Source organism: Nelumbo nucifera, chromosome 3 (genome assembly GCF_055504915.1).
Source record: "Nelumbo nucifera cultivar China Antique chromosome 3, China Antique-T2T, whole genome shotgun sequence".
Classification (NCBI taxonomy): Eukaryota; Viridiplantae; Streptophyta; class Magnoliopsida; order Proteales; family Nelumbonaceae; genus Nelumbo; species Nelumbo nucifera.
In genome coordinates, this window is record NC_142651.1 from 416564 (window position 1) to 488652 (window position 72089).

The 72089-nt window shown below is 36.5% G+C and overlaps 5 protein-coding genes across 7 annotated transcripts; 2 read left to right on the forward strand and 3 right to left on the reverse strand.

Moving 5' to 3' along the window:
- Window positions 1-6211: 6211 nt before the first annotated feature.
- LOC104592672 (putative casein kinase II subunit beta-4) lies at window positions 6212-21598 on the forward strand. Of its 2 annotated transcripts, none has more exons than XM_019196934.2 (5): window positions 6212-6855; window positions 11044-11253; window positions 11662-11768; window positions 11855-12020; window positions 21121-21598. In XM_019196934.2, exons 1-5 carry the CDS (start codon window positions 6636-6638, stop codon window positions 21255-21257), a joined length of 840 nt encoding a protein of 279 aa, XP_019052479.1. In that variant the 5' UTR covers window positions 6212-6635; the 3' UTR covers window positions 21258-21598. The 2 variants fall into 2 exon arrangements, with proteins under 2 accessions (XP_019052479.1, XP_010250412.1); XM_010252110.3 differs by having other exon boundaries at window positions 6219-6855; window positions 11035-11253.
- A 1881-nt stretch (window positions 21599-23479) lies between these two features.
- Window positions 23480-26166, reverse strand: LOC104592673 (UPF0481 protein At3g47200-like). The gene is made up of 4 exons (XM_010252112.3): window positions 26148-26166; window positions 25621-25726; window positions 24768-25423; window positions 23480-24613 (listed from the first exon to the last, which is right to left on the reverse strand). The coding sequence occupies exons 3-4, from the start codon at window positions 25407-25409 to the stop codon at window positions 23876-23878; spliced, it is 1380 nt and encodes a 459-aa protein (XP_010250414.1). The 5' UTR covers window positions 25410-25423; window positions 25621-25726; window positions 26148-26166; the 3' UTR covers window positions 23480-23875.
- LOC104592674 (acetyl-coenzyme A synthetase, chloroplastic/glyoxysomal) lies at window positions 26153-47716 on the reverse strand. 2 transcript variants are annotated; one of them, XM_088899525.1, is made up of 18 exons: window positions 47082-47716; window positions 45741-45884; window positions 45482-45637; window positions 45225-45347; window positions 44926-45094; window positions 44017-44099; window positions 43485-43586; window positions 43324-43412; window positions 43084-43174; window positions 41508-41621; window positions 40704-40780; window positions 40551-40629; window positions 40279-40347; window positions 39987-40162; window positions 39374-39430; window positions 39110-39200; window positions 38898-38996; window positions 26153-26308 (listed from the first exon to the last, which is right to left on the reverse strand). In XM_088899525.1, the coding sequence occupies exons 1-18, from the start codon at window positions 47286-47288 to the stop codon at window positions 26168-26170; spliced, it is 2067 nt and encodes a 688-aa protein (XP_088755651.1). In that variant the 5' UTR covers window positions 47289-47716; the 3' UTR covers window positions 26153-26167. The 2 variants fall into 2 exon arrangements, with proteins under 2 accessions (XP_088755651.1, XP_010250415.1); XM_010252113.3 differs by lacking the exon at window positions 26153-26308 and adding an exon at window positions 32150-32571.
- Window positions 47717-58118: 10402 nt separating this feature from the next.
- On the reverse strand, window positions 58119-60071 carry LOC104592675 (Translation protein SH3-like family protein). Its single transcript, XM_010252114.3, has 2 exons — window positions 59834-60071; window positions 58119-58598 (listed from the first exon to the last, which is right to left on the reverse strand). Exons 1-2 carry the CDS (start codon window positions 60068-60070, stop codon window positions 58341-58343), a joined length of 495 nt encoding a protein of 164 aa, XP_010250416.1. The 5' UTR covers window position 60071; the 3' UTR covers window positions 58119-58340.
- Window positions 60072-60718: 647 nt separating this feature from the next.
- LOC104592676 (acetyl-coenzyme A synthetase, chloroplastic/glyoxysomal-like) lies at window positions 60719-62731 on the forward strand. The gene is made up of 7 exons (XM_010252116.3): window positions 60719-60856; window positions 60931-61009; window positions 61213-61281; window positions 61398-61573; window positions 62130-62186; window positions 62360-62450; window positions 62564-62731. Exons 1-7 carry the CDS (start codon window positions 60744-60746, stop codon window positions 62714-62716), a joined length of 738 nt encoding a protein of 245 aa, XP_010250418.1. The 5' UTR covers window positions 60719-60743; the 3' UTR covers window positions 62717-62731.
- The last annotated feature ends 9358 nt before the right edge of the window (window positions 62732-72089 follow it).

Here is a 72089-nt window from a genome sequence, read left to right on the forward strand (position 1 = left end):
ATGACCAAGCCCGACTGGGGTGCAGAGCGGGCCGGGCCGTCGGGCTACCCGGCCCATGAACAAGTCTACTTGAAATCCTTTGACATCGGGGTGGCCAAGAGTTCGGGATATAGAGGAGAAGGCACAAACAGGAGCAGAGTGGTCTTCACGGTCCTCGAGCTTGCCTCTTCTTTTTCGTTAGGCAGTTCGGGGGAGGTTTGGACTATTGCTCGACAAGCTCTGCGGCGTCGCCTTTGCTGCCTCTTTACCGGTTCCGCGTTAGTGCTACTTGCCTCAGTATTATCAGGTACCGTTCTCACTCGCAACTGTTCGGACTGCTGACGACGACCGCTGTGGACTGAAGGGCCTTGTCTAGAATCCGCGGCCAGAGCCCCAAACCGGTTCTCCGCGAGTGGGACTTCGAATTGCGAAGGCCGAGGTGAAGCGAGCCTGGTGGGTTGGGTGTTTCCTGACCTATCTACTTGCTACGAGGTGGGAGGAGTAATCTGTCTCTCCCTCCTACCATGGGACGAGGCTTGACTCCCCAGAAGATTCCGGATTTGCGGTGTCTCTCCCTGGCGTGGAGGGCATTCGCTACGGCGGCAAGGCTTGGTTTGCTGCATAGACGAATGCCGAGGTGGAACAGGCTGTTGAGTCTACTAATAAAGCGGCAATGGGGGAAACTGTTGTTGGCACTGCTACTGATAGACATGGTGGAGGACTTGCTGCTGGTACAATTGGAATTGTTGGACCTGCTGCATTTGGGCCTGCATGGCTCGCATGCAGTGCACCAGGTCGTCGAGTTGATTCTGTCCGACCACCGGGGGAATGACAGAGGGCTCTGCGAAGGTCGTACCTACTGTAGAAGGGAGTGGTGTGTTCACCAGTGCAATGACTTGGGGCACGTTCAGTGTGGGGACCCCGTCTGCAGAGATGGGTACGGTGAATTGTCCAATGCACACGGTTGGGACCTGGAGTTGGCCCCTAGAGAGTTGATTCTGTCCGACCACCGGGGGAATGACAGAGGGCTCTGCGAAGGTCGTACCTACTGTAGAAGGGAGTGGTGTGTTCACCAGTGCAATGACTTGGGGCACGTTCAGTGTGGGGACCCCGTCTGCAGAGATGGGTACGGTGAATTGTCCAATGCACACGGTTGGGACCTGGAGTTGGCCCCTAGAGATGTTCATGTCAGCGCTGCGTCCGACATTACTGGAAGATGCCATGGAAACTGGATATGAAATGCTTTGTGGAAAAAAGGCTTTTTGAAGCGATCCCACAGACGACGCCAATTGATGTCGCGCAATCTGGCTGCTCCTAGCTGGTGGTGGCTTAGTTTCCAGTAGACGACGGATGTGGAGAATCTGCACAAAAAGAATCAAAGAACCCGGGGGTGCTTAATCGATGAGGTCGCTCAGATGGTTAAGTCAGTATGTACGAGCTGAGAATAATTAGAGAGCAAGAGAGCTAGTAAGCAGTAAAATGCGCGTACCTTGGGCCCCGGGATCAGATCCAATTCACCCTAAACACCTGATCAGACCCTTTCGACCTCTTTGATACACCAAAAAATCCAGAAAACCCAAATTTCACCTTGAGAGCCCTTAGATCCACCGTTAAACCTGCCTGATACCTATCCGATGACCTCGATTGACCCTCACTTACACCTCAACCATTATATCAGACACAACCATCAGACCCGAAACATCCCAAAACACCCTCCCATGAAATTTGAACTCAAGATTCCTTCATTACCCATCCATAAAACAAAGATTCGATTTTGAATATTCTCGCACCCACCACCCATATCCACTTGATCCGAACACATCTAAACCAATCAAACTTTTTCAATCACCCCAGAATACCAAAAAAACCCTACATATGAAATTTCAGCCCATAACACCTTCATTTACCCTCGACCACGCAAAGATTCCATTTCGAGGCTCCAGATTGATCAAATTCTAAATATGTCCAATCTAGGCCTAGTTGGCTTAATCTAACCTTACAGATTACCCAAAAATCCTACCCCATGAAATTTCAGCCCAAAACACTTTCATTTACCCTCAATCACACAAAGATTCAATTTTAAAGCCCTAAATTAACCAAATCAAACCCTTTCCAAATCTATCCAATACGAGCCTAGTTGGGCCAATCTGACCCTGCCAATCAACCCAGAATGTCTAAAAACCCCACCCCATGGAATTTCATTCAAAATTACCCCCATTTGCCTCTTCATCCAAAAAGATTTCATCTTCGCTCAATCTGATTGACCCATGGACACGAACCCCCTCTGTAGTTAAACCCATCTCAACCCTCAATTTTCTGACCCAAAAATCCCCACCATTGAACCAGAAACCTGGCCTGACCTAGTGACCTCCTTAAACCTGGTTTAACCCATTTTCATCAAATTTACCAAAATACCCCTCCCACCAAAATTACTAAAATGCCCTTGACCAAAGTTTACCATAATATCCCACCAAATCACCGAAAATGCCATTAACCATAGTTACCCCAAATTACCCTAACCTAATTCCCAAAATACCCCTCTCACCAAATTACCCAAATTACCCCTAACCTAATTTTCAAAATACCCCTCCCACCAAATTATCGAAATGCCCTTGACCAAAGTTTCCCAAAATACCCCAACCTAAATTCCAAAATTACCCCTGACCCAATTTCCCAAAATACCCCTGACCAAATTCCCAAATTACCCCTTTGCACTAAATTACCAAAATACCATTATCGAAGTTTCCTCCTTCCAAATTACCAAAATACCCCTTGACCAAATGCCCTTCATACCCTAAAATTTCAAAATTACTCAATTTCAAATTCCCAAAATACCTTTATTGTGTCCCATTTGTCAAGATACCCCTCGTCCCCAAAATACCCTTTAATCCTAAAATTACCAAAATGCCATTCACCCCAAATTTCCATAAATTACCCTTTGGACCCCAAATATTGAACCCCTTATCCCTTTAAACCCTAACTTACCCAAAACCCCTTTTTGTTTTTGATAATTTACTGACCCATCCCTTGCCCTTCATTATAAATAAAGGCGCCTTTCCCAAGAGAAGGGGGGTGTTTGGTGGAAAGGAATAAGGGAATGAAAGGGGGAATTCGAAAGGGGGAGACTCTCGGCTCTCTCTTTTGAAGAGCTGCCGAACTAAGAAAGAAAGTGGGAGCGCTGCAGAAGAGAATAGGGGAGAAAGGAGAGGGCTCGGGTGAGACAAGAAAGATGAAGGGGACTAATAGAGGAGAGGGATTGCTGGACAAGGGTTTTTGCAATAGAAGGTTTCAAGAGTTTGAGAGAGATTGAGGAAGAGAAGGAGGCTTCTTTGAGCTAGAAGTCAAAGGAGATAATAAAGATACAAAATGAGAGAAGATTCCAGCGCCAATGTCTGCACATTCGACATGTCTCTTCGTGCTAAAAGTCCTTAGCGTCAATCCAGACATTCGATAACATCGAATCCTTCAAGTCGTCTAGCTTGAATCCGTAAGCTCTTGAGAATCCAACAACATCATTGTCCCAACAACTCAAGACTAATTCCAGCCTTAGAGTTCTATTGCAACATCATCAGTCTGGTTCACAGGCCACAAGAGATAACATTTGATACCTCATCTCCTTTCCCTTGCTCGAAGTAGATTAACCTTCGTTATCTGTTTATTTATTTCTTTCATTGTCTTTTTGCTTGTTTTTTATATTGTCTTGTTATTTTGATTCTGAAATCAGAGTGTCTCCTGTAACCGAGAGGCTAGCATGCTTCTCCACTCTTCGGACCAGTTCAACTGAGTCCGAAGGTGGGGGTTCTGATAGAAAAGGGGTGAGGGATCCTCGTCCTTTTGCTCAAGCCCCTGCATCCAAAAGGGGACTGGTCTGCAAGATAAGAGATAACATGCTCCTTTGAGTTGCTAGAGAACCTGGTAAGCCAAGATGGGAAATACAGTATTTGCATTGACCAGAGATAGGGGTGCCTAACCCCTTCCCTCTCTCTTTCTCAACTTCCCAGAGCGGCCTTGTCCTAGCTGATCGGTATAGAGTCGTTGATTTTAAATGATTTCATAAAATTTAAATTCAGGAGACCCATCACTCCCCATTATTAAATTCTTGATGGGTGGCGACTTTAAACACTCAGCCAGGAAGTGAACTGCCAGTTTATTCCGACGTTCACACACACACACCTTTCCTCCTTTGACCCCTCTCTCTCTCTCTCTTCCCTCTATCTTCCTCCACAATCTCCATCAACACCAAATCACCTTTCTCCTTGGACCTCTCTCTCTTCCCTTTATCTTCCTCCCACTCTCCATCAATACCAGATCATCAAAGAGAATGCACCATATCCACTCTATATAAAATAACTAAAAAAAAAACCCAAAAAGTAAAGCATCTGTCGATCTATAAATAGTCAAGAAAAAAAAAGTAGAGAACGAGCGGATTCCATCCTCTTTCTTCTTCAACAGTGGGGGTACTTTGTTGATGAAGCAGAGAATGAGTGAACCGAATAGGGGTGGCGGCGGCGGCGACAACAAAATGAAATTCGATTTCTTTTTCTTCTTCCTTTGGGTGACGGCGACGGCGGCAACAACCCCTTATGGAGTCCGACATTTCTCTCTCTTCTTGCTTTGGGCAACGGCGATGGCAGCGACAACCCCCTTTGAACTCCCACCTCTCTCTCTCTCTCTCTCTCATTCCATGACAGCGACAACATAACTCCGATCTCTCTCTCTTCTTCCTCTGGGCGACGACAACAACATTTGAACCCCAATCTCTCTCTTCTTCCTCTGGGTGATGACGACAACGTTTGAACTCCAATCTCTCTCTTCTTCATCTGGGCGACGACGACATTTGAACTTCGATCTCTCTCTTCTTCCTCTAGGTGACGACAACAACATCTGAATCTCTCTCTCTTCTTCCTCTGGGCGACGACAACAACATCTGAACTCCGATATGCTCTCTTCTTCTTCTGGGCGACGACAGCAACATCTGGACTCTGATATGCTCTCTTCTTCCTTTGGGCGACAACGACAACATCTGAACTTCAATCTCTCTATCTTCTTCCTTTGGGCGATGACGACAATATCTGAACTCCGATCTCTCTCTTCTTCATCTGGGCGATGGTGACAACATCTGAACTCTGATCTCTCTTTCTTTTTCCTCTAGGCGACAACCCACTTTGGAGTTTGACCTTTCTCTCTTATTCCTCTGGGTGACGATGACAACATCTGAACTCCGATCTCTCTTTCTTCTTCCTCTAGGTGACGACAACGGCGGCGGCACCCCCCTTTGGAGTTCGACCTTTCTCTCTTCTTCATCCGGGCGATGGCGACGGTAGTGGCAACCCCCTATGAACTTCCATCTCTTTCTCTTTCTCTCTCTCTCTCTCTCTCTCTCCTTCCACAACAGCGACAACATAACTCTGATATCTCTCTTCTTCCTCTGGGCGACGGTGACAACATATGAACTCCGGTCTCTCTCTTCTTCCTTTGGGCGACGACGACAACATTTGACCTCCAATATCTCTTTTCTTCCTTTGGATGATGGCGACATTTGAACTCCGATCTCTCTCTTCTTCATTTGGGTGACGTCGACAACATCTAAATCTCTATCTTCTTCCTCTGGGTGACGATGATAGCATTTGAACTCCGATCTCCTCTCTTCTTCCTCTAGGCGATGATGCCAGCATCTGAACTTCTCTCTCTCTCTCTCTTCTTCCTCTGGGTGATGACGACAACATCTGAACTCCGGACTTCGATCTCCCTCTTCGTCCTCTGGGCAATGACGACAACATCTGAACTCTGATCTCTCTCTTTTTTTCCTCTAGGCGATAGCGGTGGCACTGCCCTATAACTTCACCTAGCGACGGATGGGTGGCAAGTGGGTGGAGTAGAAACTATTGGAGAGAGAATGAGATAGAGTAGTGTAATTCCACCTAGCAGCAATAACATTTGAACTCATAAAGGGTAGTTTAGATATTTTGCATTGTTTTTTACGGAGATTAACGATAAGAATAGAGTTAGTCAAATTTTAGAAACAGCAGGGGTAGTATTAGTCGACTTTTAAACAATAAGAGTATACTTGGTCAATTAGTTAAACCATTAGAATAGTCTAAGAAATTTAACCCCTAAAAAAAACAGTCCGATGAGTGATTGGATACGATGCCCGATACCCGATACCCGATAACCGATACCCGATACCCGATATTCCGATGCTATAATCCTAGGCCGTGCCAAATAACCCACCAGAAACCTGCTTCTAGGGTTGCCGTTTATTTGCTCAAATCCTCAAACTAAAATCGAGTGTCAGCGGCAGACGACGACATGAGTTAATGATAAAGAACCATCGGTCGTCGTCATCGATCACCATCTGATTCAACCCAGAACGGTACCGTTAGAGCCATATTGGTTCCCTACAACTTGGTTGTGAACTTTGGATCAAGAGTAGTAAAGAAAAAGGGGACGAAGAAGCTCATCTAGCGAGCGTACAAAAGACCTAGAGGAAAGAGAGAAGAAGCTCATCGATGGACTAGGGTTTCGTTTTCTTCATTCTTCGAGGACGGGTTCGTAGTGATCATTGTTGTAATAATAACACGGTAACACCATCAATAAAACTTACAAAAACTGCTAACAGTATATTGCTTTGTAATTATAATAAAAAAAAAAGAATAATGATAAAAAACACGGCATCTTCTCGCGGTGTGGCCACGAGGTCTAACCTGAACACTAGCCGTACCAGTACCGGAATCGATATCTCTAAACCTTTGAAAATCGCTTCGACCGCTGTGGCAGATGGGCGCTCTGGCATAGTTTCCAAGAAACGGCCGGAAGGCGCTTCGACTTCGGCCCCTAAGAGCAAAGAGACCAAGCTCAGTGCTCAATCTCCTCCAGGTACTTTCTCCATCCATTTTTTTTTGACATGTATGAGTTGTACACTAGGTGCACATTTATGTGGAAAAGCAACTGTAGTTGTGCTTAGCTGTGCATGTTTTTTGTGTACTAGAGTTTCAGACGTGTTCTTGGTCTTCTCAGTATGATAAATATGTTTCTGTCGAAGTTTTTCTTTTGGGTAGATTTGTTCGTGACATCTTGCCATTATGCATTTTATTTGGTTACAGTTACGTTGAGTCAGTTTATGTGATGCTTTCTGTCTTGCATAGGTTGTATGGTGCGTTTTGGAGGGTTAAAGGGCTAGGGCTTTGATTTGGTATGTTTCATTAGTCCTAGGGTTTTGATCAATTGGTGTCAGATCTGCCTAGACTTAAGTGAGTAGCACCATGGTTTCAAGTCACTGGATGGGCTACTTGAGAGTTACGTGTGAATGGATGCCTAGAGGCTAGAGTAGAGTAAAAGCTAGCACATATCAAGTACGAGAGTGAGAATTATCCTGAGCGAGGGTTGTTGAGACATTGTTAGTGGTAAGTTACAATCGCAAAGGATTAAAGGGCCTGATTTGGTTCTCATTAATCGGTGTTAGAGCCTATCTCACATCTCGGGTTTGAATCATGAAGAAGGGCTGAAGTGGTTTTTTGGAGTAGAGTGAAAGCCATAGCTGAAAAAATGCGAGCTGCCTGGAATTAGAGCTAACATGGGTTCAAATGATCCTTTTTTTTTCTCTGTAATAAAAATTTCTATTTACTACAAAAAATGTGATTGAGTAATGGAAAAAGGTTAGATTAAAGAAAGCCTACATGGAGCAGGGTGAAAATTTCCTCGTGGAAAATTTATCAAAAAAAAAAACAAAACCTCGTTCGAAAAGGATATTTGCCAGTTGCCACTGGAGTGAGAACCACACACAGTGAGTTGTCAAGACATTGATTACAGGGCATGGTATTTTATGGACACAAGTGGATAAAAGGGCCTGGTTTAATTTTTACAGGGCATGGTATTTTATGGATACAAGTGGATAAAAGGGTCTGATTTAATTTTTATTAGTCCTAGGTTGTTTCTTGTATTTGTTGGTTTGAATCAGTTAATATTGGAAAACTCCATGTTTAGAATTTGAATCACAAAAAAAAAAAAAACTACCTGATAGATGGGCTACTTGAAGCTGTTGCATGGAAAGGGTAACCAGTTGCCAAACTGAGTGCTTCCAGAGAGCTATAGTATAGCATGGAATTGATAATTTGAATTTTGGAAGAAGGGCCAGAAATGCCAATCAATAGGTAAAATGAGGCGTCATAATATCAGCTACTAAGCATGGTAGTATAATATGGCTCAAAAGGATTAAAGGGCATTATTTGAATCAGTTATAGGTATTTCTCTAATCTATAGGTAGTGTCCCTATAATTTTTTTGGGTACAAAGGAAATAAGGTCAATCAGATCTAGGAAAACAGCATCCAGAACTATAAGCTAATGCCAGATAAGCTATAGCCCAGCAAGGAGATGATAGCGTGTCAGCACTGTGACCTTGATTGGTGAGCCAATCTACCACCTGGTTACCTTCTGTATTAATGTGAGAGTATGAGATTGTTATGTTCTCTATTGATAAAAAAAAGATTGTTATGTTGTCCTCCAGTTAAATTTTCATGCACTCCGCGAAGCACCTCCATGAAGCTTCAAATGAACCACACAACTTCTATAGTGACTTTGGAATCTCCTTTGATGATGAATTGACCAGTGATTTAAAAGGCTTGCCTTAGGTGCGCCTAGGCGGACAGGCGAGGCACATTTTAGGGTAGGCGCCTCGCCCAAGGTCTTAAATTCTTAGTCCCTATTTGGTAATGTTGTTCATTCATTCATCCTACTAAAGTATCTTCTTAAAAAGTAGTTAAAATTATAAAATCATTATTTTTTTTTTGTGTGAGAACTAAGAATTTAAGATCTTAACATGGACTTGTTGGGGCTTGCCTCGAAGTGGATTGTAGAATCAGGAATGTAATATGTTTTACATCACATTAGATACTTTAAGTAATGCAATTGAGGAAAAAAATAGATTGTGGGTTTTACATGCTTGAAAATGTTTTATATGTTTGATTTTATTTTTAAATTCACATTTGAATATGCTTTACATGTTATGTTTATGTGTTTTAATTTTAGGTAATAGGTTTTTTAAAACATTTATTTTAAAATTTAAAGTTTATATTTTTTATTAATATTATATTTAACATTTTTTTTTTAATTTTCACCCTTGCTTCAAAAAGGCGTGTGCCTTGCACCTTAGGCGCAAATTGACCCCTGTGCCTTTTTTGCGCTTTGTGCTTTTAAGACACTGGAATTGACTTCCATTCATAGATTTAACTACTTCGTGGGCCTCAAGGCCCACCCTCATTTTGGCCACCATTATACTAGTGATAGCAATGGGTCCTTTGGCCTGTTGTATGATTTCTCTCCTATGGTTTCTTACCACATACCTATAGGCACAATTGCCATCCTCTCTCCTAGATGCATCAATATTTATTTTGATTTGACCAGGGTTGGGAGGGTTCCACCCGATCCATATTCCATAGTATTTTCGGATCCTTCCTCTCATTGCCATTTTGTATTTTTGAGTATGTAAGTAATCTCTTGAGCTTTCTAGGGCCTTTTTAATTGTTTTTGGAGGCCTAAATTCCTTGTTATTAAAGATCTTCTCATTTCTATGCTTCCAAATATACCTGAAAATAAAAGCAAATTTTTTTCCCACGGATAGTGGTATGTCTTGTCCTTTTTTTACTAGAAATTCTATCAACTATTCTTTGATTGTAGTTTGATTACCTGAAGGGGGTGATAATATATCATCAACTAGCATACAAACTTGACCTGCTGCCTGGCGATGGATAAAGAGGTGGTTTATGTCTTCCATCTCTCCCCAAAACTTGCACTCTAGGTCATAGTTGAATCCTCTATCAAATAGTTTCTTTTTTGTAGGGAGCTTATCTCTTAGGGTTAGGCCACATAAATATTTTGATTCTCGGGGGGCATTGAATTCTGTTTATTCTCATGCTTATTTTCTAGATGGTTTCCTGTTCCTGTTCCTCATTTATAAAATCTTAGGCTGATATAACCGAAAAGGTTCCTTTTGGATTTAGACCCCATACCATATCATCTTCCTATTTCACTCAAGGGCAACACTATTTTTTTAATTTTTTCCTAATTTCCTTAGGGAATAGTAAGCCTATTTTCTCCATATCCCATTCCCTCATTGGATTTTTGATAATTGCCTCAACTTAGTCTGATTTGACTGGTTCGTACTACTCTTAACCCAATAGAATCTACCAAGGATGTGTTTGTAGCCCATCATTCCGTCCATAGGTTATATGTCTTTCCATATCCTATTATCCAAGACACAAACTGCTTTATCTTTTCTCTTTGTTTGCATATGCCTTTCCACACCCATGGAGCTAATTTTCGAACCGAGGCTTGTAGGAAGTTCTGATTTTTTAAATATTTTTTCCTTACAATTTTGACCCATCGATTATTATCTTCCTTCATTGCTTTCCATCCAAGCTTCATAAGATTTGCACTATTGATGGCTTCCATTTTTTTTGATTCCTAGACCACCATTTGGTTTTGACATACACACTACATCCCATTTGGCTAGGTAAAAAGGCTTCTTTTCTTTTTTCTTCCTCCATAACATTTTTATAGTTTTTCAATCTCCTTTATATTATTTTTGGGGAATTCGAAAAGGCTTATTTGGTAGTGTCCCTATAATTAAATGAAGAAAAATTGCCTGTTGGTTTTTGCTGAATATCTTTATTCCTCTGAATAAATAAGATGGCTTTTCTTTAATTTCTTTTTTATTACTTCTGTTATGATCTGTGAAGAAAACGTTTATTTCCAAACCTCATCTTTTAGTTAGTATTTGTAGATGGACTTTGGATGGGATTTTAGACCTTCAGATTCAACATTTGTAATAGTTGTTTTTTGTAGTTTTCTTTTATGATGAAATGGAAAGAAATGCATAGTTCTATAACTTTTACGAAAAACAAACTAGAAGATCATTAATCATAATACTATATGCTACCTGCTTTTCAGCAATCCAATGATTCCTAGTCTTTAGGCAGTTGTTAAATTATTTTTTTTTGTCATGATTAATATATCTTAATATTTAACATGTTTTATCTGTTATCTTTGCTTCTTTGAAGAGCTATCAGATACAGAAAGTGAGGAGACAGAACTTAGTAGTTCCAATGGAGAGGAGTCATCTTGGATCTCTTGGTATTGTGGGCTTAGAGGAAATGAACTCCTTTGTGAAGTTGATGAGGACTATATACAGGATGATTTCAACTTGTGTGGACTTCAAGGACAAGTTCCTTATTATGACCATGCATTGGACATGATTTTGGATAATGATTCTTTGAGTGGTATGGTTTTTCTATACAATCTTCCCTCGCTATTTTTCTTTTCTATCTTTTTCACTCACCCTCCCCACGAATCTCCACTTTATCATCTTTAGGTGTTGGAACAAGTTAAGCAATGTTTCAATCTTATATAAAGTTAGTAACTAACAATGGTTTTGCTATGAATTAATGGAAATGGTCCTGTTTTTCAACATCCGGATTTTCCCTTTTTCTTGTTTTTTTGGTATAATGGGGCAATTTGATGCCTTTTGGGCTTTAAGAATGTGCATGTGGGCTGTAATGACCTCTAAACATTTGAAATTGCTGTGGAGCCTCTACCGTTGGTACCACTTATTGTGTCTTTGCTCATCTCTAAACATTACCTGTTCCTTGCATTGGGAATCTTTTTATCTTTGGGAAAACATTTTACAGGTGAGTTGGATGGCGAAGAACACAGTGAGATTGAATCTGCAGCAGAGTTATTATATGGCCTCATACATGCCCGCTATATCTTAACCAATAAAGGATTAAATGCTATGGTAAGGTTTCACTTCTGATGGCATTGTTTAGAGATTGTTGACTTTATTAGGTGCATTTTATTTTGGTTACAAACTTGTATCTGCAGCATGAGAAATACAAGAGGGTGGATTTTGGACGGTGCCCTCGGGTTTTTTGTGCAGGGCAGCCATGCTTGCCTGTTGGCACATCGGATATTCCTCATAATGGCTCTGTGAAGATCTATTGCCCAAAATGTGAAGATCTGTACTTACCTAGGTGCAAATATCAGGGTAGTATCCTTTATTTAGATGTTTAAAATTCAGCACTATTACTTTTTGATGGACAAATTTGGCACCATTAAAACATAGATACATACAAGCCCTTTTATCTAGATAAAACTTATATGGATCATATAACTCTTGTTTTCATATATTATTTACATATACATCTATTTTTGTGTATTCATACATGTATACATACGAGTGCATACACATATATCAGTACATGCATATTCACACATATCTGGTTCACTTAGATAATTTTGTCTTCAAGAAGGTATATTGTGCATTTTATTACTTCACAAAAAGTATGGGAATGTACATCATCCATATACATCATGGGAATGTGAAGCGGAAAAAAGTGACAACTATAGTTGAGCTTATCTATATAGGGACACAAAAAATAGAGTTATTGGGTAAATGTCTTCTTGGATCAAGTAATGTGAGAGATAGCTGGAAGAAATGAAGAGAATAAAGTTGATGGAAAACAGTTTAGAGGAAAGGAGAGAATAGGTTACATGATTCCTATTCCTCTTTATTTACTCAAAAACATATATTTAAATTATAAAATATACCCATGTTAAGATGTTTTATATTCCTATACTATAGTCTCAAATGCATCATGCAACTCTCCCCCTTTGGTTGGAGCATAATTGTCATATATACCCAGCAATAGTATACAGATTGGACTTTACAATCACTTTGGTTATATTTGGTAACTGATCCTCTCTAGGTTAGCAAAGTTCCCCAGTTCAACCTTCTCACATGTGTGGTGTGATATTCCTATCCACATCAATGTGTTCAATTCTCTCTTTTTGAATTGGATTGTGGGCAATGCTTATACTATTGGACACTCAAGTTTGTGGAGAAGTGTCTTCAAGCAGAGAAACTCACAGGTCCATGTACAATGGTATGATACTTTACCTTAAAAGTAGATCCAACCACACCGGATTGTTTTTTACTCTTCTAGAGGCTAGATTTCCTTCCACTAGTGTAGAATGCCCAGAAGTTGACCTTTTGTTAGTAACTAAGCCTCCTCAATCTAATATGAATTGGCCTCAACCTTCATGTGTCCATTCTTTCAAAATATTGAGAAGACTAGACCTTGGAGAACGACTTAACTAGCTAACTACTCCAATGTCATATGGAATATCTGGTTTGGATAGCTAATAAAAAAATCTGGTTTGGATAGAGATAGATTTGCTTCTGTACCATGTGTTGAAACATACTGACATCATGTAGTGCTCACCTTATTGATCATTCAATTTCAGATACCTTTTTTTCCCATAGGTGTATCTTCTATCTTGGAAACAAATTTCCTTTTTTTTTTTTAAAAGAAGATCAAGGGTGTATTTATGCTGAACAATGAAAACACCTCCCTTAGACCTTGCCACCTCAATATCAATAAAATGTACCTATGACCCTGTTTGTTTGTAGTGCAATTTCATTTGAACTGGAAATGAAGTATGGGAGTCCAAATGAGCTTTATTACAAATTCTAGTTTACTTTTGTTTCAGGTTTTACTTTGTTTCCTTTTTTTCATATATTAGATGAAATACAAAAAGACATGTACCAAAGTTTAATAAAACCTGGAGTAAAAGTGAACCGGAATTTTCACTCCCATTTATTTGTACTAGTGCAAATAATGTTGCATTGAGCCTAATGTTGTTAATCCTTTTTGCACTTAGCTTAGTGTGTTAGTAGTAGATGTTGGAGTCTATTATTAGTGTATATAAAATTTGTGTACAATCTTTGCATGTGTATATGTTATTGGGGTATGGTATTAGAAGATTTACAGAATGAAGGAAGCTTGTGGAATGACAGTTTGGAGAATAGAAATGGAGGTTAATGGATTGATGTGGGTGGAGGAATGGCATAAAACTGAATGCCTAAGGGTTGCAACTTGGGTAAGCCTGGGTTAGGCATATGTTAAAATTTGAAAGGGCTTGGTCTGAGGGCCTGGGTCTAGTGTAGTGGAGTTTCTTTAAATTGGTTACCAATTTGCTGGACCCCTTCGAATGAGTTGCGTAATGGCTCAGAGAATGAGGTGGGGACATAATGGAGTCTCACAAAATGAGTAAAGTGGATCCATGGCATGGAACCAAAGGTTCCGAAATAGATTGAAATAAAGAACTTATTGACTGGCGGTGCCAACTTATATTATTATATATAGGGCGACCATAATTAAAAGGGGAAAGACCCATATGCCCCTACTTAAGTTAGAGTACATAAATTGATAAAAGACTACCTTAACCCGACCAAACAAACTTTAACTCAGTAGAATACAAACATAAAAAATAAAATAAACATTCCAACATTTGTCCTCAAGTTGGGACACAGATGTCAATCATGCCCAACTTGTCACACAAATTATTATGCTGCACACTTCTCCGTTCACAAGTTTTCTGTCATACCCACTGGTAGATTTTCTGTCATCAACTGCCCTTGCCCAATCAGCCTCTATATACACCTCCACCTTCAAAGTCCATGTTTTTGGAATAACAAACCAGCTCTTGGGAACTTCTTGAGGTATCTAAGGATCATTTTTGCAGCTTCAAACTGAGTTGTCTTAGGGTTATGCATGAACTGACCAAGGACACCCACTGTATTGGTGGTATCAGGTCTGGTCCTAAACAAATATAGGAGTCTCCCTACAAATCTCTGGAACTTTTTCACATCTTTTAAAAACTCCCCCTAACTGTCCTCTAGTTGATGGTTAGGTTCAATGGGTTAATCAATTGGCTTCACTTTTAACTTGCTTGCATCCTCTAATAGATCTAGTACTTAATTTTCTTTGGGAAATAAAGATGCCCTTTTGAGAGCAAGTTACTTCAATCCCAAGGAAATACCGTAAGGGGCCTAGATCTTTCACCTCAAATTGAGTGGTTAGGAATTTCTTCAGCTTCTGTATTTCAGTCTTCCAATCTCCTGTGACCACTATGTCATCAACATACACAATTAAAGCTGCAATTTTCTCTTCACCTTTCTTTACATAATATGATCTAATTGGCATTGTTTGAACTCCATCTGCTGTACAACTAAGTAAAACTTAGTAAACTAGGCCCGAGGTGATTGTTTTAAACCATATTATAAATTTCTTAATCTGCACACCTTCTGCTCACTACCTTTCGGCACAAAAAGCTGGAGGTTGAGGCATGTAAACTTCCTCCTCTAGGTCACCATTCAAGAATGCATTTTTAACATCCAACTGGTGAAGTTCCCAATCAAGATTAGTTACCAGTGAAAGGAGGATTCTAATCGAATTCATCTTGGCTACTGGAGCAAGGGTCTCTACATAGTTTACTCCATATACTTGCGTAAACCCTTTGGCCACCAATCTAACTTTGTACCTTTCTACTGAACCATTAGCCCTATGCTTTACTGTGAATACCCACTTGCATCCCATTGGTTCATTTCTTTCAGGAAGATCTACCAACTCTCAGGTGCCATTTTGTGTAAAGCGTTAGTTTCTTCCTTCATTGCATCTATCCATTCAGGTTTGGATAAAGCTTCTGCTACATTCTTAGGAACAAAAACATTGTCAACAAAGGAAAGGAACACACGATATGAAGGTAAAACATGATCATAGGACACAAAGTGAGAGATAGGGTGATTAATAGTACAAGATCTAACACCCTTTCTCTTAGCAATAGGAACATCAAGATCATTTATAACAGGGGGATCACAATCAAGAGGTTCAGGAATATCAATGGGAACAAGTGTACCTAGTTGACGAGGAGGATCTGCCTCTGGAGAGCCTGATGATGTTGGTTGCACAGTTTCAGGTTCCACGACTTTTGAACTCTACTAGCTCTTATGGCGGTGAAGAAAGACACAAAATGGAGGAGGATCAGGAAGTGAAGGTAATTGAGTCTGAGCCTCCTCAACCCTACTCTCCTGAGGAGAAACCGAGAAAAAGATTGATTCTCAAAGGAGACATCCATGGAGATATAGTACTTGTGTGAGATAGGATCATAGCAACGGTAACCCTTTTGAGATAAAGGGTAACCAAGGAACACAGAGAATGGCACGAGGATCAAGCTTACAACAAATAAGAGACAAATCATGAACAAAGCAATGACACCCATTAAAATAGGGGACAAAGGAGCCGTAGGAAACAAAAGTTGATGTGGGGCCTTATACTCTAGTAACCGAGATAGTATACGGTTGATGATATGTGCAACACGTAACAACATCCATCCAAAAGCGTTTTGGAACATTCATATGGAGTAATAAGCCAAGAGCTACTTTGAGAAGATGACAATTTTTTCTTTCAGCGACACCGTTTTGTTGGGGTGTCCTCGCACAAGAGCTCCGATGAAGAGATCCACACAAAGCAAAGAACTCTGTGAGATCACTGTGGAGGCACTCCTTTGCGTTGTCCGACTGGAAGATATGAATCTCAGTTTGGAATTGAGTGAAAATCATGCGTTGAAAATCTTTCACAATCTTTGGTACTTTGTCTCTAGATCTAATAGAATAAACCCATGTATATCTGGAGTAGTCATCAATCAAAGTAATGAAATACTTATATCTAGTCTCAGAAGGTAGAGTAACAGGGCCCCAAACATCAGAATAGATAATATGAAAAGGAAATTCAGATCTTTTATTTCTTAAAGGAATAGAAATTTCTACAATGTTTGCTCAATTGGCATGTCTGACACTGCAAGTCACTAACTAACAAAAGCTTAAATAACTTAGGAAACATAAGTTTTAAAGACTCAAACGAAAGACGACTAAGACGATTATGCCACAAAAAGGCATGACTCTCACTAGATGAACTTGAGGACTTTGTAGCGCTACAAGGCTGGCTTTATTCTCCAACACGTTGAGACCATCCACCATGCGTCCTCTACCAATTGTCTTCCCCGAGGCCAAGTCTTGAAACACACACGAATAAGGAAAAAAAGGTCATTGAACAATTCAAGGAGTGAGTAATACTGCTATGGAAAGTAAATTGATAGGTAATTTAGGAACATTCAACACATTAGAGAGGGTAAGATCGAGAGGAAGGGAGATGGTTCCTTTACCGGCTATGGTGGAAAATGACCCATCAGCCAGTCTCACCTTATCTCTCCTATAGAGGAGGTTATATGCCTGAAATAAATTTGACTTACCAGTCATGTGGTTTGAGGCTCTAGTGTCAATTATCCAAGGGGAATTAGATGTATGGGATGACACATGGAAAGCAATGGCAGTGTTACCTGATGTAGACGCAAAGGAGGTAGGGAAGGGGTAGGGCTAAAATTCATCTGGCGAAGTGTCCTACCATATAATTCCAAATGGTCACGAAAGGAGTTGATGATCTCTTCCTTGGGGTCAGAACCAGAGTGTCGCTCTTGGGGTACCATGGAACTAGTCTCTTGAGATGCCACATTTGCTGAATTATATTTCTTCTGACTCTACTGAGTTAACTTCTTACTTGGATCAGATGTTGATTTCTTACTCAATTCCTGAGCCCATTTAGGCTTGCCATGAAGATCCTAACATGTCTCGTGTGCTTAGACTTTTGACAATGAGTGCACCAAAGCTTGTCTTTGTCATACACTTGGTGTTTTAAAAGCGAAAGGCGCAAGGCGAGGCGTGCACTTTTTTGAGGCAAGGCGCACAATTTAAGAAAAAAAGCTAAAAAATAAAAAAAATTATAAAACATAATATTAATAAAAATATAAACTTAAGTTTTAAAAAACCTATTATCTAAAATTAAAATAAATAAACATAATATGTAAAGCATATTCAAATGAGAATTTAAAAATGAAATCAAACATATAAAACATTTTCAAGTGTATAAAACCCATAATCTCTTTTTTTCTCAATTGCATCAAGTAGCTAATGTGACATATTACATTCCTAATTCTATGAGCCGCCTTTGTGCCATGCCCCTCGAGGCAAGCCCAAAACCCTAATATGTAAAGTTTAATTCCTGTAGACCATTCAAGGTAGTTCAGTCCATCAAAGGGGATTACAGCCATGAGGAAACTCATATCCATCCCACCACTCATTCCATTTTGACCTTCTGAAATTCCAGAAGTTGCAGAATTCTCAGAGTACATGATTCAAACACTTTTCAGATCCTACACACACCTTATGATCCCTCCTAACACCAAAAACAATCCTAGTAACACACCAAAGATGCAGCCGGCATGCACACACTGCAATCTGGACACAATCTGAATACAAACCAGCTTTGATTGTCCAAATTTAGGTTGATTTCAGTGTTGTACTGCCCTAACAGTCAGACTCCACCAACTTCCAGACCATCCAGACACATTGATTACCAGGAGAGGTCATAAAACAGTACCGTCACACCACAAAGGTTAAAAAACAGGCCATCCATGACCTACAGGTCTTGTATTTTCAGGTATGGGATCACAGGATCCATAAAAAAAGAGGTTAGAACCTCAGAACTTCTCTGACGACATTCAACAGTCTTGATTCATTTGTTTTTTCTTGGTACACGTTCAAGAGAAAAAAAAGGTAATAGAATAAGTTTGTACCAGTTGTAGGTAAGCCTTTCTGAACTCAGTTGAAGAAGACAACAAGATAAGGAAGAGAGAACTTGTTCGATCTGCTCTCAGACCTAGTAGAACCGCTCTGATACCATATTAACAGAGTTAGAGAGGAGAAATAAGGAAGAAAAAGAGAAGGGAGAAGAGAAGAGAAAGGTTTTGGAGTGAACTTACTGACTGGCGGTGCTAGCTTATATTATTATATTGGGCGACCATAATTGAAAGGGAAAAGACCCTACTTAAGTTGGTACATAAACAATGATAAAAAACTACTTTAACCCAACCAAACAGACCCTAACTCAGCAGAATACAAACACAAAAAATAAAATAAACACTCCAACAAGGTTTTACTTTGTTTCCTCTTTTTTTTTTTTTTTCATATACAGATGAAATACAATAAGACCTGTATCAAAGTTAAGTAAAACTTGGAGTAAAAGTGAACCAGAATTTTCAATCCCATAAAATAAACACTCCAACAAGGTTTTACTTTGTTAATCCTTTTTGCACTTTGCTTAGTGTGTTAGTAGTAGCTGTTGGAGTCTATTATTAGTGTATATAAGATTTGTATAAAATCTCTGCTTGTGTATATGTTATTGGGGTATGGTATTAGAAGATTTACAAAATGAAGGAAGCTTGTGGAATGGCAGTTTGGAGAATAGAAATGGAGGTTAATGGATTGATGTGGGTGGAGGAATGGCATAGAAGTGAATGCCCAAGGGGTGCAACTTCGGTTAGCCTGGGTTAGGCATATTTTAAAATTTGAAAGGGCTTGGTCTGAGGGCCTGGATCTAGTATATATATATAGGAATATGATGTCTTTGACTATGGTTGTTTTTGCTTCCATTACCTGCATCAACCCTCATAAACATTGCTGATAAGTCTAATGGGCCTGAAATCCTTCAGCTCCAAGGCTTCCTTTATTTAATTTTTTTACAAAAGCTGTGAAATCTGCATTAACACTTCATTTGAAGGATCCAGTTCAATGGAACTCACAAAAATTTCTAAGATATTTCTTCTGATTATACCCCCAAACCTCTTATGGTATGTCATGATAAAGTCATCAGGCCCTAGGGTATTATTCCCCTCCAAATCCTTGAGTGCATTTCTTGTTTCTTCTATAGATAGTTTCTCTAGGCATTCTGCTTGCCTTTCCATGCTGTGTCTTCTTTTCCATGATTCATGATAGAAGGATTTGTAACAGGATATGACTGCTCTCTTATATCATCCTCCACAAATTCCCCATTGACCTGTATTAAATTTCTAGGTCTGGCATTTGTTATTTTGTAGAAAGACTTGGTGCTATTATTCCCTCCTTCAACAAAGAAATTCTTGCCTGTTGACACCTTGTCATAGTTTTGCTTGGCTGGAAGTACATAAACTGTTTTCTATAATTATATCATGAATACAGGGATTTGAACATGCATTTCTGCTCTTAATGGTTTTCTGAAGTATTTGTGCCAGACAACTTATTGGTGTTGGGCATTGAAATATGTTTGTATGTTCTTGGTTGGTAAGTGACACCGGATGTACTGATAAAAAAAGAGGCAGATAAGGGTGGACATGCTTTGTGAGACTTATGAGATGAATGCTGTTCATAGATCAATGGATCTTCACCCTCCCTCTCCCATAATCCACCCAAAGATAAAAAGAGAAAAGAAAATTAGAGGTTGACCCTTTCAGTTTCCCATTGAAATCAGAAGATCTAAGAGAGTCAAGTGCATAGACTTGTTAAGGATAATCTGTTCTAGAGTTTCATCTCAACAAGTCGCAGGAGTGAGATAGCCAGATCATTCACATTTTTTTTTTTTTCCCGTTGTGAATTGTTATCAATAATGGTGTCAAAACCTGAAGTGTTGAATCCATCGCTCAATTGGAAGTCACAAAAATATTAGATAATAGTTTATTGTGAATGGTAGAGTGGTTTTCTCTTTCAGAGAGAAATAGGGTGCTCTTGGTCTCAGAGTCTTCTCTTGTACAGGTTCTTTGTGTTTGAGAAAGGAAAGGGAAAACAGGTATTTAAAGGTCAAGGATTGGTTGGTTTGGGTTGGTAACTATAAGACACTATATGCTATTTTTTATTCTCCTTCATAGTGAAAAACTGTTTCATTTCTCTTGTGTACATAGGCCGTAAGGCCAAACCACATAAATCCTTTGTGTTTTTGGTGGTGCTCGCCTGTTTGGTTTTATTATTATTATCATGTGTGCTTAGATTTCTTTATTGTTGTTGCTATTGGATTCTTGGTTGATCTTTTGTTTCAAATGCTCTTTTGGGTGGCTATTTGTGGGCCTAATATTGAGTCTTCATGGGAATTATGAAATTTACTTTATAAAAAGATGTTTTGACTACAATGCGATAGTCAAGTCATATGTAATACGAGGTCCTCATGTAACAAATTGCAGCATTGCTTTGCTTGAATAAGTTCTGGTTGCTTCTATTTTCATTGTAGCAGAGAATTTAAGTAACAGAGCATGATATTGTTAATTATTACTGTTATATAAATCGTTTTCTATTTTGGTCTCATATCTTTGAGGTTGTTGGTATAGGGTTGATTTTACAATGTACAATCTTTGCTTTCCCCTTTCTTTGTCTCTTTGACATATCTCAGATATGGATGGTGCTTATGTTGGCACAACATTCCCACACTTGTACTTGATGACGTACCCTTCCGCAAAGCCTGCAAAGCCGGTTCAGTCTTATGTACCAAAAGTATTCGGATTCAAGATCCACAAGGGTTCAAGATGATAGATGATATCTAGGTTGACATGATAAGGACATCAATGCTACTGCATAATATGCAACCGGATGGATGTGTAAAATGGTAAAGAGATGTCCAGCAGAAAGAAAAAAAGAACTGGTAAGAGATGCTAGAAATAGCATAGAGAAGCTTCATCAACGCTCCACTAGCACCATATAATTAATCCTAGCCTAGGAATGCATGCTTTTTTTTATTTTTTATTTTTTCGTGTGATATGTGGCCCACGGGTAAGAAACTGATTATCGTCATTTTCCCATCACAAATCACTACAAAGATTGATAATTCAACGATGACACCAGAAAATAAATCATCGTTTTTTTACTCCAAATCCCAAGCACAGGAGTACATCCCATCTAATGACTGATACTATCAAGTTATGGTTGTCATTTGCCTTTTTACCATAAACGTTGTATCCCAATTCTCAAGTGCTTTATTTATTGCAAGCACAAATCGAATTTTCAGTTTCTCCCCTCGGCCTCAACGAGAGAATCTGTCGAGGAAGCCGCCTGTTTTTTATCATTAAACTGCTACGAGGAACAAATATGAGATAATGGCCATCGCATGTGTTTTATCATTAGACGAGGGGTGTAATTATTGGTTTAACAGCCCTCACATTGCCATCGCATTCAGCTAATCCAAGTTCATATTTTACATGCATTGGACATTGACTAAAAGCTTTGGAAGTTTTTAACATGTTTTTAAAATAAGGTATTTATACTTATATATATATATATTCAGAATCTTTATCTTATGCATCATATTTGCATATGAAGTATTGTTATGCACCAACACCAAAAGTTGAGTCAATGTGTATCGGAGTTTTGGATTGGATTAGGGTGCTTCCAAATTTTATTCAATTTCTAATCAAATGCTATTTGCTTCATCTGAGTTCAATCCAATAATTGATATAGTGCATCCGAATCCTAGATAACTGGATCAGATGTCAGATCAGCACCTAGATCTTAGGTCTTAATACTAATTTATGAAATTATAGGTTGTGTTTTAATAAATGACTCCAAAACTACTTGGCTGTTTAAATTTGGCAACCTGGATCGTCAAAATGACTCAAGTGATAATTAATTGGTACCGGATACATTTTAGGGTGAACTCAATTAATTTCATGTAGGGCTAGTGAGAGTCCTAAGCTTGCATTTGTTTGCATTGCAAATGCTGGTCGGATACATGGATGCACCTCGGTTTAGTTTTGTAAGCAATTGGTAAGAATATCGAAGTTTATTGAAAATGGCATCCATCACAATTTCTAAGACATGTTTGTATTTAAAATGAGAGAAAAGTTTGTATCCAATTTTTGAATACAAACCTTGCATTCAAAGTTGGTCAAATGTAAAAAAGTAGTTTAAGTATTGGAAATCATGTTTGTATTCATTAAGACCAACTACAAAACTTATCAATGAACAATTTTATATTTTCATGTAGCATATTTGGAGTTCACATTGGCACCCCACAGCACATTCCATATTGGAAACATGAGAGATCTTCCCAATGCATGCTGTCTGGGGCGTTGATGTGATCTCGCATAATTGATGTTGAATGTCGGCAGCAAAAGTCTTCTCTGCACACTTTAATTCTTTTTTGGGAGAATGACTGTTCAGCCCACCTTAGAATTCTTATCTCCACCATACAGGTGGGTGGATTAATGCCAAATTTACAGACATGATACTATTTATAGGGGCTACTAATAGACTATAAGAGGCTGTGGTTTCAAAATTTTGTAGTGTATTTCTCCGTTTTTTCTTCGGTTTCATGCAGCTGTGTAAATATCTAATCATTTTAAACACAGAATCCATCACCATCATCCATCTGACACAGAAACTAGAAGTAACGAGAACGAGAACAGACTAATCTGTATCCTAGGTGGGTAAATCTTTCCGATATCATAGATTTTCCCAGTCCGGTTTATCTTTCCCGTGCAACTGACTGACTCCATGAAAGAAATTGCATCACTCTGTGATCCATTTATCCTCAATTTGGTCACTGGGCTGTCAAAATAAACAACAGCGCTAACCCCATCGTCAAATGAAATAATTAATCGAGGATAAATTCTCTAGTGGTCGTTGGACAGTTTCCATTGTTTAATGTTATTGGCTTCATTAGAAAGTATTGGGGGATATATTAATCTAAACGAATTACAGGCATTGATTTTCTATTGATTTTTAGATATTTAAATTGTAAAGCCTAAATCTTAAACTCTAAACCCTAAAATTAAAATATAAATTGCATTTGGTAGGATACTATGGCTATCATCATTCTAATACATGAAACTGCAGAGTGAAACAAAATAGAAAAATACAATTAATGCTTAATCAATCAAACCAAGTCGTCACAAGAAGCCCAAGAAAAAACAAAAAAACCAAACCGTCACAATTCACAACGGATAGCTAGCTAGAGCAAATCAAATTCTTCAACGAGACGATTACGGAGAGAAAAGAAGAAAAACCGAAAACGATTGATTGAGTAGGTGCGGGTGAGTAGTGCTCAAAAGAAATTGGTTTAATTTGGAATGAAATCAATGATGGGATGACGGAGGAGGAGGAGGAGGAGGTGGTGGTGACAGAGTTGTATTAACAGAAGGAGAAGGGCAAGGTCAATTGTTAGAATCATGGTAGAAAGGATAGATGGTATATACGGTCTGAGCGATGGTGAGTGCCATTAGGACAATGGCAGCAATAAGGGATAGAATAGCCCAAGGGCTCCTGAAGTAAGTGTGGATGAGATTGGCACGCCACTCATTCCACCTTTTCTTGCAGTAGTCATGAACTTTCTTATGTACCACGTCGAGACCACTCTCAGGGTCAAGTGTGACGTCCTTGGAGAGCTGGTTGAAGAGCTTTGCGACGCCCTTGTCACTTCCAAGAGCGTTCTGTATGATCCCACTAGAATGCAGTAAACTAACGTCCTTGGCGTTGTCGATGATGTTGTCCATGAAGAAGATGTAGGAGGTAATTTCGTTGCCTGCTCCTACATGAAGCCGCTCAAAGGCCATGAGGTTGAGAAACATGGATTCCGTCACATCGTCTACCACGATGAGTGGGAGCTTTAGTACTCCACCGTGAAAAGTGATGTCTCTTAGGCTCCCTGTTTTGCTCTTCTTGAATCGGATTCCGGCCTCGTAAAGTTCGGTTGCTGATCGGATGATCTCGCCTGTGCTTTCGTAGTCGTTGCTGTGCGCACTTGTTGATTTTCTCTTTTGTTTCTTTTTATGGGACTCATCTTCAAGCAAGCTCTTCCTGTATGCGTCCAATACGTGCAGACACTTTCCCTTTGGAACTGGTGTGTTGGGGCCCCAAAACTTGATTATCATCCTGTTAAGCACCTCGTCTTTCTGATTGATTGATTGATTATTGGGCGGGCATCGGGGGCCGGGGCAGGCATGCACAATATATAATTAATTACATATGAACCAAATTAAATTAAAAAACTGATGAATCAATTATATTGATGATAAGCTAAATAACTACAAATTAATAATTTCTTACAATGGGTTTTCCGGTTTCAACAGCGAGCAGCTTCTCGAGAACCAACATAGGTAGCTGGTTTTCTATCATTAACATGTCTCTCCTGATGTAAGGCATGAAATGGAGCGTGCCGTGACGGCTGAAGATGGGGTCGTTTGAAGGGTAGTCGTCGTCGTCGTCGTCGTCAGAGGTCCCAATTTGATCAGTACGTAGCACCTCCAGCATGAAACATCCATCAAGAAGCATCAGCTGCAAGAATTTGTTTGTATCTTGGTGCCAGTCGGAAGCGAGGGAATCATAACAGTCTTTCAGCTGTTGCACCACGCTCTGCAGTGCTTTAACGTACTCATGTATGGACTTGTTTGATCGCTTGAGGAAGTGAAGGAGTGCCCTATGCTTGTGATCCTCCATGGGCTTCAAACGCTCTTCTCCATGATGATACGGTCCAAACGACACTGATTGAGGTCTGTAGGCCTTCTTGTTGAGATCAGTGACGCAGGCTGGTACTTTGTAAATCGAACGTTTCTTCCACTGCTGCATCTCCTTGGATGTATCCGCCATCTGCTCCACTTTCTCCTTGATTTGGACCACCCACTCCATTTCTTTGCTGCTAATTCTACATTCATCATCATCAACTGCTGCTGCTGCTGCTGCTGTGGGCATTTTTTCTACTATTCCTAATTACCAACACAGTCAATATGTAAATTAATTAAGTCGACGATATATATGGTGGGCATATATATATATATATATATATGTCCATCTCGCGCGTCACCGCCTCCTATATAATCCATGCATGCATGCATATATGGCTGATGCCAAGGGCATGCATGATGATTGATGAATTGAATCATGATGAGGTAAGCAGTCTTGCCTTTACTTGAGCATCTTTAGTCTTCAGTGTTGTCTTTAATCTGTTTGCTTTACAGCCAATCCAAGTAAGGGGAGTAACTCTGCCTGCCTCAGCAAAGCATTGGGCGCTGCGCTTAGAAGGCCAAAGAAAGAAATGAACCAACTCACGTGGAAAAAGGCAAAAGAGTTAATCAGTTATCCAACAAAAATGGATTAATACTGAAAAAGAAAATATTCATCCTCTTCCACGATTCTTTTCTTGCAACCAAAGAAGAGGAAGGAGGGCCATACATTTATCCCCACCGGCAAAACAAATTAAGGAGATTCAATTCATTCATCTATATATAGGTTCAATATATAGCTGTGACCATTATTATATGCTATATATATATATATATATGACTTTTACAATAAGCAAAGTAATTAAGCTAAATTATGAGCTAGAATATTTAGGTCAATATTTACAGCTGGAAAAGAGTCCCATAGCTCCCATAGTTGATCCATCCGTATTTGGAATTAAATGTCAATAAGGATTATCCAATGTCGTACCATCCTTGATTCTTTTGATTTTAGGCTTCAGCTGCATGCATCTGAGAATACAAACACCTTTGAAACACACAACCTTCTAGCATGACATAGAGCTTGTATGAGTCCCGGCCCCATAGCTCTTCATCAGCTCCAACTGCATCACATTTCCTGCCGGCCTTCTGCTGCAATTAATTAATGTTTGAAAGTCATGAGTTAAGATTATGCATCCAACACACCTGCTTTGCGACTAAGTGGCATAAATGAGCCATCCACAAAGATCAAGAATTGATCAGTCTGTGCACGGAATTTGTGCTAGATGTAGAGGATTGCAACTTAAAGTTGTTTATATAAAACTAAGAAATTTGAGATAGAATCTTTGAGGGTTAGGCTTAGCACCGCGGTATATGATGATGTCATTAATTCCTGGCTTCCCAGATTAATCTCAATATTATTATATATGAGAGTAGCCCGATCGATAATGGTGTTGAGTTTCTTTTGGCAGTTTTTCAATTTTAGTTTTCATCCATTGTTCAATCGTATGGATGAATGCTCTCAGGAGTCAGGATTGATGCCTATTTGTGCTTGGAGCCATATTAGTCTAGTAAATGGACACTTGAAAAATTAGCGAGTGCTCGACTCCTCTGTCTCCTTGCAAAAAACACACGTGAGTGGATTGTTTGTCCTGAGCTACCATTGCTTCTCAGATACCATGATTCCTTCCCAACAAGCCTGGCCTTTCACATAAGCAATTGAAACCTTTAACCTTCTATTTCATTTTCCATATTGGTGAAATTGATGCCGTGGTGGCAAATTCAAATTCTGATTGAAGGAATTTACAACCAAGGCAGCATCCCTTTTGAATTGGGAATCTTTCCCCCTTGACAATGACATGAACTGTATAACTGCATTGTGAATTCTGGGGTGAATTGAACTCAAATTATCCCTATTATTTTTAGGGTAAATTGTTGCAACCTTCCCTATTATTTTTAACCTTGCTGAAACCTCCCTAAAATTTAGTAATTGCAATCACATTCCCTGAACATTTTGATATAGTTGCAAGTATACCCCCTATGGTAGAATCTTCCCTAAAAAATGGCATGAAAATGTTAAATACCCATGCTGTTACTGTTGAGAATGGTTTCTAAGGGGGGAAAACAATACAAACTTTATGAATAACGAAAACAAAGAAAATTTGAAGTTGCAGCTTTACCTTTGAGTGATTGATATAAAGGGCAAATTTGAAAAATAAATCAATTTCAGAAAAGAGATTGGAAGGGTTTGGGAAATTCAGGAAACAATCATTTTAGTCAAAAATAACTTTATGAGTATTTTGGATATTTTCATGCCTCTTTTTAGAAGATTCTACCAGAGGTGGTCTACTTACACTATGTTGAAAAGTTCAGGGAAGGTAATTACAATTACCAAACTTTAGGGGAAGTTTCAACAATTTACCCTTACTTTTAAAACTCCCTATGTCTTATTTTCACTTTACAGTTCATTTGTACCAGTACAAATGCATGTTTTAGTTTGCTTTAGGTTTCATTTTAGTTAGGCCATCTGCAAACTGCAATGCAAACAAAAGCTGTATGAAAAATATGAAAAAAAAAAAGGAAAGAAGCCAGAATTTGCACTTCCATACCTTTGCACCAAAGCAAATAAAAATGCATTTCAAACAATTCAGGCCTTATAGGGATCAATATATCTATCGGTTAGCCATTTATTACATTTATCATAGACTCGCAAATAGTTGTGGGCCTTGTGGCCTTTGGGAATTTTGGTATGAAAAAAAACACTAAAATCATATATACATGCTAATCAGCTTGCTCACCTCCTATTAAAGTTTGCCTTGAAATGTCAAAAAAAACTACTTGGCACTCTTACCCAGATTTCATTTATCAGGCTGCATCTAATGATTGTATTTCTGACAGAAATTAGTGATAATAATTTTAAAGATTGATTTTACAAAATGGACGAATATAATGAGGCCCCACCGCCCAACGAGGGGCAAAACCATTGGGCATTGGTATCGGGGTTTTACATAAAAAAAGATAATTAGACTACATTTGACATTCCATATTTTAAGGATATATCCCTTTTTTTATGTTAAAATATGGGATAAAATACAAAAACCTTCCCCAAAGTTTTTAACTAACAATCATAAAAACCTCTCTTAGGCTTTTAAAGAATTGATAAAAACTTGGGACAATGATCATTCAGCCTAGAGTTAGAATTTTTAGGCCTAAAGTATAGTTAGTATAGGTGTCAGTTCGGAGTTGATACCAATCTATGGATAGGCATTGATGTATAAAGTGGGGGTATTTGACATTTTGAATGTTTATAGATTTGTAATAGAATTTAGAAATCTGCAATGGACTTATCCTTACTTTTCCATAAAAACTTCCCTTCCATCAATGACCCAGCTGGAAAATGTTAGACTGATGCATAATTTTTTCTAAATACCCATTTTACCATTTTGTAAATTAGCATATATACACTTACTGAAATAACATAGTACACAACTACACAAGCTTTCTCTTCCTTTTGAAGTAAAATGTGAACATTGATTTCCATGTGAGAGAGGGAGGCCCCGTTTGGCATACCGATTCTGGTGATTCATAGAATGAGAATTACGTTTGATATAACCAGGTGACCGATTCTCATTTGAAATGGGATGAAAAAAAATCCCTCCAAAACCAGAGAGTGGAAAAAGTTCACTTCTCCAAAAACGCGATTCTTGCTTGACCCAATTCTCACCACGTTAATTCAAATTAACGAACACATGTGACTATGTCACACATGTGAAACTGAGGGATCTTTAGTAATTCTCGTTAGGTTAAATTTCTTAAACTATCCTTATGGTTTAGCTGATTGACTAAGTGTAGCCTTACTATTTGAAAATTGACTAATACTACCCCTACTGTTTCTAACAATTGACCAACTCTATTCTTACCGTTAACTTCAAAACAATGCAAAGTGTCTAAACTATCCTTCGGAGTTCAGATGCTCTCGCTGCTAGTGGAATTACAACAGGTAAATTTCTACTCTACCTCTTTTCTCTCTCCAATAGTTTCTACTCCATCCACCCGCCATTGGGTGAAGTTATAGGGCAATGCCGCCGCTCGCCTAGAGGAAGAAGAGAGAGAGATCGGAGTTCAGATGTTGTCGCCTTCATCCAGAGGAAGAAGAGATAGATTGGAGTTTGGAGTTCAGATGTTGTTGCCGTCGCCTAGAGGAAGAAGAGAGAGAGATTGAAGTTCAGATGTTGTCCTTGTCGCCGAGAGGAAGAAGATAGGAGATCGGAGTTCAAATGTTGTCACCGTCGCCCAGAGGAAGAAGAGAGAGAGATTTAGATGTTGTCACCGTCACCCAGAGGAAGAAGAGAGAGAGATTGGAGTTCAGATGTTGTCGCCATCGCCCAGAAGAAGAAGAGAGAGATCAGAGTTTAGATGTTGTCGCTGTCGCGGAAGAAGAGAGAGAGAAAGAGATGGGAGTTCAAAGGGGGGTTGATGCCGCTGTCGTTGTCGCCTAGAGGAAGAAGAAAGAGAGGTCGGACTTCAGTTCGTTGCCGTCACCATCGCCCCTATTTGGTTCACTCATTCTCTGCTTCTTCAACAGAGCACCCCCACTGTTGAAGAAGAAAGAGGATGGAGTTCGCTCATTCTCTCTGATGATTTGGTATTGATGGAGACTGGGAAGAAGATAGAGGGAAGAGAGAGAGGTCGGAGGAGGAAGGGTGTGCCAGGTCGAGAGGAAGGGGATAAGGGTAGCATTGGGTTTAAAAAAAATTTAAACATCATATGGTGTCACGTGTTCATGGGATAAGGGTAGCATTGGATTTAAAAAAAATTTAAACGTCTTATGGTGTCACGTGTTTATGGGATAAGGGTAGCATTAGTCAATTTTCAAACACTAAAGGTCCACTTGGTCGATTAGCTAAACCATAAAAATAATTTAAGAAATTTACCCTTCTATTTATTCATAAAACACTCACTTGAAACCCTACCCCATTTCCTTCTTTTTCTTCCCCTTCTTCGATTATTTCAACCTCAACAGCTCTGTAACTGTCTTCCGGTGCTGGTCAAAATCTCAGGTAAGCAGCTGAGGTTTGGTTGTTTGGAGTTTCGAGTTTCGATGTAGAAGATCGATTGACACGACCCTCCAGTCAAAAGTTCTAGATATCATGGCAGATCCCTCCCCAACTGCAAGCTTCATCAATCCCTACGACTACCTCAAGATTGTTCCTAACCTGGACGACTCTCTCACCCGACATCATCAACCAGTGATGTTTCTGACTCGCTCCAACCTGTCGTTACTATTAACCCCACCAACAAGACTTGGGTTTGCATCTTTCGCCCTCATGAAGCCACCCCCGATTCCAAGCTCCCTCTCCTAATTTTCTTCCATAGTGGAGGTTTCATCCTCTTCACCTCTGCAACTCAACCGTTCCATGAGTCATATGCTCACATGGCGAGTGAATTACAGGCGGTGATAATTTCAGTTAGCTATCGCCTTGCTCCAGAACACCGTCTCCCCACAACCTATGAAGACACCATGGATGCAATTGTTTGGGTCAAGAATCAGGCGTTGGATGAATCCAACGGTGTGCCAAATCTGAAGTTCCCTTCTCAACAATGTGTTCCCAGACTTATTTTTGATTATGAGAAAAAGGTGTGCCAAACGCTCATACATGTATTCTTAGAATCAATAAAATCCAGAATCCATTCTTTTCGGGATGGATTCTGTGAATGATAAATATTAGAATTGATGCCAAACGGGGCCTGAATTTCTCATGGGTGTGTGAAGATTAGGATGACGAGAAATCTGAGAAAGCCACAGGCATATTGAAATAGAGAATTCTGTCCTATCTGATTGGATTTCTTCCCATTGGTACGACGACACCTCTTGGGCTCAGCATCAGTGTTGCTGAAGAAACCTAAAGAATCCCATCCTACAAAGGAAAATCAATTGAACTTGAAATTTTAATTTTATATGAATTTTATGTATACAATTGATTATATATAAAATAGTTAATTAAATTAGTATAATAAAATTATTTATTTTATTAATATATTATATATTATTATATAATTACAATTTATATAATATTATATAAATATATAAATAATATATATGGACCATATTGAGCTGGGCCGTGCCGGCCCGCGGGTGGCATAGCCCACGAACCATTATGCCAGGCCGGTCCAAGTTCATACCGGTGCCGTGCGACGATTTACACCTCTACTTTGAGTTTTATTATATCGTTCTACCCAAATCATCGGAGGACAGTTCCATTTAATGCACAGAGGAAAAAAAAAAACGGTAGGGCATAGGCATGGAAAATCAATGAAATACCACTGAATCAGCTAGAAGCCTAGAATACAATTGTTTTATTTGATTGTTTATGTGGAAAAAATGAAAAGAAAACAATAGATGATGCATGAAAATCATTGTTCGCATAAGCTTGTGTCCTGGATTATTGGGTTATTTCAGTAAAAGGGTCAGCATCATAGATTTTTCCTTAGTAGAAATGTATATAAACTAATTTACAGAACCAAAATGGGTATTTGAAAAAAAATGATGGAAGGAAGGTCTTTGTTGAGTAGGGGAGGTTTTTATTAAAATGAAATTAAAGAGGAGATTTTTATGATTGTTAAAAATTTAAGGGGGAGGCTTCTATATTTTATTCTAAATTATATTGATACCGATAGATACCGGTTTATAGTATAAAATGTGAAAAGTAAAAAAAAAAAAAATTTAGTTCTCCATGTTCGACAGCACATCCACGCGGCTTTTAGTCCAACACCAACGTATCAGGCAGAGGCCATAAAGGGCCCGTGGCCCGTAGGTAGCCCAGGCTGTGGAACGTGGACGGCGAAGGGCATAATTTCTTGGAGCCTCCAAATATGGTTTTCTGACTACTTCGGTTTTTATTTTCCTGAACTCTAACTTGGGTTAATTTCAGAAAGCAAACAGTTTCCCAACAAATGACATCCAAAATTATCAGTTGAACAGAATTGGCAGAATTGTACAAAATTGAAGCCTTCAATCTTTATTTAGTAGACCAATTCGATAGTTACAATGAATGATGTTTCACGCCAAACAGTGAAGGATGATAAAAGATGATAACAATGACAGATGAGAGATGATGACAATGCTGCCAAAAAATTATTTGACTCATACAGGTAATCTCCACGCTTAAAACTTGTTGAGCCCGAATAGGAAGAAGGGTCATGAAGGATGGCTTCTAAATTCCTGACCTTTAACAATCACTGAGAGCAATAAGCTGGTCTACTACATTTGGATCTGCAAGTGTGCTTGTGTCACCAAGCTCATCTAATTGCCTAGAAGCAATTTTCCTCAGAATCCTTCTCATTATCTTTCCACTCCTTGTCTTTGGAAGGCCTGGTGCCCAATGGATTTTATCTGGGGCTGCAAATGCTCCAATCTGATAACCACTCAAGAATTTAAAACATAACATTCAACTTCTAGGCAGAACAAGAATGTAGACAACTCACCCAATCCAAACACTCATAATTAAAGCAGCAGTATAAAGATTTTCAACCAGAAGATGAGCTTTGATGATCAATCATGTGAAAATTGGTCATTAGAGCAAGTCATCACTCATATTGCACTAGATGTCCTATAGTTTAACCTTCATGTAAGGGAAGCAACTGGGAGGACATGTACATCAAAAGCCAACTTGATCAACTGGACCATAGCCATCGAACTTATCAACTTTATTAGTATTATACTGTTGTTTATCCAAACATCATCATGGGTGATGCCCCTGCATTTCGCTCACTAATGCCCATTTGACAAGGAAAAGCAGCCAACAGGCATCTCTACCATATGTTTTGGTGAGGTTGGATGGGTCACTAATACAGGTACAATATGGGTGCTTCGGTAATTGACTGAATGGGATTGAATTGTGAATGAGAAATTATTACAAATTCCTAGCATAAAGTCTACCTCCAAGGACAGATAATTACTTTAATTGCTTCTAGATTTTGTAACCGTGGTTTAAAGTATTGATACTCTCGAATCTCGATATTTCACATATCAAGAGTTTCATTCCCTCAAAAATATCTTGAATCTCGATATTTCACCTAATTCTCAATATTAAGCATATTGATGACCCTGAAAACTGATATTTATTGCACGATATGTGTGCAATATGTACCAATGTTTTTAACCTTGTTCATAACCTAAGGGGTGTTTGGCACAGATACTTTCTATCGTGTTGCTGATATGCCTCAATCAGTAATGCAACACCATAAACATAAACACAAAAAGTAGTAGGACAAAACCTGTTTGATAGAGAGTTGATGTGGTGGTATAAGGTTTTATGCTTTGTTATTAAAAAGTTTGGTACAATTAAGATGTACGACTCTGAAAAGTTTTCTGATATTTCATTTTTCAATATACCACATCAGAGGGGGTATTGCTGCAAAACTTCTCTCCCATTTGTGGAAATGTAAAAATGTAGGTATCTGTAAACATGTAAAAGTAACCATTTATTATAAAAAGCCAATGTGGCAAGTCCTAAAAAATGTGCAACAGCCCAAAAAAAGAAGCTATTCCAATAAACCTCTTTGACACCACCCTTAGAACAAAAATAAAAGATTTTATGTATTATATAATCAAATTTCAGTCTATTGTGGAACTTGTAATCCCTTAGATCCAAAGATCCACACTTGGAGGACACCCTATCCCACCCTATAACAAATTTTACCTGACAAAAGGTCCATATCCCTACTACATCATGTCTACCAAATGGAAAAAACTTCAAAATTCATGGACTCTGATGTCAACGTCTGTAGAATCTTAAACTGATCAAAAGAAAAAAAAAATCCTTACAAACTGAGAACCTAACAGTTGAGATTAACCCCATAACCAATATCAAGACACAAAAATATTGGAGGTACCAACTCCTGATTATGCAGCATGTATTGATAATGAACAGGCCTTAGAACAAATAGTCCTCTACGAGGTAAATACATTACTATTTCCTCCCTCTTGGCTCTTCCCTTCATACTTTCTTTTTTTTTTTATCAATAACAGAATGCTTTATTAGATTATAAAAATTGTGAAACTTTAAGTACAAGAGAGGGGAGGTAAAATATCTTAACTCCCCCACAACAGAGAACAAGAAAGAAAGCTAAAAAGTGGCCCAAAACAAAAGAATCCTTAAGCACCCCTTGTTTGGCTAACCCATCAACCATGGAATTAGCACTTCTCTTCACCCAGCTGTACCTCACCTCAATATCCCTACTCAGCCATTTAAGTTTTTTCTTTTCATTTCTGTAGCTCCACAAACCATTGCTGTCTTCCTTCAACCACCTAATTACCACCTCCAAGTCCCCTTCAATGATCAAGCACCAAATGTTTAATTCTCTTGCTCTTTCGATTCCTTCCAAAGCTGCTAAAATCTCTGCCCTAAGAGAGTCACCCTCATCAATAGGGCCAGAGAACATAGCAAAAATAATCCCAGCCTCATTTCTGAAAACTCCCCCCAGCCTCTCTCAACACTAGGCTCTGCCCAATCCTCTGCAATTATCCTACTAGTAATGCCAGCTACTGAACTAGATTCCAGTGCCCCTGTGCCTCTCAATGTTGCAAACCTCCCTGTTCATTGTGCCCTCATCTAGGCCTGTCAGTGATACCCGAAACTGGCCTGATCTGACATCCAATTTGATTGTCTCGGATTCAGACGAGTCATACAATTTCGACTGCGATATAATTATATATTACATTTTAATATATAATATAATATATTAAAGCCTTTGTTCGTTTACACAGAACTTTTAAGTATTGTTTTGAATAAAATTTAAAAGCCTTTTGTATATTTAGTACACAATTGAGATTTTGAACAAGACAATTTTGTATTGGGCTGCAGTAAGTCCATTGGAGTCGGATGAAATCCGCAATCCAAAAAATCCGATCAGAGTCGAACTCAGATGCATTATTCATACATATGATTGAACTTTGGATCGGATTTGGATGCCATTAATCCCTTATCGGATCAAACTCCGATTTAGTTGAATCTGATCCGATTCCAAGCCTACCCTCATCACCTTTTATTAGGATATAGAGCTTCCAATCCCTCCTTTTCCCATCCATCTCTCCCTATCCTCCACTTCTCTACCCACAATTCTCCCTAGTGAAATCCTCACTACCCAGAAAGAATATCCCCATAGAGTTGGTCATGCATACCTCATTCTCCACCTCTAATGGCAAAAAACTTTCCAAACCAATTATCACCTCAGGGTAAGCTGCCTTAACCCTTTATCAGCATCCACAGAAGAATTATAATTATACCAAGCCAACTCATCTTCCCATCTGTATCAATCTACTCCTTTACAAGATCCATTAATGCAGGGAAGGTTCTGTATGTCCTGTTGGGCAACATTCACACTACAAGCTCCCCTAAACAATCATGAATCACCACTACCTTCATTGATACTTACAGCTACATGGATCATCACATAGGAATCACCATTTCTCACCTTTCCAACCCTAATGGTTGGAGAATGCAAAGCCCATCCTCAATCCTAGTTCCGCTGAAACCTTTTTGAAGCAACACCATGATTACCACCGTCTAGCATCCCTGTATGCCCACATCCAGTTGGTGGCAACCAGTATGGGCATTGACCTAACTATTGTCCCCATCACAAATGCCAACCACGTGCACCCCATCAAGAATGGCATTGACTTTAAGTTGAAGGGAGGGATGGACCTCCTGCAAGGCTGCATCTATTTCGAGTAAGGGTGTCAATGGACCGGTTTTGGATTGGACCCCATCCAGTCCAAAATCAATGGATTGGACGGACCAACAAGACAAATTGGATTGGACCAATCCAGTCCAAAATATTTATTAGATTGGATTGGACCTGGTCTGTCCGTAATAAATTTATATTGGATTGGGTTTGGATAAAAATATAGGTGTCAATGGACTGGGTTTGGATTGAAACCAATTTAAATCAAAACGAATTTGAACAGATTGGACGGTCCAGACATTGAATTGGACCGGTCCAAAATATTCATTGGATTGGATTGGACCTGGTCCATTTAAAATGGACTTACACTGGACTGGATCAGATTAGACCAAATCCAGTCAAATTGACGCTCCTAATTTCAAGGACCACTTCAGCCTTCAAGAGCAATAGCATGTCTGGTGAAGGCATTATTATAATTTCCTCATCTCTGCGGGACTCCACCACCACCCCAACAAATCTAACCCAATGAAGTAAACCTTTATAATTTTATTCCTCCTGTGAACTTTGAGCTTTTTTTTTTTTTTGAAAAGGTAACAGAATTTTATTAGATAAAATAAAGAGTACATGAGGAGATGTACAACATAAAAGGGGAAACCCCTGAGGATTACACCGGAATCAAGTTGTCACTATACATTATGTCCACGTGTGCTCCTAACTTAGCTAAACCATCCGCAATAGAGTTTAGTTCCCTCAGAATCCAAATCAGATTAGCACTCAGCAGATCCAGAGAATCTCAAGCTTCTGTCAAAAAATGACTTAATCTCCATGGACCTCCTTTTTCTCTTAACCATTTGATAGTATTTGCTGAATCTCGTGCTATGGTTAAGTTTTGAATGCCCCGGTTTCTAACTATTCTGATTCCCATGAGAGCTGCCAACACTTCCTCCTTGGTAGAATCAAAAACACCTATTGGACCACTAAAAGTCCACACAATAACACCCCTTTCATCTCTTACTATACCAGCCACTCCTGGGTTGCCTGATGCACTCCCATCAAAATTTAGTGTTGTTCCTCCCTCCCTCCTTACTAACACACGGGGAACAGCAGGGGGGGAAATCGACTGGGAGAAGAGAAAATGTGCACTTCTGTTGAGGTTACTGAGAATCCTTTGAACATATCAGAATTAATGGCCCAAACATTACAATGTAGACTAATTTGGGACAACTCATGGGATTTTTTCTTGTTTTCAAATAATCGATTATTTCTTTCTTCCCAAACTCCCCACAATACTGCATAGAGGTGTAAATCGGGCCGTTCCGCCCACAGACTTGCACGACAGCATGCGGGCCGTGCCAGGCCCGACACAATCGTGTGGGCCGTGCCGCCTGCGGTCCGCATGCCAGCACGACCCATATATATTATTTATATATTTTATATATTTATATAATAATATAGTATATAATATATTAATAAAATAAACAATTGTTTTCAATTTTATTATACTAATTTATTTAATTATTGTATAGGAGCAATTGTATACATCAAAGTTCATATAAAATTAAAATTTTAAGTTTATTTTTCAATTTTTTTAAATAGATAGCTTTGGCCCAACCCACGGCCTGGCTCATGGCATGGCATGGGCCCGCATGGGCTTGGGGCTGTGCCGGCCCGGCCCAACCCCCAAGTTATCCTAGGGGAGGACGACACGGCCCGCGGGCTGGCACGCCTGTTTTACACCTCTAATATTGCATGTAGTATTGTTTGCCAATAGATTTCGCCTCTTTTGCTAAGACCACTGCCTTGCCATTGTTGAATTAAATCCCGGATGCTTTCAGGGGCAACCCAACTATACCCCGCCAACTTCAGGAAGTGGTGCCAAATTTTCTTCGTCTCATTATAATGGAGGAGTAAGTGATTAGTTGATTCTCCTGCACTCAAGCACAAAGAGCAAGCATGGGGAGAAATGAAAAGTCTTCCCAAGCTCTTCTTTTGAAGAAGGTCACAAGTGTTGGTCCTTTGCAAGCTGGCTTCCCACACAGAAGAAAACTCTTGTGGGGATGTGGCTACTCCAAACCTTTTTAAATGGGAAGGGGGAGGTCTGATCACCTGCAGTCAAAACCTTGTAGAAGAACTTGGAAGAGAATTCACCTATAGGGTGAGGGGACCAAATCCTAGAGTCCTGGGAACTAGGTGAGATGTAAACCTCCTTTAGAGCTTGAAGTAGGTCTGCTACTTCGGTTGTCTCTGGGTCTCTTAGAGGTCTTTTAAGGCTTAGGTTCAGGGTGTTCTCAGAGGAAGAGGCAGGAATGCAAGCAGAAATGGTTGCATCTTGGTCTTGGGTTAGACTAAAGAGTCTTGGGAAGGATTCAGCAGGGTAGAGTGGCCCCACAAGAGGTCTTTCCAGAATTTAATCCTGCTACCATTACCTATACCTACTTTGTACCTAATTAAAGGGAAAAAAGAATTGCCAATAGAAGTGATACCTTTCCAAGGGTTCGTGGATTTTACCCGGTTCAAATGGAGATTGCTATCCCAACCATTTGAGCTTGTCACTTTTGAAAATTCATCTTAATAACCTAAGGCTAGGAATTAAGATCCCCAATGCCCTCCTGGACCCATAGGCCTTTAAGAGAGCCCTTGATCAATTCTAATACAAAGCTACCAAGATTTACAGATGTGTGTCATATAGGCAATACTGTCCCTGTCCTACTTGGCTTATCTGACTCCAGAACCCATTTCTCCACTCTGATCAGTTTCCTGCACCTTCTGGGGTCCAAAATTTCAATTCAAAATTCCACCTCTCCTAAATATACAGACATCCTAAAGAGTTATCATGAAACCATTACATGATCCCAGAAAATGTTAGTCTTGTCTAAACAGGCCACAATATGACTTCAATTCTAATGGGTACTTAAGGGTATGCATGATTCATAAATGGCTTATTAATTTTAATGTCTTCTAATACTAATGCAAAAAAAGGTCAAAGATCTTTAATGCATATTTATTTCAGAAATTCAGAATTCATGTTAAGAAAATCACTGAAATAGATCCTTACCTGATTTCTTACAGTTAATATAAGGCTTTTCCGGAGTTCTTCACTGTAAGGAACACCCTCAACTAGTGTAACAAATGCATAAATCCCCTGTCCTTTGACCTAGGAGCAAGCAGAGCATAACATGTGATTACAATATAGGTTTGGAGACATTCCTCAATGGAAGTATCTACTACAGGTATTCTGTGACTTTTTAGGTATACAAGATGGGGTACCTCATGCTCAACACCAACCACAGCAGCTTCAGCACATTGAGGGTGCGAAACTAAAGCAGATTCCACTTCTGCAGTGCCAATACGGTGTCCACTGCATACATTAACAGAAATTAAAGAAAAACCCACATAGCGCATTATACATTTAAGCCACACCTTGGTCATAGAATTGTAATTTTGTGTTTACTCATGCTCCATGTATGCATTCCCTGTATATGCTCATTTAAAAATGACAAGCTATGCAAAACAATGAATTCCAGAAGGTACCTGACATTGATAACATCATCAACTCTTCCAGTAAGCCAATGGTATCCATCCTTGTCCCTAAATCATAAAAAATAGATACAGTAAAAACACATCCGTACATGAAAATGGCCATTTAGCTTTTAAAGGATGCAGTATGAGAATGCAGCCTTAATGCATTTGGGAGCTCAAGATACAGACAAGTAACTCACAGATCTGTGGCAGAACAGTTAGAAAAAGGAGTGGCCTTAATGCATTTGGGAGCTCCAATGCTAGTTAGACTCTAGCCTAGAACCTCAAACAATAGTGTCTTTCTTTCTTGAATTCAACTCAGTTATTTTGACAAATTTGCATTCCTAGACATTTTCCATATTTACACAAACCATTAATTTCCCCAGCACCAATTTTTAGTTTCCCACTTAAACCACAACTGTTCTACACATGTAGACTTAAATGTGTGCACTAAAATTTTTTTTGATGAATTGCATGCACTAAAAATTCTGCCCTGACTATTTAACATAATATACTGAATCCTTTCTGTAACCAAGAAATCTTAAACATCCTGTTACCATGAAAACACTAACAACCTGCATCACAGGTTGACTGATGAAAACTGAAATTCCAGCAATAATATTACCTGCTACAGCCATCACCACTGAAATAATAGCCTGGAAATGGCTTAAAGTATGTAGTTTCATATCTTTCATGATCACCATAAAGGGTACGAAATGCCCCAGGCCATGAGCTCTTCACGCATAGATAACCACTGCACTCGCCTTCAATCTCAGTTCCCTTCTCGTCAACTATGACTGGCTATATGTTCACCCAAACCGTAACAATTGAGATGAAAAATGAAAGCTGTACAAGTGTACACTCACAAAAGAAAGGAAAAAAAAAAGTGCAGGTGTATCAGTTTTACATGCACGAACCTGGATACCAAAGAAAGGGAAAGTGGCTGAACCAGGCTTCTGTGGCCAGGCCCCTGGTAAGGGAGCAATCTGCAATATATTAAGCAACACCAAATTAGACTATGGTAAAATATTAACAAAAATTATATTGTGTTTTATTTTTCTTCTTTAGAATATGAAATAACAGTACTATATCAAATTGTGGTTATGCTATTGTAAACCATATTTATGATTAGGGATGTTTACCATAGGGCATCAGCAAAACCAAAGAAATGAAGCAGATACAAAATTACCATGAAGCCACCAGTCTCAGTTTGCCACCAGGTGTCTGATATTGGGCATCTTGAATCTCCAACAACATTGAAAAACCACCTAAAAAATGAATTTTTTAAGATCCTTCCAAAATAAAAGACTTTAGACCATACAGAGCAGAGAAAACTTGAAACCTCCATGCACTTGGATTGATGGGCTCTCCAACACTTCCAAGAACCCGTAAGGATTTGCGAGAGTAACGAGTCACATACTGCACAGAAAGCAATATACTGAACCAATAAGCCATGATTCGTTATAGCATCATATGAATTAGTTGGTTGTACAACTTTGATAATCCACCCAAACCCGTGTTGGTCTCGTAACAGAAAAGAAAACAAATTAAATATGTAATACTATAATAGTCAAAAGTTTTCCACTGAACTGAACCAAAACATACACAATATGCATAATGCAGTAATATTATTACAACAAGGTGCCTGTCATCATCCATGCCATATTCCAACTATAATCTAGGTAAACCTACCAAGGGCGACTTGTTCCCAGGTAACACTTGATAATTATGTCAGAACCTAACACATGTCCAGCAGTTAAGCAAGATGGAAAAACATTGAGATGGTTACACATTTAATACTGTATTTACTATTAAAAAGATCCACACATTGTAAGTTATATCATATTGAATCCACAGAAGAGGGCATAAGTACTATAAAATGCCAAAGGCTAGGTCCTCTGTCCTTGTCCAGTCCACCCCTTCCAAGACCCTAGATGGCTGGGATCAGCATTGGGTAATGGTCTTATCACATGCAAAGAAAAAGTATGAAAGATATGCAATCACTCCTTCACTTCAAATTTTAAAATAAAATATGGCATTTCAGCTAGTTGGTATCACATCATTCCTGGATAAAGATAATAATCATCCAAAGAAAAAAAAAATCAACTAATAAGATAGGTTAGATGTGATTCTGGAAATGGTTTACCTCATCCCCTTCCCGCATGAGAGAACGGACCAGTGTTGGAGCAGTATAGAATATTGTTACTTTGTATTTGTCAACAATGTCCCAACAACGTCCAGGATCTGGATAACTGGGGGCCTGCAGGTATCAATGTATTTGTTTCTTTGTTGCAATGCACAATCTTAAAATAAATGGTACGTGCAAGGGGTGAGCTATCTGTGTCCATACATCATCACCAAAGAAAAAATGCAAATTAACATACAGATTACTCTGTATGGTTGTATTGAATATTGGTTGGTTTATCTGTATCGATTCTCATTATCTCTATTGCTTGCCCATATAAGTATAGACTCCTTTACTGACTATCAAATAACCTTCAGAAACCCAAAGATATCTAGTGAAAAAATGTAGTGTAATGTCCATGGAGAGCATCTTGCTGACCTATAAAGCTCTTTTAAATGTAGAGGGAAGATAACTTGCCAATGGATAATAGTTTTTTAAGAAGTTTTTTGCTGATTTCAGTTTGAGGCATCATCCAGGATCCATATTCATGAGGGTTTGGCAAAAGTTTTAGTGCCAGCTGCCAACCTGATGCAACTCTCCTCCTTTATCCAGGCTTGGGACCAGCAGTGTAAGACAAGCTCACGCTGGCGGAGTTTTTGAGGCATTATCCAGATGATACAGAAAATATTGTGCCAAATACCAAGTATCAGCATTGTCCAAGTGTCGACATGGTTAGTCCCTTTAGTTTTGAGGTGTCCTGGTGACACCGGTTTTTGTATAAACTGTTTCATGATTTCTGAAATAAGCAGGAATTCCAGGAAAGTTTCATGCTACAAATTTCTATGGCAGCTATCAAATAAGCTGTTCTATGTTAACGGGGACTATTATGACTGCCAAATACAGTTATTCAACACATTTTGTGCCCCTTGGTGTCACATCTGAGATGAATACCAGTACCTAGATACTTAAATAGCATTGCCGATGGATTGAAATCAGAGGTGAACAAAGAGAGCTTATACAGTGGAAATTCACTGTTTTAGACCTTACATATAACATGTGTTCTGTATAATTTTGATTGGCTTAAATTGAGAAGTGAGCAGTTTTGGTTATTGGGCTGTTAATGGGCTTTGGCCTTATTTGTTCTGTTTATTCTTATCACCGTGTGTTGCATTGTTGCTGCCACCAATCAGGGGCATACTTGTAATTTTCTTATCTCCAGTGGTTAATATAAAAGGCAGTAGGCTACACAAGACCGCCTAACCAGGGGCATATTTGTAGTTCTTCTTCCTTCATTGATTTCTGAATTTGTGAAGTTATTGTTTCTATTGTTGATTTACAAGACAACTGCTTCCATTTTGCTTTTTTCCATCATGTATATCATCTTTTTATTTCTGATTGTATCTGAGCTAGTGAAGAGTTATGTTCATTGCATGTCTATGAATAAACCTAAAAAATGGATTTGTGCATTTTGTAAATGATGTTGGCAACCATATTGACGTGAAGTCTGTCTGCAAGTTTTATCTTGTTAAGCTGATAAACCTTACTGGATATGCTATATGTATATATAGACACACAGTTACGAGTTTGAGTTAGATACCCCTTCAAAAACTACCACAGTCGCTCCATTTAGCAAAGGACCATATGTAACATAGCTGTGTCCAGTAATCCAACCACAATCAGCAGTACACCTAAGGTCAAGGTGGAAAAACATTTTAAGATCTCAGCGCACATGATTTGACTCTCAAGCATTTTTTTGATGAATAACTTGACTCTCAGGCATTTCATTAATGGAAATTATTTTTAGTCAAAAAAGTATAAGTCAAATTTGCTTCTATACCAGTATATGTCGGATGGTTTGTAGTCAAATGTATATTTGAATGTTGTTGCAGTGTATATCATGTATCCCCCAGTTGTGTGCACAACACCCTGTATTAAACATGTTAGTTTTGAACACAAAATGCATGGAAAAAATAACTAATAACCTTTAAGAAAAGTCACCTTTGGCCTTCCTGTGCTCCCACTAGTATAGAGAAGAAAAAGTGGGTCTTCTGCATCAACCCATTCAACCTCACATGTGGTTGGATATTTTGGGACGATATCCTGGAAGATTGTCCTCAATCATAACAAAAGCAAATGTTATTCATAAAAAAAAAACAAAAAAACAAAAGCAAATGACTGTAATAGAGTAGATCTTTATTCAATAATGTAAGCTACATGATTTTTTTATAAGTAAGCCACATGATTTAGTGTCAAGGTTAACATCAATCTCCTTGATAAAATATGTATCATTAATTCATTACTTTTGAAGAGTTCATATTAGGTAATACTATTGCTATTCCACTTTTTGCTATTGTCATTCCTTCCTTGATATTGTGATGACCTGTTAACTTCATTAGCATACTAAAAATATTCAAAAGGGAGTGACATAATGATGAACTTGCTAGATGAGGAATGTGATGCTTTTATCATGCTTGTGTAATGTATCTTGTTTAAGAAATTAGAGATCCTAGAAAAACTAAGATATACTAGCCTGCCACCAGATATCTCTTCCTTGCTTCCATTCTGTATCTTGTCTATTCATGGCCGACTGGTTTTCATAGGTCAAACATACATCTGCTCAAGGAAAGAAAGGGAGCTAATGGTAAATATCTTTGCCAAAAGAGAACACTAGATGCATCAATTAAACATTAAGAAAATGCACTGGCAACTTCATAAAACACAATTAGTAAATCCATTCACCTACTACCAGTGGTGCATTGTAACACTTTTTGGATCAAAACTTGTAATAAGAAAGAAGGGAACTTAAGCTATTATGATATACTTGCTCAACATCCTGCCTAAACTTGTAATAAGAAAGAAGATAAAAATGAGGAACAAAAGTTCTGTGCTTAAGGAGAACACTTGGTTAATTCATTACATCTAATACAAAACCAGATATTAAAATTCCATATATTAGGTCTACAATTACCATTTTCCTTCTTAACTTAAACTTAGAAACATGATTCTCCATCTATATGCCCGAACTCCAAAGATTCAATACCTAAACATTAATCTTCAGCATCACTTTATCAATAATGATTTGTTAAGGCTCAACCTCTGAACAGATTCCTCACATACCATTCAACGGAAAATATAACAATCTTTGCTTCCTCTTCCAAAAGTTACCATTTTGTGATACCATGCTTAAGTTTCAACTTAGTACTTCCACTTTGATAAATTAATTACTAAGAAGAACAGTGTGGGACCTAAAAATCTAATGTTTGCCAGATGTATTTCATGACCAACTGAAATCTCATTAACAAAAAATAGTATTAAGAACATGAATAAAGTATATGTAATGCTATAAAGAGCAAGAGTTCTAGTCAAATTTAGGTCCAATAAAAGCAAAATAATAGATTATTCACCTAATTTCACAAAGCAACTTCCTCAAATCACTCACCTACAGAAACTCCACTTTTGGCTGATTCAACCAAGGCAACATCTACTATGTCTTTAAGATGGATGACTTTAGGACCTCTTTGAACAGCATTGCAAGTTATTACAGCTTTAGCTTTGCAATCCACAATTCTTTGAGCAAGAGACTCTGCAGAGAATCCAGCAAATACAACCTAAAAGGAACCAACAGAAAAAGTAGGGAATGGTATAATGGCTAATAGTTCATTCATGAAAAATCGATAGAGGTTCAACTATGTATAAGAAAAAGTGACCAGTGGAATAAAGATTGATGTTTTGCAGTACCGAGTGAACAGCACCAATGCGAGCACAAGCCAGCATTGCAATTGGCAATTCCATCAGCATGGGTAAATAAATTACAACAGCATCTCCCTTTTGCACACCAATGTCTTTCAAGAAATTGGAGAGCTGTTAACAAGATACATTAACTCAAAAATAAAGAATAGCTGAATTGGTGTTTACTTGCAGATAAATGAAGGATTCTTACTTCAAGACGAGGATGGGGAAGGGGAATAAGGGAAAGGGTTGGAGAAAACAATCACCTGGCAAACTTTCTCCAACAGACTGCTGTATGTCAAGCTCCCATCTTGACCCAGGTCATTCCCTTCCCAATATATTGCAATTTTGTCACCATTTCCTGCTTCAATATTCCTATCCAGTGCATTGTAGCATATGTTTGTAATACCACCTTTGAACCACTGAGCATAAATATCCACAGAGATAATAACTTCAGCTATTCTCTGCAAATCCTTCTAAAATTGGTTGAACTCAAGTACTTCAATATCAGAAAAAAAATATCACCTCAATCTTAATAGGACCCTTCCTGACATCCAAATTCTCTGAGTAAACTTGTGTACCCCACTTCTGTTTCCAGTAAAATTCTGATGCTATCTCCGACCAAAATCCAGCAGGATCTGTAATCGACCTTTTATACATCCCTAGGTACTGATCAAACATTTCCATATTGTAAGTAAGAAAAGAAGAACAATTTACTCTAAATTGGGGTGTCGATTTCTACAAATCAAAAGTAAGAAATAAGAATGTAGACACATGATAATCCCCCAAAATGTTGATTTCTTACAAAAAGGCAATAAGATGTGCAGTTTTGTGCAAAATTATAAACAGATATATTCATATAATGCATCAAAATGTTGAGGGTTGTGGGTCTGTTAATGGAGGAATGAAAGAGAGCGTTTGCTTTGGTGCTTTTCAAAAGCCAAAGTAGAAGCCCATTTGGGAGCGTTTAATTTTGATGAAGAAGCTAATGGGAGAGGATTGTAGCGAGAGTTGTGAAAAAGGCTGTACAATGAAAAAAATTGGCTCTCCGGACTCCCCCGATTGTTAACCCAACATTGCCTTATATATAGGTGGGCCCTGCCTCAAAGTCAAAATCCACATCGTGAAAGAGAAGAATAAAACGTTATCTTTATTTTCAAAAAGATGTTATCATACAAAGGGAAGAATAAGTAGAATTTTATGCAAACTAAGACCATTCAATTCAAGATAAATGCCAAAATGTTGGTTTTACACAGAACAAGCAGAGTTTATACAAAATTAGGAACATTCACATTCAATTAATGCATCAAAACATCGATTTTTTTTAATGCAAAATTAGGAAAACCAGTATTCATATTGAAATAACGTATCAAAATGCTAATTGATATTATAATAGATGAAAAGGCGGAATTTTATGCAAATATTAGAAATACCTATTTTCGTATTCAAACAATATATCAAAATGATAAATTTTTATATTAACTAATAAAAAAATAAGTGGGGGTATATATTCAGAACTAAGAGCCCGTTTGGTTCACGGAAATAGGGGCTGGAATTGGATTCTAATTGTTTGGTTGGACGAAATTGAAATCCCATCCCATTCCTGAATCCTGATGAGGTGGCATTCCCCATTTGAAGGAATGGCCATTCCCTCCCCTTCACAGCTATTGGAATAGACCATTTCGATTTTGATTACGATCCCGAACACCCACATTCAGATAATGAATCAAACTGTATTTTCATTGTTAAGAAATAAGAAGGCTACTTTTATGCAAAATTAAGAACAGCCAAATTCAAACAACACCTCGTAATGCCAAATTCCCAGGAACGCAAAACTCCAATTCGCTTAGACCCATTGACACTCACCTTCTCCGGTGACGGAACCAAAGCCTGGCGTGAGAACTCCTCGCAGGGGAACACCAGATCGTTCTCCTCCGAAGCAAGCGCTTCCCCGAGTATGACAGCATTCAAATGCGAGATCTCTCCGGCCCCGGATGGAAGAACCATCATGGACTCTACATGCCGGAGATAGTTCGAAGTATTCATCTTTTTTGTTCCGTCCGGCGTCCCCATCCCACCTGATAACCTCTTAAGAAGCAAATCTAGCGAGAAGGTACCTGGTACAAGAAAACGACGAAGAAATAGTAATATGAATAGTAGCAGTAGCAATAGTAGAGGGAAACCCGTTATAGACAGCCTTGCGCGCAGCAGATCCGGAGTCGTAGTGAGTCGGGACTGGATAAGTTTCACGTTATACACAGGTCACAGCCTTGCGAGCAGGAGCAGCAGATCCGAAGTCGTAGTAGAGGGAGAACTGAGAAGAGCGTTTTAATCTATGGTAAGGAAGTTGGGAGAGGGAAAACGGGGGCTTGTAAGAAAAGGCGGGCGGCGCGTGAGGGAAGAGACGCGCGTACTCACCAAGAAAATGAGACTCACTGGGCCACTGGCACTGGGGTGGGGCTACTGGGCCATGCGAATTACGAAGCAAGAGATCCATCCCAGTCTGGCAGTCTCCCAGATATATAAGAAGAAACCCAGAAGTTACCTTAAAAATTATGCTTTATTATCTGAAAATTAAGATTTCATTTTGACATCAATAAAGCAATAATAATAATAATAATAATAATAATAAATTCTAAAATATAGACACAAACATGCATGCTGTTGGGTTCCATGATTCTAATTCTACATCTTCGGTCGGTCTCGGGAGACGATGATGATATAATTGATAAAACTTAAAAAATGGGAAATTTGACTGAGAATTTGTTGAAAAATGGAATGAGTAAGATTTCTGGCGAGGTTTTAGATTTTAGTGGTGGAGGGCGGCCGAAGGTCAGCAGAAGTTTTTTTTTTTCCGGTTTATGTGCTTGATATAGATGATCTGAATTTTGATGGAATTTTGGTTTGGAAGGAACAAATTTCTGAGGGGTTTTGGTTTGCTGGAAGAAATAATTTGTTGGAATATTTATTTATTGGCTTGGCCCAGTTAGTCAGACATCACACTGTTTGTTTGTCTGATCTGATAGACTTTGAGTTAAAGTGATGGGTTTGGACATTGTGGTGGAATGGAATTAATCCGAATTTATTCCTTTTTACAGCCCGTAATTACTCAATCAGTTGCTTAGCATTTTATATCTATCTGGCGTGGGGCATTACCGTACCATTAATCGATCGCTATACGCCATTGCCAGCTTGAGCTAGTTCAAGTTCATCAGTTAATCCAAATTCGATGCGATGAAAAGGAATGAACGAGGTTTTCTGGATATGAGATGACTGCGTTGCGCATCGACCGTTTTACAACAAATTGATTTCGACGGTTTTCTGGATATGAAATCAACCCAAACCCATGCATAAATAAATAAATAAAGATGGGAAGAGGAGAAGAGTCGTGAAAAAGACGACCACCGATCTATAATATAATATTTATTATAAAATAATGGTTGTTTAACATGCATGTCGCCATGCTGGTAGCTAGCTGCTGTTTTTGGTTGGTTTAATTCTTAGAATGAAGGAAACAGAAAACTTTTGCTTGGTGACTTGATATGGGGTCACATTCAATCCAAAATTTGAACAAGGGGTGTTGATGTTCTCATCAACATTATATTTTAGATAAATGTCATTGATTTATTGACTAAAAAAAAAGAACATTTTCATCCAAGTTGAATGAGCCCGGCCGGAATATAAATATTATCTAAATATGCGTTTGCAATGACATCACCATTTGTATCGAAAATATATAAATAAACCTTCAGATTATTAGAGATATAGATTGCGTGTAATGAGGACAAGATGAAAGAATTGGATCGAACTGGAACCTTCAGATCATCGGGGGGCAATACTCCAGTCGTGGAGTGGATCGAACTGGAACCGTTGAGCATTCATTGAAATTCAACGAAGACCGACGATCGCCCTCGTCTAAACAGCAAGATGAAAGAATTGGTAACGGATATTCTATTGGATAATTTGGATATGGATATTGTTGCCGTGCGGATTGGTCGAGGGCAACAAGGTAAATTTATCTTTTAAGTTTCAAGTGTTAGCCAAGGACCTCGAGGCTTCGGAAGAGATTGATCGAAGCTGAGGGCAATAAGCCGGAGCGAAGTACTCCTTCCGAGGGCTATGGTAGTCGAGGACTGCTAGTTGAGGCGGGGTCCCTGGTGATCTAAGATGCTGCAAGACAGAAAGTGTTAAAGACCTCGAGGTGGATACCTGAGGCAGAGGCTCCGACGATCAAGTTAGTAAGAGGTGTGAAGTAGGGGAGAGTGCAAAAGTGCTCATGGAGAAAGTCCTCAGATGCACCAGATCTCCCTAAATTAATGCTAGGTAGACAATGTAGGTGCAATAAGTAAATGAGTGAGTAATGTTAGAGTTATTCTATTCCAGCCCCTTTTAAGGGGCAGTTACTTGTTATTTATACTTGAGTGTGCTGGTGGTAGGTGAAGATGAATGCCTCGAATGAGAACTGTACGAGGTAAGATTGCAAGCCCTGGCAATACGTCAGATAGTTATGTGATTGGCTTCATACGAAGGTAGCAAGGCTCTCACCTACTGTGCAAGCCCTAGCCCACATCAGATATGAATATGCATATTTTTTGAAAACGTATGGATACAAACGAAATATGTAAAAACACATGGATATATACGCTATGAAAATAGATACAATTTTCATAAATACATCAATTACACAAGTTTTAAGGTCAAAATAGCCACAAATAAAATGTAAATACATAAGAAATGTATAATTTAGTAGTATATATAAAGAAATATATTACAATTAATATTATGGGATGCATAAATATCATACAACTTTATTAATAATCCATCAATCAGGAGTCTAAGACTCATATTATATTGATCTTTACAAATCAACACATGAATAAAACCATTATTATGTTATATTCTATTTAATTCCAAGACATAAACAAATGCTATTATATTTTAATTACTATATCAATTATTTTCTATTTTAATAATTTTTTTTACTTTTCAACATTAGCAAAAAAAAGTCAACCAAATATTAAATTTTGAAATGTTTGATAAACAATATATTTTTTTGTAAATAATAAATATGTTATTATAAAATGTAAATCAAAATATCAATTGATAATTTATAAAATATATAATGTTAATTTAAAATATTTATTATCTATATATTAAAATTTTTAAAAGCATATAATATTGCAAATTCATAATTTTTAATTATTAAAATGATTATTCCATTATTAACACTTTTATTTCAATAATTTTTTTGAAATAATAAATCATTTTTATATAAATTTAAGTTAGTGTATTTAATAGGTCCAATATAATATTATATGCTTGAATATTTATATTTATAAATATTAAATTTTAATATTATTCTATTTAATTTTAAGTTGAAATTGTTGAATATAAAGATATGACATTTATTCAAATTGTATGTTTACAATAAAGATAATAATAATTATTGTATTTCATTTATTATTACAAATTAAAAAGTGGCTTAGTGGTTTAAATTGCTAAGCACCCTAATTTGTAAGTAAGACTTAGGTTTGAATCACGTCAAATGCAACATTTTTTAGGATAGAAGTTGTGCACGTATTTGTGTATTGCATGTATCATATTGATAGATACATCCAATACAAGGTGTATCGTATCGGTATAGGTGGTAGAAGATACATGATACACTACGATTGGCATTGTATTGTGCCAGCCATGCATATCGCTATAATACGGTACCGTATTGATCGATACGGACCGATACACACAATACACAAATACACACGCAATTTTTAACCTAAAAAATGTTAGGTCTGACACGATTCAAACCCAAGTCTTACTTGCGAATTAGGGTGCATAGTTATTTAAGCCACTAACATACAATCTGAATGAATGTCATATATTTATATTCAACAGTTCCAACTTAAAATTAAATAGAATAACATTAAAATTTAATATTTATAAATATAAATAAAATAAATAATTTACCAATTTTATATTTATATCAAAAATTGATTTTTTACTCAATAAATTTGTACAAATAAAAATACAATAATACAATAATTATTTTAGTAATTAAAATTCATATATTATATAATTTTAATATATTTTTATAAATTATTAGTAGATATTTTAATTTACATAAATAATAACATATTTATTATTTATAAAAATATTTTTTTACAAAAAATTCAAGCATATAATATTATATTGGATCTATTAAATACACTAATTTAAATTTATATAAAAATGATTTATTATTTTAGAAAATTATTGAAATAAAAGTGTTAATAATGGAATAATCATTTTAATAATTAAAAATTATGAATTTTCAATATTATATGCTTTTAAAATTTTTAATATATAGATAAGAAATATTTTAAATTAACATTATATATTTTATAAATTATCAATTGATATTTTGATTTACATTTTATAATAACATATTTATTATTTACAAAAAAAAAATATATTGTTTATCAAACATTTCAAAATTTAATATTTGGTTGACTTTTTTTTTGCTAATGTTGAAAAGTAAACAATATTAAAATATAAAATAATTGATATAGTAATTAAAATATAATAGCATTTGTTTATGTTTTGGAATTAAATAGAATATAACATAATATTGGTTTTATGCATGCGTTGATTTGTAAATATCAATACAATATGAGTCTTAGACTCCTGATTGATGGATTATCAATAAAGTTGTATGATATCTATGCATCCCATAATATTAATTGTAATGTATTCATTTATATATACTACTAAATTATACATTTCTTATCTATTTATATTTTCTGTGGCTATTTTGACCTTAAAGCTGGTGTAATTAATGTATTTGCGAAAATTGTATATATTTTCATAGCGCATCCATGTATTTTCATATATTTCGTTTGTATCCATGCGTTTCCAAAGCGTATTCGCATCCGTATCCAAGTTGTCCGATACGATACCCAACACCGATACTTTGATCATTGATTAGAACAAGCCATTATACATTTTTATTTTTATCTCTGCAAACCTAACCACCATCTATTATACATATATACTAGCAGAGGGGGCCGTGCTAAGCACGGGCAAGAAGACTATCAATTGTTAAATTATCTGTTGTTAAGATAATCTGATCACAATGATTACATTACAATAGCTTAACCAAGTTTTTGATGACTCAAAAAAAGAAGCACTATATTATATATGCAATTTTGATCAATAAATTATATATGTGCAATCCTCAATATGCCTCCTAAACAAACGGGAAGATGTAAGGAAAAAATTATTCTTGTTCAATAATAAGTACATACTATAAATAATTAAATCTCAAAAGACAACAAAAATAACATGTCTCAAAACAAAGAAATAAGATGATGAATAGGAAATTAGCAAATGGTTAAGAAAACTAAGGTCGCATTTGGCAAGTCTTTTCGTGTAGGCTTCGGGCTATTTAGAAGCCCGGAAGCCTGAATTCTGGGCTTTTCCCGTTTGGCAATGGAAAGATCTATAGGGAAAAAACTGCAACCCATAAAAGACGCTAGCAGTCTGAATTTGGGCTTTTTCAAGAAGCTTTTACAATCTTTTAGCACCCCATCTTTTTCGAACGTGTGGTATGATGCACACACTTGAGAGAAAATTGGTTATCTTTTTATAAAAAAAAAATTGAATGTGTAAGTGGGACCTACCAATGGTATTTGGGGCCCACATACATGGACCCACATACATGTCCACCAATGGCATGTGGGGCCCACTTTGTAAAATGTATGTAGGCCCCACATGCATGCCCACCAATGATATGTGGGGCCCACCTTGAAAAATATATATGGCCCCACACACATGGACTCCACGTACATGTCCACCAATGGTATGTTAGGCCCACATTCACATTGTAAAATGTATGTGGGTTCCACATACGTGTCCACCAATGGTGTGTGAGACCCATCTTGAAAAATGTATGTGGGCCCCATATACATGTGCACACGTGGACCCCACATGCATGTCCACTAATGGTATGTCGGGCCCACCTTGTAAAATGTATATGGGCACCACATACATGTCCACCAATGATATATGGGGCTCACCTTAAAAAATGTACGCGAGTCCCATGTGTTAAATGAAAGGTTTGTTGACCAATACACAAGACATTCATATATATATAATACATATTTCTTTACATTACCAAACGGTCTTCTAACTTTTATGATGAGATCAATAAAAGATATTTCAACCAAACAGTCTTTAGTCTTCCAAGATCTATTTGCAAAAGCTAACCCTGTCTTTTAACTAACAGATCTTCTACAAAACACTTGCCAAACAGGCACTAAGAAATTGCCTAAGAAAAAGAACATCAATTGTTTATGACATACTAGCCGTGCAGACTAAAAATTTGATTACATATTTTAGGTCTCCCTGAATTCTGAATGGGGCTCCTATCCATAACTATAATTGCAAGCTCTCAACACTTTTACACAAACCATGTGCATTTGATGACATGATCAATTCATACCATCCATCTTACAGCAGTCCTTTGTACTTCAATTTAATCTATACAACTATTATGAGAAAGAGACTACAGTTTGAAAAACCCCTGTACAATTCCTGTACATCTCAAATACCATTCTTGCTTGCCCACCGTGTTCCATCGTGTTAACTATGCTCCCGCTGCAATGCCGGCCAAGACAGCCAATGAACAATGAGAAGGAGATCCGACAAAAGCAAAACCAACAACAGCAATGCCTGTTAACAGAGGGTTGATCTATTTAACCAATGCTTTAGATTTTTTTTCATCAAAATAGAAGAAATAATTCTCAAATTTGATTCCAGGTTTATAGTGTTCCTCTGCCGATTCTAGCTTCTAATTCTAAAAAATCAAAAAGAAACATTTTCAAAATGAAATGCCTCATCTACTTAGGATTTCAGATATAAAGTTTTAATCGCAAGACAATGGAGCTGGAATAGATGATCCCACATCACTGTTTGCTGGTTCAAAAATTCTTGTATCAATTTTGAATCTCTGAATTAATAAAATTCCTCATTACTTGTCCAATAAAAAGTTCTCCATCAATCTACCCCTAGAGATGAAATGATTGATTGTTAATATTTTGTCCAAACAAGAATTCAATAAAATGATCATATTCTTATCCATCTTCCAAAGACAATTATCTTCTGTCCCTACTTGGATTTTTTACCTGCTCGAATGCTGTAGTAAAGCCAATACAAAATCACAGGGAAAAGTACATACTTGACCTTTGTTAGATTTACATTTACACAAACTAAAACTATGCAAGTATTGTGGCATCTTCGCAATGATCAATTGCATCAGATTAGCTAACACAGGGGAACTGATTTTTTACATGAAATTATTTCGGAAATCAAATTAATAAGATAGGAACCCTGCTTACAGGGCTAATTATCGCAATTAACAAAATATGAATTGGACTTATGCCATGTGAAACAACTCAATAACCAAACAACTGTGATAAAACATTTGATTAAATTCCATGGTAACATTTGAATCAAATTGCAACACTACCCAATACGCAGTGGCTACTACGATATTATTCACTTAAAAACAGAGGTCAAGCAACTAAAGAAAGGTCAAATGCAATATACCCAAGAAAGAAAACATATTGTCCCGTTAAGCTGTGCACGTTCCCACTTCTCTGTAGCAACACTAAGTGGGGAAGAATTGCAACTGCCTCCCAATATATAGAAAATGCCTAAAAGATTTGCACAAGAATCACAACATATATGAATGCACATTCCAAGGTGAGCCTTTTTACAATGGAGAATGAACAAGAGGTAAAACTGAAAAAATAAAGAAAAATACAGATGACAATGAGAGATCAAGAACCAAGGTTGCTAAACAATTTTTCTTTTTTCTTTTTCCTCCAGTGGTGAAAAAAAAAATCACTATGTAATTATAGTGTTGAACTATAATTTATACAAAAATGCATGTGATAATATAATTATAATGAAAAGAAAAGGTAGGGAAAGGCGGGGAACCTTATACAAGGTTTGTAAAGGTTTCCCTACTTTTTTCTTCAAACCAAACACAGCCTAAATGTAAGATCTAATGAGAGAATAGGATTTAGTACCTTAAGGTTGTGTTTGGTTGCAGTGCAAATTCATTTGCATTAGTACAAATGTAAAAAATGCACATTCTTGTTTAATTTTGTTTTGGATTTTACTTTATTCTACTTCATGTCTTAATTTACTTCATTTGTACTGCAATCAAACAAAATAACCTAAAATTTGAAACAAAAATGAGTCAGAATTTACACTCAAATCATTTGCACTGCCATGGTTTTGCATTAGGGCAAATTTATTAACATTGCAACCAAACACAACCTAAAGATTCAATGAAAGAGAACCGAACTAGGTAAAAAGTAGTAGTTCAAATTACATTTTGTGCCTCTACAATTAGAAAGGGACCAAATTCAAGGATAGGGGTATTTTAGTTAAGAAAAGTTACACATTCTACTTCATACTTTAGTATAGATATAGATTTAAGGGGAGCTATCATAACTACAAATGAGGCTAAACAGTATAGTGTTCTTTAGTAAATTTTGTCCCGGCAATGGCATTTATAGCTACTTTAAATGTTGCCCTAACAATAAGCATTGAGAACCTGGATCAGAATCAATTTCCATTGTTCCCATTTTCAGCTAGCAATGGAACTTGAATCCTCGAAATTTTTAAATTAAAAATGTTTCGAATATATTTGAGTTTCTAATCAGGGTTGGGGTGAGGCGGAGAATTCACTCTTCATCACTGTCCCTGTCCCGTCCCCATTAATGCAATCTCCATCCCCGACCCAATGGGATCAGAAAGTTGAATATCCAGCAGGGACACATGGAAAATTTCCATCCCTAAGGCTGTGTTTGGAAACGATGCAAATATGTAGAGTGTAAAACGGTTCATATAAATTGTAAAGTTGGGTTAGTTTTGCATTAACAAATTTACCTTCTTACCAAATAGACTTTTAGCTGTAATGGATGAAAACACAAATTCCAATAAAAGCATATGCTTTTTTTTATCAAAAGACCATTTAAATGCAAATTTCCTTCTTTTTTATTGATATAATTTTACATCTTATTATCAATGTAAATATGCATTAATCTGTTATTTATCAATGCAAAAATGTAATATTACCAAATAGAAGCAAAAATGAACATGCAAATTTAACCTGAACCGGGATTTACACTCCATTTGCATCTTTTAGAAACGCAGCCTAAATTTGACTCAACGGAAAAAAAAAAAAGATTCATGCCATTCCATTATTTCATTATTTCCCTCTACCTCTTCCGAAGCCCTACCAAATTCGGGTGGAGAATGATTGCCTATCTCTTATCAATATCCTGTTGGTAGAATCTCCAATTTCCTTTTGTGCATTGCCAGTACTGTTGCTGATTGCAGGAGTTTCACTCCTTTCTTCTCTTGTGCAGCTATTCACACACTTGCAGAAAGCAAACGAGCTCAAACCAGATTGCGAAGTTGTTACGCTCAAAGCATATGTACCTGATCATTAAATGCTTTGACCTTTTCAAAATAAATTTCCCTCAAAATCTTGTCTAGGATTCCGGTCATATAATTTTAGTTTTAATTAAATATGAAAAAGTCTTTTCATAAAAACAATATTGAGATTTTGTCATGAAATTCAGGTTAAAACAATCACCCATCAAATCAGATTATTAGGGTCCTATTGGGATTATATATTTTAAGGTCTCATCAGGTTGAACGTCATTTTGGGTTGGATATAGGATTGAGGTACTTTATTTCAAACACGGGTAGTCTAGGTGTTTTCAAAAGGGAAAAATTCTTATTAGTACCTTGTACTTTGGTCTAATGTCATTTTGGTCCCTGAATTTTAAAATGCAACAATTCATTATCCAAACTTTCAAAGCATGTCAATCCAGTTCCTACCATTAATCAGCTGTTAAAATGCCCTTTGAGTGTCATCTAATTTTCATTATCAACTATCTAAACATTGATAAAAAGAAATTAAGTCCTAAACCCTTGCCTCTTTTATTCAAAAAAAGTTGGGGTCCAGAATGACCACTGAGACGCAACTTCAACTTTCTTGAATAGAAGAAAGAATTTGGGGTTATTAACTTTTTGTCAAAATTTGGATGGTTAATAAGAAAATTAGATGACACTTGAAGGGCATTTGTGTCTTTTTCAAATGTTACTTAATGGCTGGTTAATGGTAAGTACTGAATTAATACATTTTGAAAGTTTGAGTACTAAATTGTTGCATTTTAAAGTTCAAGGACCAAAGTGACACTAGGCTCAAAGTACAGAGTACTAATGGGGAATTTTCCCTTTTCAAAATGACATAGGTTGAGCTCATTATCCAAATTAGGATCTTCTGCCAATAACACACAAACTGTTTGCACTATTTTTTTCCTATTTCCGAGTCTAGCACAAACCCAACTTGTTACTTCAATATTTTATCAGTCAAGAATAAAAAAAAAAAGTTTCTTTGCTTTATTTTTCTCTGAAACTATTTCATCTTTGACGAGAAAAAAAGGTTCACCTTTGATAGAGTCCACCTAAACAAAAATGAGGATCAATAAAAAGGCTATCATTTGATCTCAAGAAAGCCATTTCAAAATAGTGGGGTAGTTGGGTAGAAGTTGAATACAGAGGACCTGATGGTCACAAGTTTTAATAAGTTTTATCCACAACTATTTTCTTCCCTACGGATGCTAAATTGCTGAAACATTAGAGTGAAGCAGAATCATCTCCATATCCCCATGTGTAAACCAAAACTTCCACAATAGTAACATGCATTGTCTAGTGACTGGTCTACATGTAGTTCCAAGAAAAAATGTCTCTTCTACATGTTTGAGATGAGGTGTGCAGGAGGGCATAGATGATGTTAGGAATGTATCGCAAACATTTTTCTATTGGGAGGAGATCACGGTGTCTTGTAAAAGCAGCTCCATTACCATTAGATTAAAAACATGAAAAACCAACAATATTTGTGATCTAATGTTAAATGAGAAAGCGAAAGAAAAGAAGAGCATCAATAAGCCAGTTCCTTACAATAGAACTATCAATCTGCAAATGTCCAACCTACAAAAGGATCTAATTCACTCAGAAAGTGCATTGGCTAAGATGAAAAAAGAAGCCTCAACCTTCAAAGAATTAGTAACCGCCTTTAAGGTCATTGACAACATCATAGGGAATAGGAGTAACAGTTTCTAGAGTGGCACCCTCCACCATAAAACCGGGCTTTGGGCCTTCAGGTTGCCTCTTGGTACTGATTTTCTCCCCACGAGCCTTCGCCTCTGCCTTCAACTCATCATTGCGGATCCTTCTTAGTTCGAACTCTTCCCTGCACCTTGATGGCTGCACATGCTCCACTCTCACATGGATCCTCTTCCTAATAATCCTGTTTCCAACCTAGATGACACCACCCCATAACACTGTCAATTGGAAAAAAATATAAAGAGACACCATTTCGTTTTGTTTTTTTAACAGACTGATAAAAGAAAGAGCAAAAACACTAGGAACTGTTGCAAATTAATGAGAACCATGAATAAAATTTTTAACTAATAAAACTCAAATATAAGCTTTTCACCAGAATCACCTCATATCATTGACTTAACAAGGAACCAAAATTAAACCCAAAAACCACAATCCTCCTTCACCTGGCCCTGGTCCACATGATGAATTAAAGATCTAAGCATAGCAGACTATGTCACATAACCAAGTTCTGCTACTCTGGTTTAACCTAATTTTATAAAACTAAGAACCTGCAAATAAATATAACAAGCCAAGACAACTCTAAAGGAAATTGATTGGTCAAATTGCTTTACAATTTTAATAGAAAACATGGCGCTCAATAGAGTGCAATGGTGAGGCAAGAATCGTGTAGGTAACCCAAAATAGTTGGGATTGAAGCTTTGTCGAGTTTAGTATTAAGTTTTAATTACGAGGCACCTACTAATTACAAGAAAACTGGAAAACTAAGGTAGAAAGGTCAAGATTGTATAGAATTATGCTGCATTTGGCATTTCTTATTTTAAGGACTTGTCTCCTGCTTTGCAGTTAAATACCCCTGTGACCAATGGGTTTTTAACTGCAAAAAGGAGACAAGTCCTTAAAAATGCCAAATGCAGCATCCAGCAACAATATTACCCAACTACATGTTTTTTTTCGGATCTTAAGTTCTTAACTCAATTAAGCCCTGTCCCAACTATAAGGGATCACCATTTTTTTTTTTTTTTTGGGAGGGGGGGGGTAAAGAACAGGAATACTGTTCTGATTCAGCATTAACATAATTAAATTATGGGCATTTTCTTTGAGGCAGGCAGTAAACTTGCGTCCCATTCATTCGAGATTTCGTAATACACATCTAATTTTAGAGTTTTTTTAACAGCTAGTTTGAAACATTTGTGTTGAGTGATGAAAGGACGGATGAAAGATATCAAAACAACATACACAATGTAACTGCATTCAGTAGTAATTTCGAACAGCAATATGCATCTGTGTGACTTCTCGATAACCAGATTGGATTAAAAGAAAACCAAAGAGGAACAATGTCTTTCACGTCAAACCCAGACAACAAAACCAGTGTTCAGGTCAAACAACAACTAGAGAGAGAGAGAGAGAGAGGGGTATAATAGGGTAAATGCCTGTTTATTGACTTCGACGCCGATGGCGCGCTTGGTAACGTTCCAGACCCTACCAGTGCGGCCGTGATAGAACTTGTGAGGCATGCCCTTGTGAACTGCGCCGTTAACCTTGATACCGACGTAGTCCCCGATCCTGTAGGTCCGGAGGTATGTTGACAGAGGGATGTAACCCTTCTTCCTGAAAGGCCGCGAAAACAGATCCCTCGTTCTCGACCGGAGTCCGTGTCCCGCTGGCATCTTTTCCTTCTTCGATCAAATTCCTTTCCCAGAAAATGGATCCCGACTCACAGTCTCCGAGAGCTAAAATTCTAATTTTTATTTATAGCTCAACCAAAAATGCATGAAACCCTAATGAACTGCGGGTTGGCCCTTTCTTACCCAAACTGCATTTGATCTTGGCCCAAACCCACCTCTTTGTTAATTTGTTTGCCTAATGTCTACGACCCCAAGAGGCCCAGAGGCGATAAAACTATGACCCCGAATATGATAGCAGAGTGGATGCTTTCAAGTTTCAAGTTTCAAACTCGAACCCATGTTCTCACGCTTACCCTATATATAATAAACACACCAATAACGACCCCATTATATAATTTTAAGTTTGAAGGCAAAAAATTTTTAATACAATACCATAAGTGTAGTACTCTTAAAGCACCATAATTGTTCTACTTTAATTGGTTAATCTTGATCTCAAGAAATAAAAACATTTTTGTAAAGCAAAGAGAAAGAGAAAAAAATTGAGGCAACTTAAGCCCAACGTAATGTAACTCAATGACAATGTCATTGGGTTAGGGTTAGGGTTAGGGCTTAGGGGTTCTACAGCTCCGGCAGCTTGGGTTACGAGACCAACACGGGTTTGGGTGGATTATCAAAGTTGTACAACCAACTAATTCATATGATGCTATAACGAATCATGGCTTATTGGTTCAGTATATTGCTTTCTGTGCAGTATGTGACTCGTTACTCTCGCAAATCCTTACGGGTTCTTGGAAGTGTTGGAGAGCCCATCAATCCAAGTGCATGGAGGTTTCAAGTTTTCTCTGCTCTGTATGGTCTAAAGTCTTTTATTTTGGAAGGATCTTAAAAAATTCATTTTTTAGGTGGTTTTTCAATGTTGTTGGAGATTCAAGATGCCCAATATCAGACACCTGGTGGCAAACTGAGACTGGTGGCTTCATGGTAATTTTGTATCTGCTTCATTTCTTTGGTTTTGCTGATGCCCTATGGTAAACATCCCTAATCATAAATATGGTTTACAATAGCATAACCACAATTTGATATAGTACTGTTATTTCATATTCTAAAGAAGAAAAATAAAACACAATATAATTTTTGTTAATATTTTACCATAGTCTAATTTGGTGTTGCTTAATATATTGCAGATTGCTCCCTTACCAGGGGCCTGGCCACAGAAGCCTGGTTCAGCCACTTTCCCTTTCTTTGGTATCCAGGTTCGTGCATGTAAAACTGATACACCTGCACTTTTTTTTTTCCTTTCTTTTGTGAGTGTACACTTGTACAGCTTTCATTTTTCATCTCAATTGTTACGGTTTGGGTGAACATATAGCCAGTCATAGTTGACGAGAAGGGAACTGAGATTGAAGGCGAGTGCAGTGGTTATCTATGCGTGAAGAGCTCATGGCCTGGGGCATTTCGTACCCTTTATGGTGATCATGAAAGATATGAAACTACATACTTTAAGCCATTTCCAGGCTATTATTTCAGTGGTGATGGCTGTAGCAGGTAATATTATTGCTGGAATTTCAGTTTTCATCAGTCAACCTGTGATGCAGGTTGTTAGTGTTTTCATGGTAACAGGATGTTTAAGATTTCTTGGTTACAGAAAGGATTCAGTATATTATGTTAAATAGTCAGGGCAGAATTTTTAGTGCATGCAATTCATCAAAAAAAATTTTAGTGCACACATTTAAGTCTACATGTGTAGAACAGTTGTGGTTTAAGTGGGAAACTAAAAATTGGTGCTGGGGAAATTAATGGTTTGTGTAAATATGGAAAATGTCTAGGAATGCAAATTTGTCAAAATAACTGAGTTGAATTCAAGAAAGAAAGACACTATTGTTTGAGGTTCTAGGCTAGAGTCTAACTAGCATTGGAGCTCCCAAATGCATTAAGGCCACTCCTTTTTCTAACTGTTCTGCCACAGATCTGTGAGTTACTTGTCTGTATCTTGAGCTCCCAAATGCATTAAGGCTGCATTCTCATACTGCATCCTTTAAAAGCTAAATGGCCATTTTCATGTACGGATGTGTTTTTACTGTATCTATTTTTTATGATTTAGGGACAAGGATGGATACCATTGGCTTACTGGAAGAGTTGATGATGTTATCAATGTCAGGTACCTTCTGGAATTCATTGTTTTGCATAGCTTGTCATTTTTAAATGAGCATATACAGGGAATGCATACATGGAGCATGAGTAAACACAAAATTACAATTCTATGACCAAGGTGTGGCTTAAATGTATAATGCGCTATGTGGGTTTTTCTTTAATTTCTGTTAATGTATGCAGTGGACACCGTATTGGCACTGCAGAAGTGGAATCTGCTTTAGTTTCGCACCCTCAATGTGCTGAAGCTGCTGTGGTTGGTGTTGAGCATGAGGTACCCCATCTTGTATACCTAAAAAGTCACAGAATACCTGTAGTAGATACTTCCATTGAGGAATGTCTCCAAACCTATATTGTAATCACATGTTATGCTCTGCTTGCTCCTAGGTCAAAGGACAGGGGATTTATGCATTTGTTACACTAGTTGAGGGTGTTCCTTACAGTGAAGAACTCCGGAAAAGCCTTATATTAACTGTAAGAAATCAGGTAAGGATCTATTTCAGTGATTTTCTTAACATGAATTCTGAATTTCTGAAATAAATATGCATTAAAGATCTTTGACCTTTTTTTTGCATTAGTATTAGAAGACATTACAAGTATGGAAGATGTTCCCAATGCATGGTAGGACGTGAGTATGAGGCGCCCTATGTGAGGAGCAAATCTGGTCTCGTTTATGGGCTGGGCTGGGCTGGGCTGGGCTTTGTTTCTACATTAATAGAATATGCTCAGACCCGAGCCCGATCGTCGGGCCTAGGTCTTGGGCCTGAGTCCAACCTTCATATAAAGCCCAAGCCCAACTAGAAATTAGAAAAAAAATATTTTTTTTTTTACTTTTTAACTCAATTAAAAACTATTTTATTTATATTAAAAGACCTCAAAACCTAAAAAAGAATGAATGATCTCATTATTACTTGAAAAAATATAATAAAAATAAAGAAAAAATATATTATATATGCTCTTTTATTATATAAAATATATTTTTATTATATAATGCATTGTTAAGTAGGGCTCGAGCTTGGGTCGGGCTTTTCTGAGAAAGCCAAAGCTCGGCCTAAAAAAGGTCAGGCCCGATATTTTAGGCTCGAGCTCAAGCCTGTAAGCCTGAAATCCTATCTAAACCTGACTTAGATCAGGCCCGGTCGAGCCGGCCCATCGGGCTACCCAATCCATGAACAAGTCTATTCATGACCAAAACCACTTTGAGAAGTTCTCAATGTGCGCCTGCAAGTGCTTTGAGATTGTTATGAAGTGCAAATCCCAATACCTATCAGATGAGAGATCTTGTCTCAGTCATGATGGTCTTCTTAAATTCTGTCAACTTAAAAAGTAATTAGTCGTGGCGTGTGTGATGCATGGGTTTTATTAAAAAATGGAAGGAGCTCTACAACATTTACAATTATATGGTGTTGATCATCTAAGTCCAATTCAAGCATTATTTTTTTGGGTTATGTCTAGTTTAGTCGATCATATTTCAAATTACATTTTAGTGAGAGTGGATAATTCCTTATGCTCTAGATAAATTTGTATCATTTTTTGTATATTAACACTATTTTTTACTCATTTTTAAATTTCATTGGTCTATAATTACTTTTGTATTGTTTTTAGGTAAAATTATGAAAAAAAACCTCCTCTTATAACAATTCTATAAACTATTATTGTGTTTTAATATAAAAGTCTTAAAGCTGATCGACCACTTGAGTTATTTTGTTCAATTTTAAAATTAGGAAAATTCAAAAAAAAAACTATAAAAAACTTTCTAAAACAACCATAAATAAAGAAAGTGCCAAATTGACACATTTCCTTTTAATACATAGATATAGATAAGAGGTTGCTCCTCACTAATTCAAATTGGAGAGCATACGTGTAAAATGTTCCATATTGCATACCAAAGAATACAAATAATGTACCATCAACAATAGAGATCTTCCAAACTCACCTCCCTACCTCTCTCTCTCTCTCTCTCGGCTTGGTGATTGAAGGCCTATTCATTTGTACTAAAATCTAAAATCTAAATGCCAGTGAAATTGTACTAGTTACTTTTAGAGGTGTATTGAAGTTGGTGAACTTTCCTTGGCTCTGAAGCTTAAATGCAAAGAATGTTATTTTGAAATTTGAATGCTAAGTTCTAAAAAATTGCAAGAAGGCTTGTTTGGCTTTTAACAAACTAACTACCAATTAATCAAATAATAATAATAATAATAATTAATTAATATTATTAAAATAGTAATTCATGATTAATTAATAATTAACAATAATTATTTTTAATTAATAAATTAACTAATAAAAAATAATTATTTATTTAATAGTTAATTAATTAAATGATGTATTAATAAATAATAAAATAATACATAGATAATTAATAAAATAATATTAATTTTAAATAATACCTCATTATTATTTTTATTAATTATTGTTAATTAAATAATAATTTATGGTCTTAATGTAAAAGTAGAAGGAACTAATGGGGGTATCTTTTGGAAAACAAAATATGTAAATAAATAATACATATATAATTAATAAAATAATAATAATTTGTAAGCATTACTTCATTAATGATATATAATTAAAAAATTAGTATTAAATATTTAAATAATACTTTTTTAAAATGATTTCATTATCAATATTTTATTTTTATTATTATTATTATTATTATTATTATTATTATTATTGTTGTTGTTGTTGTTGTTGTTGTATTGGGTCATCATGCCATCATGGCATACATAAAAGGAGTAATCTTTTGGGGGTATTTTTTGGAAAACAAAACTGAGCTTTATTGCTATTGTACATAGGGCTGAAGATAAAAATGAGAACCAAACGTTGTTAATGCCTCTTAAAGTTATTAAGAGATAAGAGGGATTAAAAGTAAATTAACAAGCCCTAACTCTTTAAAAAATAAGGCACCATTTGGTTTATGGGAATAGGGGTCTAGAATCGAATAGGAAAGGGTCGTTCCAATTCTAACTATTTGGTTGGGTAGAATTGGAATCCCATTCAATGGCATTCCCCCATTTGAGGGAATGGCCATTCCCTCCCCCTCCCTTGGGAATGAAATCACATTCTACTTTATTCCAATTTCCATTTAAATTCTTGTATAAATCAAACAAACTATGAGAATAGGCATTTCAATTCCACTTTTGAAGGATTTTGATTCTAATTCTGATTGCAAACCAAACAACCCTAAACTATTTAGGGTCCATTTGGCTTGCAATTGAAATCAAAATGGTCTATTCCCATAGTCTATTTGGTTTAGGCAAGAATTAGAATCAAAATTGAAATAAGTAGGAATGGGATTTCATTCCCAAGAGAGGGGGAGGGAATGGCCATTTCCTCAAATGATGTCATTCCAGAAAGAATGGGAATGAGATTCCAATTCCACCCAACTAAATAGTTGGAATTAGAATGTGGTCATTCCAATTCCGATTCCAGACCCATATTCCTGAAAATCAAATGGGCCCTTAGAAAATATGGGGTTAAATATCTTTATGAAAAGTTGCTAGCCCAGTACCATGAGATGTATTCAAGGTTCAAAGTATTGATACACCCTGATACGACGGAGGGGTGTATCAACCTTTTTAGAGGGTTTGGTTTGAGGCATGCCTAACCCTTGAAATGGGGTTTGAACCCAAAAGACTTGTATTTTACGTATTAACAAGCCACTGATACGATATGTGTTCGATGTTGAAACATTGAATCTTGGATGTATTCAATTGACAATGGGTGGTTTAGTTTTAGGCCAAATTATTGATTCCTATACCTGACAAATTTGTCATTATTTGTAATAGTGACAGGTGAGGAAATCTAACACAATACAAAGATATATATATTAGTAAAAGTGTACGTGCATTGAATGTGGCAGTATCAAATGATGATGATGATGATAATAGTTAGTAATCAAATGACCTTACCGGTTGAACCATTAACCTATTTAACCAGGAAAATAGGCTCTGATTAAGACATTAATTCATTTTTTTCTTTGTATTTTAGCCATTTCTATTTTTACTAACAATAATTCTTATTTTTCAAATATATTTTTGTTTAATATGAAGAATATATAATATTAATGCATGTTCAATTTTTTCTATAAAATTTATAAAAAATCTATATTTTTATTTTTTATTATTTAATTTATGAGATAATAAAAATTACTTATTTACCAAGAGGAAACGCAAATTCAATATATTGTTTGAATATTGCTTTTTAATATTATGGTAAGATTAATTATTTATATATATATCATTTATATAATATATATGTTATTTATTTATTTATAAATGTGTTATTTATATTGCATTTTTGTAAACTTCGCATATGATGAAAATAGTTGAAAAAAATACTTATATTTTTTATTTTTCTTTATTTCAACTATTATATTTTCTTTTCCTTTTAATAATTTATTATTTTTTAAATTAAATCAGATTGTATCAGATTCAAATATCCAACATTTTGATCGGATTCTGATTTAAATCAATACTTATGAGATTCGATCAGATCTTCGAATCGAAACGAATTCCAATATACCCTGATTCAAATCTGATCCAATCTGTTTGCATCCCTACCAAACCACTTGCCTATAATGACCTATCTAATTAAATCATTGAACCATTTGAAATGGTTAGTGGAGTCATGTGTTAGACATTAATGATCTTTATTTTTTATCATAATTTTTATCCCATTTCTATCATTAATGAAAATAATTCTCATTAATCACACTTTTTTATATGATGAATATATAATATTATAGAATGCACCCAAAATTATCTACAAATTTCTACATTTTCTAAAATTTTATGTATTTTATTATTTAATAATAACATCATGAGTTGATCCATTTGACATGGATAGTTGAACCACTAACCCAACACTTGGGTGGAAACATCATTTTTCTTATTTTTGCATCAATAAAAGTAATTCTTATTTTCGCATTTATTTTTGCACGTGGAAGTATCAAATGATGATGATAATTATTAGTAACCAAAGAACCTTACTAGTTGAACCATTAACCTATTTAACCAGGAAATTGGACTATGACTAAGACATTAATTCATTTTTTTTCTTTGTATTTTAGCCATTTCTATCTTTACTAACAATAATTCTCACTTTTTCAAACATATTTTTGTTTAATATGAAGAATATATAATATGAATGTATGTTCAAAATTTCTTATGAAATTTATAAAAAAATTCTATATTTTTTTTATTATTTAATTTATGAGATAATAAAAATTAGTTATTTACCAAGAGGAAATGCAATTCTAATATATTGTTTGAACATTGGTTTTTAATATTGTGGTCAAATCAATTATTTATATATGTAGTGTATATATATTATTTATATATAATATATATGTTATTTATTATTTATTAATAAATAAGTTATTTATATTGCATTTTTGTCAACTTTTTATATGATGGAAATAGTTGAGAAAATACTTATATTTTTTGTTTTTTATTTTAACTATTATATTTTTCTTTTTCTTTTAATAATTAATTACTTTTTTTTTAAAATTAAATCGAATCATATCAGGTTCGGATATTCAACATTTTGATCGGATTCAGATTCGAATCAATATTTATGAAATCTGGTTAAATCTTTGAATCATATCAGATTTGAATATACCATAATTCAAATATGATCTGATATGTTTGCATCCCTACCAAACCACTTGCCTATGATGACCTAGCTAATTAAATTATTGAACCATTTGACATGGTTAATTGGGTCATTTATTAGACATTAATTCTCTTTATTTTTTATCCTAATTTTTATCCCATTTCTATCATTAATGAAAATAATTCTCATTAATCACACTTTTTTATATGATGTATAATGTACCCACAATTATCGACAGATTTCTACATTTTGTAGAATTTTATGTATTTTATTATTTAATAATAACATCCATTTGACATGGATAGTTTAACCATTAACCCACTACTTGGATGGAAAAATCATTTTTCCTTTTTTGATTGATTTTAAATCATGTATTCCATTTTCATCATCGATGAAAGTAATTCTTATTTTTACATTTATTTTTGTATAATATGGTGAATATATAACAATAGAATGTATGTATGTATGTATGTATGTATGTATGTATGTATGTATTTAATATTTGTTACTTAGTTATGACATCATAGATTGATCCATTTGACCCAGAATGTTAGATCATTGACCTACCTACCATCTAGACATGGATATGGTTTCATTTTCAAATTGGTTTTAATTTTTGCATTTCATTTATATCATTGATAAAATAATTATTATTTATCATACTTATTTTTGTTTATATTATTAGTATATAATATTATAGATGTGCCCAAAACTGTTTCATATTTTTTGTACTATTATATTTAAAAAAAATATTTTTAATTATACATCATGTGTTAACCTATTTGACCTAAAAGGTTGAACCACTAACCCACCCTTAGATAGGAAGATGGTTTAATTTCCGATTGGTTTTAAGTTGTATATTTGATGTCCATCATTAATAAAATTATGTATATTTTATCATAGTTATTTTTTAATATGACAAATATATAATAATAGAAACATGTCCATTTTTTTCAAAACTTTTTTCTATATTTTTTGTATTTTTATATTTCTAAATTTGTATTATTTATTTATGACATAGTGGAATTTTCCATTTGACTCAAATGGTTGAAATACTTACCCACGACATAAATGAAAAATATGATTCCATTTCTAGGTTTATTTTAAAAATATAAAATTTCATTCTATTAATAATTATTGTGTATGGATTTATTAGTGGAATTTAATGATGATAAGCAAAAGTGTTTTTTATATTTCTAAATTTATATTATTTATTTATGACATCATGAAATTATCCATTTGACCCAAATGGTTGAACTACTTATCCACCACTTAGATGAAAAATATGATTTTATTTCTATGTATTTTAAAAATATAAAATGTTATTCTATTAATAATTATTGTGTATGGATTTATTAGTGGGATTTAATGATGATAAATAAAAGTATAAATGTTGGGTTAAATGAGAGAGAATGTGATTTATTTAATGACTTAAATGTGAGACTTAATGAGATGTATTTTTTTATACCTAAGAGAGGTAATTGAATATACTTAATGAGATTCTTTTAATTACATTTTCTACCTTTCAATGGAGACGGACTAAATTCAAGAGGGGGGTAGTAAAGAAAAATTCTAGAAGCCAATACCTCCTCATTCACACTTTTATAATTAGTGTGTATATATATATATATATAATAAGTAGGAGTTTTTCAAAATAAAATAAATAAATAAAAAATTATAAGGTGGAATAGACCATTTTCACTTATTTTTATTATCATGCATGCATGCATGCTTTCATCATCATGATAGAATATAATTTGTATGCATACGCAGACTATTCATCATATTAAAATTAATTTCAATATTTACTCAAGCTGAGTATAAAATTGTTATTTGGTCATTCATTTCGAAGTTTCAACGAATTCCTTGAAGTAAAAGCATGTAAAAACTAAAAATAAAAGGAAAACCAAATAAGGCTGTATTTAGTTTGAAAGAAAATATAAAAAAAGAAAAGGAAAAAGTAGGAAAACCTATACAACTAAACACAGCCTAAAGGAGAGATGAATAATTAATATATAACGTGTCTAGTAAGAATAGAGCAGCATTTGGAAACTAAATTATACATGGGCTACCTAATTAATGGGCGCCCATTGTGATTATGTATAATTAAATTTTCAAAACTGAAAACTATTCACTTAATTGGAGTATGAAGTGTGAACGTTGAAATAGCTTGAACTACTACTATATGTATATATATTGCCCAAAAATACAGTTTCTGGCGTATGCTTGATACATTGTTTTTAGAATTATATTACAAATAAATACATTGAACCTTCTTCTTCTAGGGGGAGAAAGACAACTGTACAGCATTTATTTGTAAATTACTAAATGCAGGTCTTTTTCTTATATAGATGGGTGATTAGTGAACAGGGAAAGATAACCAACTTGACCTATCTATTCTTTCCCTTTCCCAATTAATCTTATATATATAATAGACTATAGAGCATAAACATATATATAATTATCTATACTTAATTAAATTTTCGAATCACTAATCAATTGGATTAATTTATTATTTGTAATTCGTAAGATGGCTTGCTTTTATCCATTATCCTTAAACAACTTGTGATATATATATTATATGCTGTCATGCTTCTAGCTAGAGTTGTGTAAATGATATAATATCATCTTTCCTAAGAGTGGACGTATAATTATTATATGCTTTAAAACATAGCAAGAATAATCGTTGAGACAACTTGCTTTTAAAAGAATATATTAGAAGATTGTTCAATTATCTATTCTTAGTCAACTAATTAGGAGTCTATCAACCACATTACTTTGATGGGGCATGAATTGTTTTTCTTATTGTCAGTTTAAAAAATAAATCAAAACCATCAAAATTAACCTGATCAAGCTATGTCAAATACAGCAAGATTAATGAATCCGATTTCAAAACAAAAGATTTTCTAACCCTCTAATAATTAAAACTACGGCTCTTGGCTTTGCATCAAACTCAAGAGGAGAGGGAAATTCACATCTGCCCCCACAACGGCCACCTACAGCTGTATTAAAAAGAGCCTTTCATCCTGCAAACTCAGAAAACACTAATTAATGATTAGATATAACTGAGAGACCTATTCAACAAATTTCTTACTATAATTAATTAACTACACCCTACCTACATCACAATATTCACGAATTTTCAAACACCACCACGAAGTACACAAGACCAAAATAGATGCAGACTCGGCCAACCCTCACAAAAACTAGAACGAGAATGCTCTTATGAAAATATTGAATCTTTCTTAATATTACGTACTCTCCATAAAAATAAAAAGCAATTGAACTGCCATACCTTTTCTATACACCACCCAACAATTTAGAATATCAATTGCTTCTCCTAAATCTAAACTTAGATTAGGATAGTCCAATCCAAAGCCCAAAAGGTGGGTCCCCTGTGAATTGGCTACGAAATTTCTCAATGCCACTAAAATAGCGTAGGCTGTGTTGTGTAGCGTTAGAATTTAGAAAGCACCTTACACCTAATTCTGCCATATGGAAGGGGATTTTGTGGCCGATACCGTCTCGAGTTGCTAGGGGCCTGGGTTGGGGTTGTAGGTCGAGATAGTGCGTGCAGTCTTAGTAATGTTGGGTGATAGTGAAGATGATAGTCCTGTATAGGGGTGACCATGGCCAGGCCCGGGCCGGGCTTTGCATTTACGATAAGGTCTATAGTTTAGGCCCAGGTCCAACCCAGCCCGAGGTTTTGGGCCTGAAATATAAGCCCTATCCCAGGTCTATACGGGCCTGAGCCGGCTCGGGCCTGATTCTGAGCCAATGTCATTTCAAAGTATTAATACGATATGTATTTTGGCCGTATCGTATCTGTACTCAGAAGCGACCGAAACATCTTTTCTTTTAGTTTTTTTTTTCAAATTTTGGTTTTTTTGGGAAGTTTAAAACGTGTCTTTTATTATTAAAAAAATTTGGGGTCCAAAACACCTGGAAACAAGCATTTTGGACCGAATCTTTTTCAAAAGATACAATACAGTACTCCCAATACGGGGCATATCGTATCGATACTTTGAACCATGCTGATATATAAAACATTACATATCTATATATTAAATGACATAACATTATGCATATAAACTTATTTTATACATTATATAATATAAAATATACATGTCATGTTATAATATTTATATATAAAATATGTAATATAATGTAAAATAACATGTATACATATGTATACATTATGGGCCGGGCTGAAATGATCACCCTTAGTCATGTCCTAGGGTTGTACTTCTTTCTTTCTCCCTTTTATAGGGAGGATCTTGAGGCTATTAAGAGAATGATCCAT

Bases quoted from the DNA above. Each gene is read 5' to 3' on its own strand.
- LOC104592672 (XM_010252110.3), top strand. From the start codon at position 6,636: ATGATAAAAAACACGGCATCTTCTCGCGGTGTGGCCACGAGGTCTAAC. The intron at 11,769-11,854 runs GTAAGGTTTCAC...TTGTATCTGCAG, and splicing joins ATAAAGGATTAAATGCTATG to CATGAGAAATACAAGAGGGT. The intron at 12,021-21,120 runs GTATCCTTTATT...GACATATCTCAG, and splicing joins TAGGTGCAAATATCAGGGTA to ATATGGATGGTGCTTATGTT.
- LOC104592673 (XM_010252112.3), bottom strand. From the start codon at position 25,409: ATGCCCACAGCAGCAGCAGCAGCAGCAGTTGATGATGATGAATGTAGA. The intron at 24,614-24,767 runs GTAAGAAATTAT...TCAATCAATCAG, and splicing joins TTGAAACCGGAAAACCCATT to AAAGACGAGGTGCTTAACAG.
- LOC104592674 (XM_010252113.3), bottom strand. From the start codon at position 47,288: ATGGGGACGCCGGACGGAACAAAAAAGATGAATACTTCGAACTATCTC. The intron at 43,175-43,323 runs GTATAGAAGCAA...CCTTGACCTTAG, and splicing joins AAACCATCCGACATATACTG to GTGTACTGCTGATTGTGGTT. The intron at 39,201-39,373 runs GTACCTTCTGGA...TAATGTATGCAG, and splicing joins GATGATGTTATCAATGTCAG to TGGACACCGTATTGGCACTG.
- LOC104592675 (XM_010252114.3), bottom strand. From the start codon at position 60,070: ATGCCAGCGGGACACGGACTCCGGTCGAGAACGAGGGATCTGTTTTCG. The intron at 58,599-59,833 runs GCATTTACCCTA...GGTGTCATCTAG, and splicing joins GCGTCGAAGTCAATAAACAG to GTTGGAAACAGGATTATTAG.
- LOC104592676 (XM_010252116.3), top strand. From the start codon at position 60,744: ATGGCTTATTGGTTCAGTATATTGCTTTCTGTGCAGTATGTGACTCGT. The intron at 60,857-60,930 runs GTTTCAAGTTTT...TTCATTTTTTAG, and splicing joins ATCAATCCAAGTGCATGGAG to GTGGTTTTTCAATGTTGTTG. The intron at 61,282-61,397 runs GTTCGTGCATGT...GTGAACATATAG, and splicing joins TCCCTTTCTTTGGTATCCAG to CCAGTCATAGTTGACGAGAA.